We start from the raw sequence: 72,089 nt of genomic DNA, 5'->3' as shown, positions 1-72,089 counted from the left end.
AGTGCTTTACCAACCGAAACAGTTGAGAGAAACACATTGACTTTTGATAGCTTCCACTTTTCTCTTGAATAAAAGAAGTGTTTTAGGGGTAGTTTTCTAGGTGTCATTTAGGTATTTTTGTGCAAAGCAACCCTGAGAGGAGAAATGAGGAAGTTTTTTTGCTAAAATGTTTTATTATTTGAACCTGACATGCATATGTTGTCACTTATCTTGAATTCTGTCTGAAACATGGATGATCTGCATATTAAGATGGGTATAAAGGACCATTCAAGCTCAAGGATATTGATTTTTTATTCTTAGGGTTGATCCATGATTTTATAAAATGGTAAGGATACTGGCTACCATTGACAACGTTCATTATTCAGTTGTTTCTAAATTCTAGGTGTGGGTTTTCCCATCAAATCTTATATTCAATTCATTAGCTTTTGGTTTTGATTGTGGATGATTTTTTGGCATCAATATTTTGGATTATACTTTGTGAAATTCCATCTTTCATCTCGTGCACTTTCTCACATTTATGATATATCAGTCTGTTCTGATGTTGAAAATTCATACACATTCAAAACCAGAAGCCAATGATTTGAATTCAAATGGATAATGGAAATCTGATGACGTAAAGCTTATTCTGTTTAGTGCATCATGGAAGTGAACAAAACGTCCCATAATTTTGGTATTTAGGGTCATTTTATGGTTTTTTTTTGTCTGTTACAAATTCAAAATGAGCGAAATTAATTTGTCATTTTCACAACTTGCAACATTTGATCTCTCAATGTAGCCTCATTTTGGACTATTTGATTGGCCATCTTCTCACTTGTTTGTGCCAACAACCAATGAGGGATAGTAAAATCTATTTTACAATATGTTAAGGTTTGAAGACAAATGCAATCAATAAAACATAGGAATAATATACACACAAAAAAGAAGCAAGAAGAAAAGAATTTAACTTGGTTAACCCAAACTTGGCCTACATCGACCAAACACAGGGTTCAATAATATTATCCAGCAAATTGAACCAATTACAAGAAGCAATCCTTTGCAACTCAATACTGTTATAAAATGCTACAAGGTTCTCATGTGAAAACCCTAACCCTAGGATATTTTATCAAGACTTGTGTTGCCTTGGTTCCCGTATCTACCAAATTGCCAAAATTCTACTTTTTGAGTCAAAACAAGTTGAAAAAAAGCAAGACATTGAGCTTTAAAATGATCTATGATGTATTACTTCTTAAATAATTTTATGGCCTTGATGCCTCCGACTCATCTCTAGCTCCACGCAATGCTTTGAATTATTGAACTTCGACACTAGAGTCCCAAGTTATGATAGGTTAATTTAAGCTCTCAAAACTCGTGTTTTCAATTGGAATATTAACCTTTAAAACATTAGGAGGTTAAGAAATGGGTTTCAAAACATGTATTCTCATTCGGATTCTTAGACTCCCTACCCAAAAAAGGAGTTAAGAAAAGCACTTCAAACATGTGTTTTGAACACACAACCTTAACCTTCAAAAATAAAAAAAGGTTAAGCGTGAGACCCAAAACATGTGTTTGAAAGATGATTCTTAACCTCTTTGCCCAAATGCGAGAGGTTATAAAATAGGAGGTTAATGAACCTCAATAAAAGTTAGTTATTTGTTCAAACCCAAAGTGCAAGAAATTACAGGCACCTCTCAATACAAAAGATCGAAATGAAAGAGATTGTAAGTGCAGATATTATGGCGAGTATGTGAGCAGAAATTTGTTTGTTTAAAATAATGTTTAAGAAGTTGTTGCAGAGATTGCCAACCAAGTGGTGGGCATTGTAGTTATGGAAATACTTTGATGCCTTTCCATACAAGATGAAGGTAATATATGTTTGTCTGAATACGTTGAAAAAGATCTATGTGGCATAAAATGTGATCAATCTTGCAGTGCTAGAAGCTTTACATATCCTCCTTTCAAATGTTGATCTTGTGAGCGCTCTACCTAGGTTGTTGTGTGAAATGCTTGACCAGCCTTGCACATGAACTATTCTCCATAATGTCAACGAAAAAGTCTTTGTTCGAATGAAAGGTGGCGAAATGAATGTTCATGTGGATATATAGTTTGAAATACACCAATATACATCATCTCATGGTATTACTGGCTTCATGGATGAAGTCTCGAGCTGCCATCTTGGACCATTCCAGGAACTTTGCCTATGGATTCCTCATCCACAAGATCCTGTCCATTTGCGCAACAAAGACATTGATAGGATGTGTACGTTGCGGAGACATAATAGAGCACACAAATAGCCACAACAGGCTGGCCCAAGGATTCAACACAGCTCGGTTAGGAAAAGCCTGAGATTTGATGCCAACCAAAGCATTTGGCACACCCCTCTTTTAGTATACTTCAATGAATGATTTTAATCTGTCAAAATTTCCATATTGGCACACACAGAGGATGAAGGTAATATATGTTTGTTTGAATACGTTGAAAAAGATCTATGTGGCATACAATGTGATCAGTCTTGTAGTGCTAGAAGCTTTACATATTTTCCTTTCAAATGTTGATCTTGTGAGCGCTCTACCTAGGCTGTTGTGTGAAATGCTTGACCAAATGCCTTGCACATGAACTATTCTCCATAATGTCAACGAAAAAGTCTTTGTTCGAATGAAATGTGGCGAAATGAATGTTCATGTGGATATATAGTTTGAAATACACCAATATACATCATCTCATGGTATTACTGGCTTCGTGGATGAAGTCTCGGGCTGCCATCTTGGACCATTCCAGGAACTTTGCCAATGGATTCCTCATCCACAAGTTCTTATCCATTTGCGCAATAAAGACATTGATAGGATGTGTACGTTGCAGAGACATAATAGAGCACGCAGATAGCCACAACATGCTGGCCCAAAGATTCAACACAACTCGGCTAGGAAAAGCCTAAGATTTGATGCCAACCAAAGCATTTGGCACACCCCTCTTTTAGTATACTTCAATGAATGATTTTAATCTATGTCAAAATTTCCATATTGGCGCACACAGAGGATGAAGGTAATATATGTTTGTCTGAATATGTTGAAAAAGATCTATGTGGCATACAATGTGATCGGTCTTGCAATGCTAGAAGCTTTACATATCCTCCTTTCAAATGTTGATCTTGTGAGCGCTCTACCTAGGCTGTTGTGTGAAATGCTTGACCAAATGCCTTGCACATTAACTATTCTCCATAATGTCAATGAAAAAGTCTTTGTTCGAATGAAAGGTGGCGAAATGAATGTTCATGTGGATATATAGTTTGAAATACACCAATATACATCATCTCATGGTATTACTTGCTTTGTGGATGAAGTCTCGTGCTGCCATCTTGGACCATTCCAAGAACTTTGCCAATGGATTCCTCATCCACAAGTTCTTATCCATTTGCGCAACAAAGACATTGATAGGATGTGTACATTGCAGAGACATAATAGAGCACGTAGATAGCCATAGCAGGCCGGCCCAAGGATTCAACACAGCTCGGCTAGGAAAAACCTGAGATTTGATGCCAACCAAAGCATTTTGGCACACCCCTCTTTTAGTATACTTCAATGAATGATTTTAATCTATGTCAAAATTTCCATATTGGCACACAGAGGATGAGCAAATTGTCTTTGTCAACCATTTGATCTCATGTTATCAAAGTCGTTTGGAATGTCAACTGGATATGATTTTATTAGATGTTTGATTGTTGTCACCTCATTAGATGTTTGATTGTTGTCACCTCATGAAATGCCCTCACTATAATTCTTCAACTGTGATACCTCTGCCAAGGATAAGGAAAGATGTTACAAACATAAAACAAAATTGTGATGCAGATCCAGGTGTGTCGTGTAACCCTAAGACTTATTTGGAGATACAACGTTGTTATTTTAGAAATCTATTGCTTATTTGGCACACAAGGAATAAAGTGTCATTGTGAATTTATTTACTTCCACAACAAAGACTTTGGAATATTGTAGTGAGGTAACAAAGAATGGATAGGATTGACTAGTTTCTTTTGCAGAAGTATGAAGATGCACCATGCCAAGAGAAGGATCGTGTGTATGCATTCAATGGAGAGGTCAGACATTATACAAAATTGTGTGTAGCTTGATGTATCACAAAAAAGTATTGAATCTACAAGTGCACACAATATTGGGAAATTTCATGTCATTGTAGGAGCATGATTGTTAAAGAATGATCAGGCAGTAGAAGGGTGGATGTAAGTTTGCATTCATTAACATTCTTTAGTACTCCACACATGCAAACTAAGGAGTCATATACTATGCATCTAAAGATGACACAACCTCATATAATGCTCACTATAGATAGTGCACATAAAATATATGAAAGATTGCTTTAAAGTAAAGGGCATTTCCACTATGTTATACTCCTATCAAAAGCAACATCTTTCCTAGATTTGTGGTTATAATTACACCAGTTCAAATTGTTTGACCAATTGCATGAGAGAGATTGAACTTGTGATACTCGAAAGCAAAGATGAAAGGTACGGATCTGAATCCAAATTACAAAAGTGTGGAAGAAAGGTGGAAAAAGGTGTATAGAGTACAAAGGATATTACATTTACTAATAAGTGTGGGTGGAAATTTTAGATCTTTTACAAATGTCGAGCTATGAATATGTTATAATGCTATTCTACTTATGAAAGAACTTCACATTATCAAGTGGACAAAGACATGGAAAAAGGATATAATGAACATATTTTTTATGATTCAGCTAGTGAGGTGTAATTTGAGCATGGTGTCTAATCTTTGTGTGTTCACCAATGCGTGTGTGTTTTATAAGCTCCTATGTTGGTTCATGGCAATATATTTCTTCAATCTCGGTCTAAATGCCTTTTTCTTACTTTTGGTTAAATCTGTTGAGGTTAATTTACCTCTCCTAAAACACGTAAAAAGGGAGTTGGTTATTAATCGAGTAAGAAGGTAGTTATCCCATGAAGCCTATAAATACAAGGCTATTTGTAATGTAAAAGAGGGGGAGAGAACTTTTGTAAAGGGGAAACTCTATAGAAATACAGAGGAACTTTCAATAAATTATCTTTTCATATTATGTATAAAGGTTTTTGAGTTAGTACTTTCTTAAAATAATAATAGTACATATGTTCATATGTTTGAATGTATCTCTTAGTAATGATTACTGATTTATCGTATGTTAAATTGGTAGCTCCTTTATACATTTGTCTAGTTTATGTAATCAATGCAAAGAAAACCATTCATCTTTTGGTATCTTGGTGTGAATGCATTGGGATAGTCAATATTTTCGTATGTTAGGGTCTATTATCCGTTCTTTGTCATCATTGCATTTTGTGCTTAAAAACCCCTTTCATATTCTTATCTTGTAGGAATCCCATTTGATTTTCGTATGTATATCTCTTAGGCTTCTATCATTTGTCTTATTCAATTTCATGTTTTATATTTTGTACTTTCAGGAGAAAAGTACACCAAAAATCCTAATTGCTCACATCATATGAAGGAGTTGTCCTTCTCAAACGTAGAGGAAGATTGTAAATTGATAGTGATCTGTTATAATCTCTCCAACTCTTGGGATAGTTGTCACTTTTCACAGAGCAAATAGGGTCAGTATCAAAGAGAATAACACAATGACAAATTTGTTTACTAACATGTTGTTGGGCGTTTGTTTTGCACGAGGTCAACGGCAGGAATCCATAGTGTAATTCCTCTCTTGAAAAGAAAATCTTTTAAAGGATCCACTCCAAGGTTCAGTGTTTGTCTTGCGACGTACCAAAATCTGCTCAGTAGAAGATAAATGTGAATGTTCACGAGGAGGCCTTTGCTAGTTCAAAAAACTCTTTTACCTTGGAATCAAGTAAAATCTGTTCGCTGTCTCAAAATATCACACCAAAAGAATAATGTTTTTTGTATTTTCTATTTTTTCAATGAATGCAACTCTAACAATGCAGCTACTATGAGGTCCTATTCTAACAGGGGGTTAGCAAAGCAAATAACAAAACTAAAAGAAAATAACATGAAATCAAATAACTTGAAATTGAAATTCCTAAACGGACATAAGCTACAGAACACGACACGCTGCGAGTTAAACCTTCAAAGAAATCGGTAGGAAACCAATGAAAACAAGAGCAGCGCTTCCTAGAATCCACTGATGCAATCGTCGGTGAGAATCTTTAACAAATCGAATGATGTTTCACTCTTCATCAAATCGCAAGGCCACGGAAAGTGCGCTCATGTGAGACAAAAAGCTATGTAGACACAATCGAGTGATCTCTTCTCAAGCTCATTACGTCAACGAAATTCATATATCTATAGCAAACACCAAAACTAAAAGATTGCACAACCAGAAACAATGCAATAAACCTTTGGCTCAATCAAAATCTCATGAATAAATCCACAAGACAATGACACATTTAGGCAAGAATAACTACACTCTGAATGCTAGCACCAAAAGCATAATTTTATTACATAATAACGGCGGCCCTTATTACATTTTACAATGGGGTATTTATAAGAAATCGTCTCCTCAATTTGTGTTGAGAGTGAGAGATATCTTAATGCAATAAAATGCTTTAAAAAAATTTTAAAAACAAACTAAATATATACAAACTAACCATCTAACTGGTGCTTAGAGGGACTCCATCCATATTTTATTCATTAATTGGATGCATGAGCCCTTTACATGTCAAAAACAATGAAAGCATTAGAGAGAAAGTAGGAGGGAGCCATCAGTTGAAGTAGAAGTGCATGGAGACACCAAAAATAGATGTTGGCCCTTCACTTGATGTGGGTTGGAGTTAACTTGCCATCAAAATGTGCTCCCAATGCATGGAAAGTCTTATTTTTGGAACTGGCAGTCAACTGTTGGCGCACCTCTGAATTGCGGACCTGCGGATCTGTAAACCTGCGGAGCTGCGAACCTCAATTCGCCAAAAAATCAAAGTTCTCAATTTTGAAAATGGTTTATGGGTTTTTTCTCAAATGAGATTTTAGATCACTTTTTGTATACGCTCCATGCCCCTTTCTGATGATTTACACCCTCTTTATAGCCAATTAATTTCATAAACTTGCACTCCCTCTGCTTCTTCAATCGAAAATCTCAAGGCACCTTAATTGAATCTTGCCCCCAATAGCTGCATAAAATGAGGAACCTAATTTGCTTTATGTGTCAAACCTCTGTATCTTTGACCTTTGTCTTCTCTCCACCTGTCCAATACTTCTCCGCGAGAAACCATGTGATCCAAATTATCCAAGACGATCAAATGTTTGCAACTTTTTCATATTTTTTTCACAAATTTCCTAGGCATTTTTAAATGACCTTTTTGAAGGTCTTTTGCTCAAAATTTCAAGTCGGAACCTTTGTCGGTCCCTAAAACTGGGCAATTGAAGGCTCATTGTTTTATGGATTTGAAATTAGATGTTCAGTTCTTCTTTCCAACGGTGTAAGCAGTTCTGAATTTTGAGGCCAGAGTTAAATGTTATGATCTCGACAAGTTGAGGATGCCATTTTTACCTACAAAAGAAGCAAACATTAGTCTGTAGAGTTAACAATGCATAGTAAAGACACACTAGCCATTCAAACAAAACTGGAGGTAAATCTTGAAATCTAGCTAAGTCTGAAATTTTGAAGCCTCAAAATTTGGCTAAGTCTGAAATCCTGAAGCTCTAAAATTTGGCAAAGTCTGGATTTCTGAAGTCCTGAAATTTTCTAGAATCTTTACCTTATCTCCGGGAGGCCTGAACCTATCTCAAAAGATTCGTTGCATATATTAAAATATACGTCAACTTATACTTAAACGATATATTTTAAACCCCTCTCATTGGCAATTCAAGAAAAATTGGAGGTGAAAGGGCAGCTTGGCAAGGGCACATGGTGCTTGGGAGCGCGGCGGCGTGAACACGCACGAGCCACCTTGATTGTGCACGCACGCGCACTTACAAACCTGGCACAGCGTGGCATGGTGCGCGCGCACAAGGCGAGGCAAGTCGCGATGCAGTGCACGCGAGGCACACGCGAGGTGAGGCATTGCGCTCAGCGCAAGCACGCGAGTTACACAAGCGCGTGGCACTTTTTTTCAACTCTGTTTTTTTTTTTTTTTTAATTTTAAAATTTTTTGTTTTTTGATTTTTTGTGTTCTTCAATTTTTATTTTTTTATTTTTTGTGATTTTTGGACTCAACTTTGAAACAAAAATTCTTCTCCTGACTCAAATTGTGAGTCTAGGAGTCGAAAAAAATAGGGGGTCCCCATTCCTAGTGAGGAATGGGGCGTGTGTTGTGGACACCACAACAAATAGCCCCAAAAAAAGGAAGAAATGACCAAGGCATTTTTTCATCAACAAACATTCCTTCGATGTGTGTTAAACACCAACCAAGCTTCGAACATCCCAAGCGTCTTTGGGATGACTTTTGAGTCAAAATCTCAAAACTCGAAACCTTCCAACTCAATGTGTGCATTGTGTATTCATTCCTTTTGATGTGTCAAGTTGCAGTTAATTCAAAACAATTTTCCACTCCTCCTAGCTCATTCATTCGGAATCTCCACAAAGACTCTTTATAAATCAATTGCTTGACCAGATGAGAGAATTAGTTCGAGGGCTCTTGGCGGGATGTCACGTTCTTTTAATTTTTGGCCTTTTGCATAATTGCTTCGTATCATTCAACATGTTACTTTTGATGAAACAGTACCTTTGAATACAAGACACTTTGTTTTGCAACGTATCTTTAGCCATTTCAGATCTTTAGAATCCTTCAGACTTAACACTGTCTTTTCTTTCTTTCTTTCTTCTTCTCTCTCTCTCTTTTTTTTTTCTTTTTTTTTTTGTATCCTGACTACGCTTAGACTATGTAGTCAGAACATCAATGCCGTTTCTCATATTCGATCTCTTATGAACATCCCTTGCATTCCTCTTTTAGAACTTTTAAGGAAACTCTCACGCCAAACAATGATCTTAGTAACCTTTCGAGGAGACCCCTCCTACTTGAACTAGTTAGAGTTTGGATCATTTCTCATCATCTTTGACTTGAATTCAACAACACCCAAAACGATCAAATCTTAAAATTTTCAAAGTGTTGAGAGCTTGTCGGCCTAGGCTTCTGATTTCCAGACTGAAAGTCCCCTAATTCCACAAGAAGTGTTTGTTGCTTGGTTGGTATAAAACACACAATTGTCCAAATGTTTTGACAAAGAAATACCTCCTCCTGAAATTGAGACCAAAGAGTGGTTAGTAAAATCTTGAGAAAAATCCCAAGTACACCTTACCCCCTAGGACTGACATAACTTTTTAAAAAAATGAACACACGACTGAAAGCAAACATGCAACACCTAACTAGAAAGACTAAGAAAAACAAAAACTTATCTACAAAAAACCTTGAGTAACAAGAATGTGGGGTGGTTGTCAATAGATTTCTTATTATGTGCAATAGTAATGAACCACCCCATATAGTTCTCAAAAATGCTGACTTGTCTTTGTACTCAGAAAAATAAAGTTTGGACAATCTTGGTTCAAATTCGGGGCACAAATCACACAAAATTAGAAGTTGTGGTAACTCTTTATGGCCATGATTAATCCACAAACAAGTTCTTTTACCTTTAGCATCATATTCAAATTGAAAATCATCAAACTGAGAGGGATAATGGAAAGATATCACTTGATCCAGCAAGTCCCCCACCATAGGGGTATACTTACACATTGTAATTTCTCCTTTTGGTGGTCTCATCTCATGGTACACCACTTCACGCGCACATGGAAACACTTTTGGTTCCTCTTTAGGCTCCCTTGGACTAGGAAACTCAATTCCCAACCTCCCTTTCGAATTACAGGATTCATTACTATCATCGACCGAGATGTTTTCTACCTCATATCCCAAAGAACCTTGTTCAAAATCATGTTTTCCCTCCATTGCAATCTCCCAAGCTAACAGGAAATCCGTACAACTTTCTTCTGAATGGAACTCAAATAGATGGATTCTACATGACTCAGTTATTGCATGGTTTGATATATGTGTAGAATACCCACAAATAAACATTTCCTCAATCAAGCTTGAGACCAAATTAAACACTCTATCCATCTCTTCTAATGACAAATCTTGTTTTGAGGGAGATATCTTATCTTTATCCAATGGGGAATCAATATCACAGTAGGAAGAACTGGTGTCTTCTTCTTGATGACTTTGTGATTCAAAAATCTCACCAACCTCGGTTCTGCATTTCCATCACTTTTTGCAACTTCATGGAGTTTTGGAACTTCAAAATTTCCCGTGTCCTCAAAATTTCTTGGCATATCCACACTTATTGCGACATCAACACTTGGAAGAATTTCTTCATTGAATGGGAATGCAAACTCCTCTTGATCATCTTCATCAAATTTTCCTCTTATGGACTCATCATGTGATTCAAACATCATTGCACTAAACTTCAAAGGTTGTTCCTCCATGATTTGGGGAGGCTAATCCGAAACATTATTGTGCCCATACCCATTTTTACTTGGACTCATTCCTGTAATACAATTATTCTCATTGTTGATGTTGTTGTAAAGGCCAAAATTTCCACTCTGATTTTGAGAATAATTATTCTGGGTAGCAAGTTGTCTTGGATGATTGTCTTGGTCTCTTGAAGAATTCAACTTTATTCTCACAAGTTCATTGGATAAAAGAGACATCATCTCCTTCATGGCCTTAAGCTCTCTAGCCATATTATTTTCTGCTTCAGTGGATCCAATTGCCTTCTGCTCAAAGAAAGCGGTCTTTTGAGACCCATATCCAGAATATGTAATTGTTGGCATTGGAGCAGTAGTAACCTGACTTGTGAATATAACAGCCTCTTTGAAAACCTTTTCAATGGTATCAATGTCTCTAGGTGGGAGCCTTCTTAGAAAAATAGAAGTTAATGAATCCATTGTTCCAAAGTAGATCTGGATGGCAGCCTCCTATGGTACAGTGTATGGAAACTCCATTCTTCGATACATCCTATAGAAGCAATGATTAAACTGTGAAATAGTCTCATGGGGATCCCTCTTAATCGAGATGAACTGATGATATAGAAGAGCTGGATCAACATAGATCTTGAATTGTTCCAAAAAAATTCTCTCAAAAGAGTTCCAATCCCTTATTGATGCCGGTGGAAGATTGAGGTACCAATTGAATGCCATTTCCCCCAAAGTGTAAGGAAAAAGGCAACATACCACGTCCATATGCTGAATCTGGTTTCGATTACAAATCTCCTTAAAGATTTTGATATGATCTTCTGCTATTTGTAATTCTCCATAGATGAACCGTGGGCAAAAAATTTCAGGACTTTTGGGCAAGTCATGTAATGGTCCAGTTAGGTTCAAAGGTGAACTTTGGGCATTGAAGAAAGACATGGTGCATAATGACGAAAATGTGTGAAGTGAAAAGTAAAGCGAATGATGATGATGAAATGTGTAATGTGAATGGGTGGAGTTCTCAGAATCCCTTTATCACTGTGATGCTTGTGAAAGTGACTAAGTTCTGACAACTTGTGTTTATTCTTAGAAAAGTGCACCTCTGGAGAAGCACGCTTTCTCAAAATAGTGCACCACAAAATTTTGCAGATCTGCGGAGCTACGGACCTGCGGACCTACTCACTTGAATTTCTGAAAAACTCAAAAAAAAATTCTGAACTTGTGCGAAGTGCAGATTATTGCAAGAGTACAAAACTTTTGAAACTTTATCAAATCTTTCTTGTTTCCAAGAGTAGCTTCTTTGTTTTGTGGCCCTCCTTCTAGCGCCACTTCTATTGGGCATTCGTTTTGCATGAGGTCAACGGCAGGAATTCATAGTGTAATTCCCCTCTTGAAAAGCAAATCTTTTTAAGGATCAGTCTCCAAGGTTCAGTGTTTTTCTTGCGACGTACCAAAATCCGCTCAGTAGAAGATAAATGTGAATGTTCACGAGGAGGCCTTTGCTGGTTCAAAAAACTCTTTTACCTTGGAATCAAGTAAAATATGTTCGCTGTCTCAAAATATCATACCAAAAGAATAATGTTTTTTGTATTTTCTGTTTTTTCGATGAGTGCAACTCTAACAATGCAGCTACTATGAGGTCCTATTCTAATAGGGGGTTAGCAAAGCAAATAACGAAACTAAAAGAAAATAACATGAAATCAAATAACTTGAAATTGAAATTCCTAAACGGACATAAGCTACAGAACACAACATGCTGCGAGTTAAACGTTTGAAGAAATCGGTAGGAAACCAATGAAAACAGGAGCAGCGCTTCCTAGAATCCACTGATGCAATCATCGGTGAGAATCTTTAACAAATCGAATGATGTTTCACTCTTCATCAAATCGCAAGGCCACGAAAAGTGTGCAAATGCGAGACAAAAAGCTATGTAGACACAATCGGGTGATCTCTTCTCAAGCTTGTTACGTCAACGAAATTCATATATCTATAGCAAACACCAGAACTAAAAGATCGCACAACCAAAAACAATGCAATAAACCTTTGGCTCAATCAAAATCTCATGAATAAATCCACAAAACAATGACACATTCAGGCAAGAATAACTACACTCTGAATGCTAGCACCAAAAGCATAATTTTATTACATAATAACGGCGGCCCTTGTTACATTTTACAATGGGGTATTTATAAGAAATCGTCTCCTCAATTTGTGTTGAGAGTGAGAGATATCTTAATGCAATAAAATGCTTTAAAAAAATTTTAAAAACAAACTAAATATATACAAACTGACCATCTAACTGGTGCTTAGAGGGACTCCATCCATATTTTATTCATTAATTGTATGCATGAGCCCCTTTACATGTCAAAAACAATGAAAGCATGAGAGAGAAAGTAGGAGGGAGCCATCAGTTGAAGTAGAAATGCATGGAGACACCAAAAATAGAAGCTGGCCCTTCACTTGATGTGGGTTGGAGTTAACTTGCCATCAGAATGTGCTCCCAATGCATGGAAAGTCTTATTTTTGGAACTGGCAGTCAATTGTCAGCGCACCTCTGAATTGCGAAGCTGCAGACCTGCGGAGCTGCGGACCTCAATTTGCCAAAAAATCAAAGTTCTCAATTTTGAAAACAGTTTATGGGTTTTGCTCAAATGAGGTTTTAAATCACTTTTTGTATACGCTCCATGCCCCTTTCTGATGATTTACACCCTCTTTATAGCCAATTACTTTCATAAACTTACACTCCCTCTGCTTCTTCAATCGAAAATCTCAAGACACCTGAATTGAATCTTGCCCCCAATAGCTGCATAAAATGAGGAACTTGATTTGCTTTATGTGTCAAACCTCTGTATCTTTGACCTTTGTCTTCTCTCCACCTATCCAATCCTTCTCTGCGAGAAACCATGTGATCCAAATTATCCAAGACGATCAAATGTTTGCAACTTTTTCATATTTTTTTCACAAATTTCCTAGGCGTTTTTAAATGACCTTTTTGGAGGTCTTTTGCTCAAAATTTCAAGTCGGCACCTTTGTCGGTCCCTAAAATTGGGCAATCGAAGGCTCATTGTTTTATGGATTTGAAATTAGATCTTCAATTCTTCTTTCCAACAAAAGTTAAAAGTTAAAAGTTAAAAGTTAAAAGTTCCGAGGCCCGAGTTAAAAGTTATGATCTCGACAAGTTAAGGATGCCATTTTTACCTACAAAAGAAGCAAACATTAGTCCGTAAAGTTAACAATGCATAGTAAAGACACACTAGCCATTCAAACAAAACTGGAGGTAAATCTTGAAATCTAGCTAAGTCTGAAATTTTGCAGCCTCGAAATTTGGCTAAGTCTGAAATCCTGAAGCCCTGAAATTTGGCTAAGTCTGAAATCTTGAAGCCCTAAAATTTGGCTAAGTCTAGATTTCTGAAGTCCTAAAATTTCCTAGAATCTTTACCTTATCTCCGGGAGGCCTGAAACCTATCTCAAAAGATTTGTCGCATATATTAAAATATATCTTAAGTATAAAGAACTTATACTTAAACGATATATTTTAAACCCATCTCATTGGCAATTCAAGCAAAACTGGAGGTGAAAGGGCAGCTTGGCAAGGGCACATGGTGCTTGGGAGCGCGGCGGCGTGAACACGCACGAGCCACCTTGATTGTGCATGCGTGCACAATTACAAATCGAGCACGGCATGGCATGGCACGAGGCGCGGCGCGACGCACGAGAGGTGAGTCGCGATGCGGCGTACGCGAAGCAAGGCGCGGCACGCGCAAGGCAAGGCGCGGTGCGGCGAGGCGCTGTGCTCGGCGCGCGCGAGCATGAGTGCATAGGCGCAGGTGCGTGGGTTACACAAGTGCGTGGCAATTTTTTTAAACTCTGTTTTTTTTTTTTTTTAAGTTTTGTGTTTTACAAATTTTTATTTTTTATTTTTATTTTTATTTTTATTTTTTTTTTTTTTTTTTTTTTTTATTGTGATTTGTGGACTCAACTTTCAAACAAAAATTCTTCTCCTGACTCGAATTGTGACTCTAGAAGTCGAAAAAAATAGGGGGTCCCCATTCTTAGTGAGGAATGGGGCGTGTGTTGTGGACACCACAACACATGTCAGTTATAAAAATAAGGTTAGAATATGTCATCTAATAAATAAATTAACTTCCAACACCTTTGCTAAGATAAGAACAACTATATCCTTTTGTAAAGAAGCATCCTCTCGCCCGCCCGCAATGCCTTCCGCATTCATTTCTCCTGCTCCCGCACCTATCTTCAATGATGATACCCTAGCATGGTTTGAATCCCTGACGTCTCCCGCCCATGCTCAGACTGTCAATGGGGTTGGGTTTCGTCCGGCCATGATGCTTGGTGGCCCTTTTGTTGCGTCTAGGGGTGTTGTGCCCGTGGCTCCTATTGGGGCAATTTTTTCCCCTTTTGTTGTTGCGAGTAGATCTGCCATATCGTATGCAAATGTGGCCACCTATGAGGCCGAGATTGTTGATCAAGCAATGCATTCAGGGCTTCAGGCAGTTGTGCCTATTGTTGTAAGTAACCCGATTATGATTGATCTAGAGACTAATATTGTTGAGGAGATTTCCACTTATGCAGTGGACTTCTCTTCTACATCTGTTATTTTTTGTTTTTAGAGTTTTTGGCCCTCTTTGTCGAATCTGTATGCTTGGATTTCTAGATATTGGGAGCCCATCATCTCGGATCTAGTTTAGATTTACCCTATGGAAAGGGGTTTCTTTATTGTGAAATTTGCATCTACTGATGATAGAAATGCCATCCTGCACTATGGTTTCTCTTGGGAGGAGAAGTTCCCCTTGATGGCTAAACCGTGGTATGAGGATTTTGACCGGTCGACAAAATCCTTTAATAAGATTCCTCTGTGGGTAAGGTTGTTGAATCTTCCCCTTCACTTATGGTTGGATTCTATCCTTGAGGCTATAGGGGAGGCCCTTGGGGATTTTTTGTTGGTTGATTCTGCGTCTTCCAATGTGTTTCGAATGACATATGCTTGCATTCTTGTGGAGATCGATGACTCCAAGGGTCTCCCTGAAAAGATTAAGTTGGCCACTCCTAATGGCTCTTGGATTCAACTTCCTGATTATGAGGGAACCCCCTTCAGATGCGGGAAATTCCATAAGACCGATCAACTCGCTGTGCATTGCTCCTCTCAAAGGGTTAGATCGAAGAAGTCGCCTTCTTGGTGGATGGGGATTTTGGATGATCACTACACAGTTTAGAAAGCTTCCTCTGTTGGGGTTGGAGGGGATTCTTCGGGGGCAGATTCTATCGTTGTCTTTGATTCAAATGTTGCCCCAACGGTGATGACGAATAATTCTATTGTACCTCCCATGGATGTTGTAACTGGTGATTCGGTCATGGCCCCTCTTCTAGTTATGTCTCAAGTTGGTGTTGTTGTCCCTTCTACTGCTAGGGTCTAGAAATCGAGTGGTAATGGAATTCCTTCTCCTACTACGAGGGTCTTGTGGACTGGTTGCAGTGTTGCTGACTATGAGTGGCAGAAGGTTGTTGGGATGGTGGAGGATGGATGGAGGCCAGTAAAAGGAGAAAAGGTCAAGTCCTCCACTCCATCTTTTGATATGTCTTTACGGTCTCAAAATATGGGACCAAAAGTTAAATCTTAAGGCCTCGCTTATTTGAGGTTGTCCTTGCTAGATCTCCTGGTACTTTTGGCCTGTTATTCTTTGTAGTTTGTCATGGTTCAGGAATAATTGTCCTTTTCTTTTGTAACCATGGGGTTTCCAGGTTCCCGTTCTAAACCTGTCTTCGTGGTGGAAATGTACAATGTTATCTGTGAGGCCACCCTGGTCACCTTGTATTGGTTGATGACCTGCTTCACCTTTGGGCTATAGTATTTTTGTTTGGGCTTCATTGAATATATTTTGATATGTAAAGGGTCTCAGGCACCCTTCAAAACCTATTTTCCTTAATCAAAAATAAAAGTTATTTGAGCTTTTAGACGTGCTACCCCCAAAACCCCACAAAGGGCACTACCCCTAGACCCCACAAAGCGCAATTGCCCCAAACACTTGTTGAATAATTTGGGGAAGAATTTCACTAATAAAAGTGCATAAAAATTCACTTCAGAGTATGATTAGGCTCCTTATAACATGATATTTATTCCTTAAGCTTATATGAAACATCTATACTTGCTATTGGATTATCAATTGTCTATGATATTGAGTTTTGTGCTAGTGGGATGATTTAAACACATGCAATAGACAATGGGAAGGCTAGAAACATGAAATCATTGGCATATTATCACTAAATTGTTTCCTAAAGTAGTAGATTTTTTATCTAACAAATTCTACTCACCATAAATTTGTACAAGTTTAATTTAGATTAGCAAATGTGTTGCACTACATTCATGCAGCTAGTATATAGCCAAATCACTATTATTCAAAGGACTAGCCAATTTAGATTAACACGTGTTGCACTACATTCATGCAACTAGTATGTAGGTAGATCACTATTATTCAAAGGACTAGCCTCTTCATGAGGAAGAAAACTTTTGTGGTTGTCAAGAATGGATATGGTACCAAATTCGTCGCTCTCATTTCACATGGAAGGTGTGCTGTGATGGATAGCTATGCTAAGGCATGGAGTTAGAGTTGGATTGTGTAGATATTGCATTATAAACCTTTCAAGAGGTGTGGTCATAAAAATTCTTTTACGGCTGGGTGTGTTGGCTTGAGTTACATCTAGCTCAAGTGTTGGAAAGAAAATGTGTTGAGACAATTGTTTTCATTCTTAAGTAGTTCTTGTAGAAAGGCTATAGCTTACCTTCAAATATGCTCTATGAATGACTGACGTCGATGAGACCAACAATCTAAGGAATCTAACATCAAAATTATGTTGTTTTCATGTTCTTCTCAATGTTTTCTCTACAATTATAAATATTTATAAAGCACCTATTGGTTTTGTGTAGTCCTTCCTCTTCAAAAAGTACGTTTAGACAACCCTCTTTCAAGTTATTCTCATATTTTCAATAGATATATTGGTACGCAACACACTAAGAAAACGAAGCGGCATTCAATTTCAATAGCTTGTTTGTTGTAAAAAATGCATGTTATTTCTTCCCAAGTCTCTTTAGGAACTATTCATCTACCTGTTTTGCACCATAGATGGTGAGACTTGGTTTTGAGTTGTGTCGCTAACAATTTTGTCTTACCCTTAATTTCCACCCATAACTAGTCTTTTATGTCGTGGTCCTAAGTAGGGTTGAACTCTTTCACATATTAGGCTTTTTTCAATCTCATATTCTCTGTCCGAATAGAAGCCCTAAAATTTTATAACACAAGTTTGGTTTGGTTGGGTCATTTTACTCTTGGTTAAGAAAAACTCCATGAAATCCTCTTTAACTCTAGGACATGATCCTAAAAGTGGGATCTATTTAGTATGCCTTGTTTGTTGGTTGCGTATTGATTTTGCAAATGTTTTGTTTGATTTTTTATTACTTAAGTTGTTATCAAGGGTTGTTGATCTTAATGTTTTCTAATATGAAGATGACTTAATCTAAATGTAAAAAATGAGGGCTTATCTTTTTGTATTATTTCCCAATTTAAATATTATTATTTAACTACTAGAATTAAATGACTTTAAGTGATAAGAAATGCAATTTAAGTTAATGTTAATTTTTTGTATTTAAGCTAATATTTTGATCTTTGTTTTTTATGTGTTGAGTGCCTTGGGTTGTTATCAATAGCTTTCGATATTATGCAATGTCTCATGTTGTTATCAAACACTCTTCACGATGATTGTAGCAATAAAACCATTTTGATCTAGTTATGGGTATTTGATTATAAAGAAATGAATAAATTCCAACTATTCTAAGTTGTGATATGGTGACAAAATGTTGCCAATCTAGGCAAGATTGAAGCTAATAGAAACTCTAATCTAAACTTATATTCAAAGATAACTAATCTATGAATTAAAGATAAAAAGAAAAATGGCACCTCAATAGGAAGCTTAATATACAAATATTTGGTGAAATTAGGATGACAGAATAATCCCCAATGATTCAACTTTTACTCCTCTCTAGCTTAGAGTGCTTTGATTGATGGAAGAAGAATAAGATATGGAGTACAAAGCTAGAATAAGTGGTAGATAGATGCCCTAGCAAATTTGTCCTCAAAAAATGAAATATGTTCTTTATTAGGAAAATAAAAGATGTTATCTAGAGCTTTCATTGAAAATTCTAAGATTTGTTTGTTCCAGACAAGTCTTTGACGCTGAATAAGGTTCAAATTTGTTTTTTTCAATATTTTAATTTGTTTCAAGGTTTTATGTGATTGTCTAATTTTTAAAGTTTTTCAGTACTTTTGGAAAATTACAGTAGCAACTAAACTAAAATTTGAACCAAGAATTTAATAAATAATTCTAGAAAAAAAATCATACTCAATAAATTACTCTAAAGATTAGTTGTAGAAAATTGTACCAAGATGTTTGAGCACAAAATAACATAATTCAAAGGTATTGAAACTTTATCAGCTATAATTTATGCACCTAGATTACAACTCAAGAAACCCCAAGGGTTGGCATCAATTGAACTAAAGGTGGTGTGGCTAGCCAAACCTTTTTATCAATTTACAATTGTTTATGGTACATGATCTATATTTTTACAAGCAATTTTACCTCTATCAATGGCATCCTCTTAGATTTTCTCTATACATCCTGCCCCACCTTATATATATTGTTGTACGACTAAGGAAAATGTCATTTGTGCTTCCAATTTTTTCTAGCACTACTCACATTTGGAATTTTCGTTATGAATGTGACCTATCTCAACAATGTTCTAACACCTAACTACTGAAAAAATGCATTATCCAACTCCAAATTGTTAAAACTTCAACCAATGCTAACTTCACTAGCACTAGATGAACATCCAGGTATAGGGCTCATCATTTTTTGTCCCCAAGCCCCTCAATCGCTTAAAATGCCAATATAGAGCTCTCCACAAAATGTGAACGAAAATTTTTGATGTTCGATCTTCAAAATGAAAGCCAAAATCACTTTTATTTTCATTCCTAACCCTTATTTTAAATTAAGGTTGCATTTGCCTCTTTTATTAATAAAGTCACTTTATTTTAATTATGCTTCCTTATGAAAATCCAACAAGGGCTAAATTCTCGTTATTTTAAGTGATTCGCTTTTATTATAACATTACATGTTATATCACCTAAGCAAGAGAGCCAAGGAATTATAATTTATTCTTTTTATGAAATGATTATAATATCACTTTATTATTATGTTATTAAAGTCATATGATTTAAAGATGAACCATGCATATCCTAAACACCTATCATAGGAAACTTTGGAGTAGTTGGACCACTTTGAGAGCAATCAAATGAACCACACATGTCATCAAAAGAGTTTTCAACAACTAGATGATGTGAATATATGCTCAACGTCCTATAATGAGTGGTAGTTGTCCCGTATACATTGAAGTTAGAGCTTGGCTTGTTGGGCCACTAACTTGGTATGTCTTGTACTTCACAACCATCCATCATTAATTAATTTTTACAACTTTGTATCCATTGCTCTAAAGAGTTGAAAATTAGTCCTATAAGGGGATATTACCAAGGATTAAACATATTTAATACTCACATTTTGTGTTTGCTTAATAATATCATCTTATCAATCACCTTCATGTGAGCAAGGGATACAATTTGACTGGAAGTTAAGGGTTTATCACTTTTGTTACAAATCAAAAAACTAGGGCTGAATTCATTAGATTTTCCTTTACATCTCAAAGCCTCAATGTCATAGCCAATAATCCTACTCTCAGTTTCATCACCTTTACAATATGTGTTAGTTCCTTAGCACAATGTGTTTACCCATGTAAGTAAATTCTAGCTCCATCTTGTTTGCGTCTTGGACATATCTCTCAAGAGACTTCAACCACTATACCCAGAGTACTACATTCATATCTCCACCAATGTGAACCACATGATAATCATCTGTGAAGGAATAATTACCCAAAGAAATGGGCAATTTCGGTATCCTTCTAATGCAACATCTTCTAGAACCATAAAAAATAATGGCAATGGAATTGTCAAATGTCTCTACTTCCAACCTCACATTGACCAAAAATCTCTCATTAATGAAACTATGTGTAGTGCCACAATATATCATGCATAATAGTTGATATTCCTTGAAAATCCCCACCATCATAAATGGATGATATCTAGGAACACAAAATATAGTAGCAATGGTACCCCTTGTCATATCATGTGTCGTCACAACCTCATCATCATAGCTCTTCGAATCTAAATCTTGGATATGCTTATTCTCTACATTTGAATGTACCTCAACAAGATATGCATTGCCTTTCCTAAGGCATCCATGTCCCAATTCCCATGGCTCCTTGAATGTGAAACATAACTTCCTCCTCAAGTTATTATAGGGCTCTTGATCTAACCTAGGAGGTGGAGGTGGTGTACTCTTGGCTTATGTAGAGGGCCTTTGTAGTCATCTAGGATTTCTTTTCCTAGTGATAATCATGTAATCTCTCTATAAAGAGCATCACAACATGTCTCTAAGGTATCTTGGGTACCATAACTACAACATGTTGAAACTCATTAATATATATCTCTGCATAACTTGGCTACTTTAGTAGAGATAGATCTTGGTAGTACAATTCCACATCCTTCTTGTCAAACATATCTATGAGCCTCTCTATGAAATCTTCTTAAGAGTGTACAAGGCCATGATTTTGCATCATCAGACCATAGTGCAACTGTTTGTAAGCAACAACCTCTAAATTCAATATTGTAAACTAAATTGTCTCCCTCTCTGGCATAGGCTTAAGAGATAAATGGATGTTCAAATTGTGCATCCAAGCTCATATTAACTCTCATCGTCATCAAAAGGGGCCAAGATGATAATAAAATAGCTTGTTTAAGGTCATGTTTATATTGCTTCCTAGGCCATCAGTCTCCTTCGAACCTCATATTATCCCTACATTGAGCATAATATCAAGCCAATGGAAATACCTATCTAAACTTTGGGAGAAGATCCATCCACTCATTTGTGGTTGCTAATATGGCCTCTTGAGATCCCACTCTCTTTACTTGCTCTACCTGTGTTGGTTTCTTTCCAAGAGGGAAATGTGACTATAACTCTATGTGTATGTGTGTGCGTGTGTGTGTGTGTGCATGTGTGTGTGCGTGTGTGTGTGTGTGTGCGCGTGTGCGTGTGTATGTGTGTGCGTGCGCGCGCGTGTGTGTGTGTGTGTGTGTGTGTGTTTGTTTGTTCTTGTCTAGGAGAACAAGATGCACGATCATCTGATGATAGGGATTTGTTTCTCATTTGGTTACTAGTAACTATATTTGGTTTCTTTCCAAGAGGGAAATGTGACTATAACTCTGTGTGTGTGTGTGTGTGTGCGCGCGCGCGCGCGTGTGTGTGTGTGTGTGTGTGTGTTTGTTCTCATCTAGGAGAACAAGATGCACTGTCATCTGATGATAGGGATTTGTTTCTCATTTGGCTACTAGTAACTATATTTGATCTACTACCCCTACCATGCCTTCCTCTACATTGATCCAACTCCATCTAGTCTACTGTATCATGTAGTTTATCTAAGGCTTTTGTTATATGTGGTTATGTATTTATTAGGGTTTTCATCAACTCATGGCTAGAATCCTCATGTTGAACCTTTCTAGTGCCATTATGTTGATCACCCATTTTAATTGATTCCTCTAGACCTAAATGTAGTTGTGCATGTTGTTTCCTTCGAGCATAGTATCTATATATTTTAGCTATGCATGGGTGCATAGAAGTGAATGTCAAACCCTACTAGGTAGAAAAGTCTCTACTTTGTTAATTTATCTCCTTATTTATTAATAAAATGAGATCTAGGGCTCATATTGGAATCTTGTCTGAAGTGTTAGGGTCACTATTGCTAGTTAAACCCTATTGACTAACTAGTGGTTCCTCCTAAATTTTAGAACCTCTCTCAATCTTTAGAAACTCCTCCTAAGACTCATGGTCTCCCAAGTGACCCTCCTATCAATTGTCAGTTCTCCCTGAAAAGTAGATAGCCTTGAAAATTAGGAAATGTCATGGAAATGCTCAAAATGACTCCCAGAGTTCATGCAACACTTTGTTGAACCTCTAAGTGAGTCCCCTCAGCATTATGTTGGTTGATGCAAGGAGGGTTGAAAAGCTAGGGCTAGAGGGACACCTAACACTCCAATCACCTTATTCAGTAAACACAATGGGAGCACACAACGTAGAGAACAACACCAAGGAGAGAAGGAACAACAAACACTTTATTGATTCATCAAATTATCAACATACATGTGTGGTTGTGAGGCCTCCTAGGTTACTGCCAACAAGACTTGCAAAATTCCAAGCTTAGAATTTTCATATATCCTTAATTCACACTTCCAACTCTCTAAACTTCGCACTCAACCCCACCCCCCCAACCCCAAGCATTACCTAACCTAAACCTAAACACCCCTATCAGAAGATTCTAGATCAGTGCATAATAGAATACTGACCTTAAAATGGTATGCACACATCCCAAGACAAGATCCTTACATTAAATTCACGACCCAAATTAAATACATAATTTAGCTCAAACTAAGAACCAATCACAGACAAACTTGGTCAAAGAAGGAACCAAACATCAAGTTCACTTGGGCACGAAGGAACAATCAACCACCAAAGCACTCGATCAATACTGGGCAACTTAGCCAACATTGAACAACTCAACAGCAACTACAACTCGGCAACCACTGGAACTCAGCACTAACAGGCAGAATGAACAAAGATGAGCAGGATAGCAAGTCAACCCAAGATGCTCTTGCATCATTGGCCTACAGGATCTCAAGTGATAGGCTAACATGTCACTTATCTCCTATCATCTAGGAAGGGAATATTACAAAGAAGTAATGGATTTGATAAGTTGGAGATATTTTTCCACAAGTCAAATTGTGATATTTCTATCAGGATTTGAATTTAATTTTGTATTTTTTTTAGTCAAACTCTTTGAATCATGTTTCATGAGTAATGATTCAAATGGATCCATTTCTCATGACAATAAATGGAAAACTTAGCACTCATTGGATCTAGATTATGCTTACAGAGGTGAAGCATGAGGACTTCCTGGGAGGTCACACATCCAAGTACTACTCTAGCTCAAGCACATTTAACTACAAAGTGTCCTCCATGGTTAAACCCACTCTGCTTGCAACCCCAGTTTGATTGAATCACTACTCATGAAACATGAGTCAATGAGTTTAACTCAAAAAACTACACATTTAAATCTTGATAGCAACATCACAATTTGACTTGTTGTCAAAAAATATCTCCTACTTATCAATTGATGAGCTTAATGGGATTTCCAATGAAAGGTTCATAAGGCACAACACTCTATGAAGGTATTACAAATGGAGTTCACAAGAAGAATGGGTTTAACCATGGCAGAAACTCCATAGTTAAGTGTTCTCGAGCTAAAGTGGTACTGGGATGGATAGTCTCTCGAGAAGTCTCAATGCTTCACTTCTATGAGAATCACCTGTATCCAATGAGTGTTAAGTGTTAAGTGTGCTCGAGATGGAGTAGTACTATGATGGATGATCTCTCGAGAAGTCTCGGTGCTTTACCTCTTGAGAAGTCTCGGTGTTCCATGTATTGTCATGAGAGATGGATTCATCTGAATAACTACTCGTGAAACATGAGTCAATGAGTTTGACTCAAAAAACTACATCGTTAAATCCTTATAGCAATATCATAATTTGACTTATTGTGGAAAATATCCTCTATTTATCAATGGATGAGCTTAAGGGGATTTTTAATGAATTGTTCATAAGGCACAACACTTGGTGAAGGTTTTTCAAATGGGGTTGCAAGAAGAGTGGGTTAACCATGGAGGAAACATTGTAGTTAAGCGCACTCAAACTAGAGTAGTACTTGGAGGGGTGGCCTCCCAAGAAGTCTTGGCACTTCACCTCTATGAGCATTACCTAGATCCAATGAATGCTAAGTGTTCCATTTATTGTCATGAGAGATGGATTCATCTTAATCAATACTCATGAAACGTGAGTCAATGAGCTTGACTCAAAAAAACTACACCGTTAAATTCTTATAGCAATATCACAAATAATGGAATTGTTAAGTGAATACTATATTAGGAATTTTCCAAAATATTATTGATAATTATGAGGTTGATGCCAATGACATAATCATGAAATTTTTTGCCGTCACTAACGAATGAAGCTAGAGAGTGGTTCAAAACCTTACCTGCGATCTCTATTCAATCTTCCATCAAGTTTAAGTCCATCTTCAAAGTATAGTAAGGGCGTCATCCTAAACCAAAATTTGCACTTAATGAAATCACTAGTATCCACAAGGAGTCAAATGAAAATGTTGTAGACTTTAATATTAGATTCATAAGTGTTCCATAAGATCCTTAACCATTTAAATCACAATGATTCTATGTGTCTCATATTTATACAAATGTCTTTGACCCAAAAATGGTGTATGAAAAAAATGTCTTCGACCCAAAAAATGGTGTATCCCTTAGCAAACTAAATGGAAAGATGGTAAACTTGTCAAGAAATCACAATAGGAAACATTAAGAAAGGATACACTAGATCCCCTTAAAAGGTCACATGGAAACACATTCAATGGTATTCCCTTGTCTATATAATATTGCATATATATAGACACACATATACATGTGTACGTATATATATACATACATACACACACACACACGTGTATATATATGTATGTATGTATGTATGTATAGTATATACATATAAATATGTATATACATATGTATAGATATACATATACATATATGTATTTATATACATATGTACACACACACATATATATACATACACATATATAGATATATATATCACACACACGGAGAGATACACACACACACACATACATATATATAGATATGTGTGTGTGTACATATGTATATGTATATATAGAAAGGAGAAAACATCGATATCAGATCAATTATCTCTTTCAGAAGCAACAATTGTAATCATGATTAGCTTAGAAGCTCTCTCTCTCTCTCTCTCTCTCTCTCTCTCTCTCTCTCTCTCTCTCTCTCTCTCTCTCTCTCTCTCTCTCTCTCTCTGTGCGTGCGTGCGTGTGTGTGTGTGTGTGTGTGTGTGTGTGTGTGTGTGTCATTTTTTTACCATAACTAAGTGAGAAATGACCTACTACCATACATACTACTCCTTCAAACACTAAATAGTAGTACAGTGAATTGTTGATTAGATATGCAGATAATAGTCAAGTTGTTATCAAGTCAATTGTATCTTATAAGCTTGTATAGGCATATTTTGTAACATAATTCGATTCTCTTTCATGTGTAATGATCATCTCCTCTTTTGATTGTTAAGATGTAACCATAAAGGGAAAGACTCATTTCGTAATATTACAACTAGAAAATAATTGTGTTTTTCTTTAATAGATTTCAAACATAAGTGTATGCAAATATGTATTTCATAGTTTACAACATGGAATGTGCATTGCATTTCTTCAAGGGGAAAAAGAATTATAATATATTTTACTCATGCATGTGTCTTGCTACAAATGTTTTTATACATACACATAAATTTAGTCTGTAGCTCCATTCTCATCCATGGTTAGTCTAAGTTAAAGATATTCATCATACCATGGCTAAGACTTGTTCTCCACCGTACCATATGGGCATTACAAAGCCTCATCATCTATATTCAAACCCTCAACAAAGAAAGAGCATTAACTAAGCACTAATATCAATGGCAATATCTTTTATAAGCACATTCACATTATTCAACAGCTTTCTCAAACATTATCTCTAAACTATATTTATTGTATCAACACATAGAGCAAGAGTTTCTACAAGCTATCTCCCCTTCTTTCCATCACATCACAAGTTCTCCAAAAAGACAAAGGGATGAATTCCCAAGTCCCCCTTGTTGATGAAATAAGTAGGAATCCAAAACCACTACTCTCCCACAAGTGCTCACACATGTGTGAGACCTTGGGATGTGTGTTGTGTACTTGCTCCAAGAACAAGGATACATGTCCAAAAGGTTTGTGTGTCATAAGTGAGGCCCTAGTGATCTAATTTTTCTCAAAAAATAAATTGATTTGTCATCAAACTTTAAAGACACATATTAGTTTTGAACCTAACTAAGGATTCACACACTCAAACCCACTCAAATCTCATGACATTCAATGAAGTGACATCTTCATATCAACTAAATTTGACCCACAATATTATCTCCCATAAAAATAACCATTCTGACAAAATAATCCTTTATTACCTTCTAAGCCAAACATGATTACACTTGTTGCTTCTCAAGGAGATAGTTGATTCGATATAGGCATTTTCCCCTTTCTCTTGTTGCCACATTTATTATCTTGCATAATGCCACTATAAGTTAGGTTAGATCACCATAGGCAATCATATTAGTTTTAGCCAAATTTCCATAATTTTATTGTGAACTATTACTAGCTAAATTATTAAATTCTAATGTAGCTCAACAATCCATCCTTTAGTTTAAAGTTGCACAATAGTTTACATGTTCTTACATATTCATTAAATGAAATAATGATTGTTGAGGTATAATGCCAAGATCAAATACCAAACTATTGCCCCACATTCACCTCAATTATTGCCACATCCTATTTAATTGTCTATTTAGGAAAAACATTTAATAGAATAGGGTGGTTGTATTAATCATAGTTGAGGTATGTATTAACATGGATGTAAAGCCTGCTAATAAACTCTACTTTGGACAAGATCATACTATGTATCTATATGTATGTGTATTAAGCCATTCTCTCAAAATAGACACAACTAAATTTTAATTTGCATAGAAATGATAATTTCACTATTACAATGGTATAGTGGTTCTATGACATGGTTTTGACGAGATAACTCTTATTGTACAAATAGCATTGCATGCACAAATCAACAAGACCTGCACCTAAATTGTTCTTTATTTCTTACAGTGCGTACTTTATTAAAAGAAGTTTACTCTATTTCATAAAATTAGACACTCGATTAAAAGAGATCCAATAATTGATCCATGTAAATGGCACATACGTAGTTGAGTTTTGTGAAGGCGATTCCTAAGCATAGTGTTAGGCTAATGATTCGAGTGCTACACATCGACTCCAATTTGAATCTCACTTGGTCACCACAAATCCTTTTAAAAGGCATCTGTGCAATCGACGATGCTATGTATCAACTATGGTTCAAATCTCTCATGGTCATCACAAACCCTTTCAAGGCCTGTGAATAGGTAGAGATGGGTTAATCCATTTATTGGTGTGCTTCTTGATGTTTTTTGGGAAAAACCTATTGAAGGGTGGTGGAAAAGAATTTTTGATGGTGCTTCAAAAGGTAACCCTAGACTTTTAAGAGTAGGATTTACCATTTGAGATTCAAATGGTGATCTTATTGCTTGTGGCAAGAGAATTCTTATTGAGTGAAACTAACAATGTTGCTAAAGCATAAGCGACTGTGCATACTAGTAGAAAAACATAAATATGTGACTAAATAAATTACTAAAAATTGCAAATAAACTACTAGTAGTTTATTTGTAATTTTTATTAGTTTATTTAGCCACATATTTCTATTTTTCTATGAAAATGAGTAACAAAGAAGCTAGGTGTTAGGAAACTACATGTGGAAGGTGATTCACAAATCATTATTAATGCAATTATCAAAGGCAACATTGATGCTTGACACTTGTAGAATTACATCATCCAAATTACTCCAAAATTAACCTCTTTGGAGGATTTCAAATTAACACATGTAAAAAGGCAGGGCAATAAAGAAGCTAACTCATTGTCAAATTGGGTCTCAACTCTCAACAAGCATGAAATCGTACTCAAGGATTTCTAAGACTTAATGGATGTGCAATATCCTCCATAAAAACCAAAACTCTCTTTTGGCCACAAACAACTACAACCAATTAATGTGGTATTCGGGCAATAGCAGAGTTGTGATGGGAGTACAACGTGATGTTTGTTGTGATTGAAAAATGAGCACTGGTGATTACATTAATTATTGTTAAGAGTAAAGGGTTAATTTTTCATTTATTAAATTACCTTTACTCCCTTCTTAAGGTTTCCATTTATGCACTTGCATTTCCATTTAATAATTAAACATTAATTATTAAATGTCATTTACCTCTTATGGTTTCCTTTTTAGGTTTTATGAACTCCTTCTATAAGGATTGACCAATTGTAAATTTCATTTATTCCTTCAGTCTAATAATATATTCTTTCATATTTTCATAGCCAAACCCTAGCCTTCTCTTTGTCTTTTCTTCTCTGTGACAGGTTCTTGCATTCAGGTGTTCTTCGGGTTTTGTAGATTTGTATTTCTCAAATCCTTCATGGTATCAGAGTTAGATATGTTGTAGCTTGTTCAGTTTTTGAAGAAAGCGAGAACTAGGGTTTGTTGGAATAGTTCTGGCTGTTTTCAAGTATTTTTGTGAAAATAATGGTCTCTAAATTTCAGAGCACTTTGAGGCCAAACAGACCTCACAATTGGCTTCAAAAGACATCAAAACTCTTATTTTCATATATAATTTGTCTATTTTGGAGACTGGGCAAATCTAAGGAAATTTTTTTTTGCCTACCAAGGTCATATGACCCTTGGCACGCATTCCAAGGCAAAAAGAAAATAAAACAAATCAAATTGTGTTTTTTTTTAAGCACCCACCTTCATCAGCCTACCGCCGCCACTAGCCACGCGCCACTGGCACCCCACCTAGCCTCCATTGCCCAACCCACAGTCACATGGGGGGTCGGGAGCTAATTCTTTAGCCCTTTTTCAATTTTTTGATTGGGTCGTGTTTGAAATTTTTTCTTTGTTTTCTGGAGGCACTATCAGTTTTTTGGCTCTAACTTGAGCATACAGAGGCATTTTTTGGAAAAAAAATACCGTTGGAAAGATGATTCCAAGATACACATGATGGTGAAGGTATTTTTTGGATTTTCTCCAGTTTGATACCTGTTTTTTCACTCGAAGTCAAATGATTTTTTCTATCTTCTAGGGGGCATAACTTGTTCATTTTAGCTCCGTTTTACGATCCAAAAAAAGGCGTCAGAAAGCTCTTCTCGAGCACTATCCATATTCTCTATTATTTTCATTAGTATTTTTCAAACGTAAATGTGATTCTCAAACTAGATTTTTTTTCTCTTTTCTTGTATACACATTCCTTCTAGCAATTGGAGTTCAATTTTTTGCATTGTGGGGTGGTGTTTTGTATTGTTTTTTCTATTATTTACATTAGTAAACTATAATTTTTTCAAAAAACAATCCAACACCTAAAACAATGGCTGAGACCTTTTCTTGTCTAGAACTTTTAACCCCTCATAACTATCACACATGGAAGTCCTTGATGACATAATTTCTTCGGTCAAAAGGGTTGTGGTCTTTTTAAGACACAGTGCAGCTAGTTTTATAGAGGCCTTTTGAGGTCATGCAACACAGGAACAAGATGGATGAGGCAATGGAGTTGATTGCTTTCTAGGTATCTGACAGTCTACAGTTTCATCTTAATGGGTGCAATACCCCTCTAGCTATGTGGACCAAACTTGACGGCTTATTTGGTATAGTGAATGAGTTCAAGACACTTCAGATTGAGGCAAAGATTAGCTCTCTTGTACCGGATTATTTTCCTTCCATTAAGGACTTCTTGATGAAGTTCAAACAACAGAGATCTTTATTGTAGGCTTGTGGGAAAACCAAGACTAACACTGAGGGCATTTACCTTATTCTTTCTAAGCTTCATGGAAACTTTTAGATTTTTGCTTCTATCTTCCATTCCACCATGGATGCTTTGGGTATTAGATTTACCATGCCATCCTTTGAGGTTTTTTATGATCATTTGACTCGAGAGCAAGCTAAACTCTCTTAGTTGGATTCTCTCACAGGCTCACAAACTTATGCATTGGTAGCTCAGACATCTTTTGGGAAAAAAGAGAAGAAACAAAAGTCACATCCTACAGAGTCTTAGATTGATTATAGTGCTCACGTCTCATCAGGCCCACCTCCTCCTAAAGGGGATAAAACAAAGCTAGATAGATTGAAGTGTGCTTTTGTAATAAGCCCAATCATGATGAGCCACACTACTATGAGAAGTTGGATGGTTATGCCAAATAGGTTTCGGATGTAACAGCTCCCCTTCAGAAGAGCAACATTGATATTCCTTCTACTTCTCATAGATCTTCTTCATCATCTTCATTTCAGTCAGATGGTAAAGACATAGGAAAGGGTCATGCATTATGTGCAACTACTACTCCACATTCTTCTAGATGGTTATTGGATTCAAGTGCTTCACACCATGTGGCATCTTCTCAAGATTTGTTCTCTTCTTTTGATGATTCTCCTACTCCACACATTTTGATGGGGAACAACATTGTTATGACTATATGTGGGAAAGGTTCTATTGACATTGATGATGGTATATTTCATGATGTACTATGTGTTCCATCCTTGTCCTCTAACCTTCTCTCTATTTATCATATTACACATAGTGGGACAAGGAAGACAGTTGAGTTTGCACAAGATTCAGTGCACATCAGAGATAGTGAGACAAGCAATATTGTTTTGATTAAGTAAAAACAAATTTTGAAAGGACACGAAACCTTTGACAAAGAGAAAACAAAGATATAGAAATGAAGGATCTTAACTGCGGAACACCACCCAACAAACTAAAGTGACACACCATAGTTCCCAACAAGAGGGCTACAAACTAGTCTAGAAATAAACAAAGAACCATCAAGATTTACATTTTGGTCCAATCTTTTGAGAATGTAAAGACATATCAAATGAAAGTTTGGAGGATTTGACTTTTTCTCCTTTAATTGATGTCCATCCATCCTCCATCTTCTCAACAGCCATCTGCCAATCCAAAAATAAACCTAAAGAACCAAGGTAAGCCGCAAGAGAATCCAACCCCCAAAACCCTCGCAGAAGCATGGGCATCAATACCCATAGCAATAGGAGTAAAGCCAGTTGAACCAGGACTAGCATCAGCAAAAGAAGGGATAGCCTTAGCAATATGATCCAAAGCCGCCATAGAGACAACATCATTATCATTTGCCAAAGAAAGAGCATTCTGAGGTGAACAATCCACCCCATCCCCTCCCTTGGAAGCTTTTTGAACCATATAATGATGGTCTAAATCTCCCAACCACCAAGAAGCTGATTTCTTTGATCTAACCTTATCAGATGAACACCACGTCGCGAGATGGCCAATCTTGTGACATTTCTTGGATCTGAAAGGAATACCCTCATAATCAAGATTATGGGTCCAAGAACCATTTAGAGAAGCCAAATTAATATGTTTAGGGAGACCCTTAGGAACATCAACCTACATAAGAATGCGAGCATATATATCATCTTAAACACATCAAAAGACTCTGAATCAACCATCTGGAAATCCGCAATGGCCTCCCCCACAGACTCCAAGACTGAATCTAGCCAAAGGTGAAGGGGAAGATTCGACAATCTTACCCATAAAGGTATCATATTAAAGTATTCAATAGCCAAATCAAATCCCTAATACCAAGGTTTTTCCATCAGGGGAAACCTCTCCTCCCAAGAGACACAATTGTTAAACAAGATGGTATTCGTATCTGCAGCATTCGCAAATTTCACAATTAAAAAAGCCCTTGCCATAGGGTAAATCTAAGTTGCATCAGTTAAGATTGGTTCCCAGTGTTTGGAAATCCACTCATGTAAATTTGGAAGACAGGACCAAAAACCCCTAAAACGAAAAATTGCAGCAATAGAGGAGTAATCATCCACATTTTTGAAGATCTCATCAGTAGTTTCATAATCTAGATTCACCACAATGGGTCTACTATAGAGACAGGCACAACCAAAGGACGGCTTCCCCCTCTCCCAACAAAGTCAGGACTGCCGAGACCTACCTCAAAAGCGGCCACATCCGCATAAGAAATCACAGACCTCCCGGTAGCAACCCAAGACCCAGAGAGTCGTCTGAGACAAGCAATGTTGTTGCTACAAGGATTATTGATCATTCTTCCTACATATACTCTTTCTTGCATTTTGGTCCACCATCTCCACTATCAGAGACTCACTCTGTTACTTCACGATAGACTACTGAGGTGAAGTCGAGTCACTTGAACTTATGTGTTGTTCCTAATACCAGTGTTGTGACTTCTACACCTCCACTTCCTATTCAGATTCCATCTATTGCACATGATTGCTCTTCAACATTGCCTACCATTATAGCTCTAGTTATCGAGCCACCTACTACAGTTGTTGAGGATATATCAGAGGACACACATCTCCTCTCAGATGATAGATTCAGCACACTTGTTATCCCACCTCCATTGGAGATTCTCATGCATTTTCTTTTAAGCATCAGCTAGGACTTCCAGCTTCACCTTACATTCAAGGGTTTCATCCTCCTTGTCCACTACCTTTGTTACTTTCATATTGGAGCCACATTGGTCTATTCATCGACACAAGAGTTATGCCATTTTAGGGGGGCTATGGAGTCTCAAGCTTTTATCATGGGGGGTTTCATTGTACTTATGGTTTTAAGAGTCTCTTGAGACATATCATTTGTACTTTTTCTTTCTATCTCTTTTTGGAGTAGGGTTTTTCCCACGTGGTTTTTCCTATTTCTTCATGTCATAGATATTTGGTTGTAATTGAGTACCTCATCAAGCCTTGTTGTCGGGACCCAAGTTTTCTTTTAACATTGTAGTTTCCTTGTTTTTTTCCTGCATTGTTTGTAGTTGCATTGTTGTTCATCTTAAGGGGGGTGTTAGAGTAAAGGGTTAATTTAATTTCATTTATTAAATTATCTGTACTCCCTTCTTAAGATTTCTCTTTATGCACTTGCATTTCCATTTAATAATTAAATATTAATTATTAAATATCATTTACCTCTCAGGGTTTCCCTTTTAGGTTTTACGATCTCCTATAAGGATTGATCAATTATAAATTTCATTCATTCATTCAATCTGATAATATATTCTTTCATATTTTCAAAGCCAAACCCTTGCCTTCTCTTTGTCTTTTCCTCTCTATAACAGGTTCTTGCATGTAGGGTGTTCTTCAGATTTTGTGGATTTGTATTCCTCAAATCCTTCAATTATGAAGAGGGGTTTGTGTGCATCCAAGAATAAAATTTGGTGAGAATTCTTTTTTGGATCATTTCATTCTCTCTGAAGTACTCTGCAAGTGAAAGAGATAGAAACCTCCTTTGTTCTCACTTGCGACAAGCAACAAAACCCATTTCATGGGCGTAGCCAAAATTAAGGTTGGACAAAATGTTTAATTTCATGGATAACAGGCTTACAAAGAGTGTCTCAATTCTACAAGGAATGTTCCACCAACAATGACATTTTCTCTATGATTATAGCTTGGACATTGCAACTTGGTGAAGATAAAGCCATCATCAAGCTGATTATGGCAAAACTAGTTTCTTAGGAGGCACTAGGAAGATTAGAGGAGATTTTAGCAAAATCTATTCCAACGCTAGGAATTAATTTGGGAGACAAATATAGCAGCCTATAAAAATTTGGGATACAAAGTACACACCTTTTGTGTGGCGTTTTGATGAAAGGTACAAAAACAAACGGTTTAGAGAGGCCAAGAAATGCATCTGTGGTGAAATTGGTGGTCATGATCGATTTCATCGATGAGAACATTGAAACAATGAAACACAATGCCAGGTGGATTTAAGGAGGATGAAGGTAAACTCAAACAAAGGAAGGAGGCAGTTATTAGTGACAAGGATTTCCCAAAAGCAAAAATCAATGTCTTGTTGCGTGAATGAATTGTCGGAATTGTAGCACATTGTTGACACTAATGGATGATCGACAATCTCCAATAGTACCTTGCTTCTCTCTATTTTTCCTCTTCTAATCCAAGGTTTTTTGCATGACCATGGTGTTTCTATGTACTTTTTCTTGTTTTGGCTCCTATTTAGACTATCATGATCTTTTTGTATTTATGGGTTGACATGGAGAATGCCAAATTTCTTGTGGGGTGAATTCTGTAATTACACTATGGCTTCTATTGATGCACTGGATCGTGAATGGATCTTGTTTTGGCTCCTATTTAGACTATCATGATCTTTTTGTATTTATGGGTTGACATGGAGAATGCCAAATTTCTCGTGGGGTGAATTCTGTAATTACACTATGGCTTCTATTTTGATGCACTGGATCGTGAATGGTCCCCAAATGGTATTTCTTTTGTTTTGTTTCAATTGTTGTTAGCCGCTGACCTACACTTTGGTTTGGTCAAGAAATTGTTCTAGGGATGGTGAAGCTAGTGGTTCGTCATTTTCAGATGTTATTGTAAGGACTCGATGCATATGCATAGCTTGCATGCCAATTTGTGTTATCAAATTTGTTACATTTTCTTTCTATTATTATGTAATGAAATCCACTATGGTCAATCTATGAGTTTTGGGCATACACCCTGCAATTTTGTTGTGAAAAACAGGTTGCAATCTGTTTTGTTTTTGACAAATGTTTGTTGGGCTAAAGTTGTTTTGAAAATTTCATAAACAAAAAATTTGAGGTTTGGTGATTATTATTGAAGTTTTTTTGAATTATCAGCACTAGAACTCTTATTGTAAAAGCTCTTTGTTTTTTTAATAAAACTAATTATCTTTACCGAGAAAAAATATTTGCTCCATGTCACACATGTTCTTGGTGATATATCACGAATAATCTAAATTACATTGCATACATAAAAAGATAATACAAAATTTCTCTTAAACTCTAAATTGTATATATTTTTTAAAATAATTTAAGGTAGACTTAATATAATTTGCACTGCATACTTAAAAATATTGGGATTTTATAACTCCTCAAATTCTTCAACGCTCAATTACAATGCCTATAGACCTCTCCAAGGAAGATGCACCATTGTGTCTTACTTGTCCATGTTAACCTATAGTCGACTCAATATAGCACTGTTATTTAAACAATAAAAACGGTTCTCAATTGTTCAACCCTTTTCCAAACAACAGTTATCAAGAATTAGATTGCATAGATATTGAATAAAATGTTATATGCTTAAGGATTAAGATGCTTAACAATTATAATTTATAGTATATACCCTTCATCTTAAATCTCTATATTAATATATTTTACAGAATGTAAATATTCCTGTATGCACTGCGAGGTGAGGCATTGTATTTCCATATTAATAGTCATTTCTTATTTCTATTGCTTAAAAGTAAAATCGAGAACGTCGCCTGCATTTTGAAGAATTACCAAAGAGGCTGTGGACACGCACACATAAGAAATTAAGAATGTGTACAAAAGGAGATTTAGAATATGAACTTCAGGAGATTTCAAGTATACGTACTTGGATACTTCAAAATTGGGGAATTTTCATCTTCCTTGTGTCAAAAATAAGCAAATGTGTCGATAAATGAAAAAGCTCTATTTAAAAGCTATTTACGAAATGGATGATTGTCGAGACACCTATAAATCTCACTTTTACTGCACCGATACTATAACAATAGTACCCACCCTAGCAGATTCTCAAGCTTTCATTACATTTTTTTGTTACTACGCCATACAGATTTCCTCAAGATATAAGCTAGATTTGCAAACTCTAATGACAAGGTTCATGCATGTTAGTAGGTCTTTCAAACTGATACAACTCGCTATTTTACAAGTGATTTATCATTGAAGATAAATTTAACTTACAGAAGAACTTGATCACTATTTTACAACAAGCTTATTATTGCAGAGAGAATAATAAGTAAATTTTATTAAATAAAGTGGAGGATAAAATCTCTTCTACTAATCAACAAGGCCTTCACTACTCTCATCCATTGTATGCCATGCCCTAACCTCCAATAGAGCAAATCGGTACCCAAAAAAAGGGGGCCAAAACAGCATCCATTTATCGTATGACATGCTATAACCTCCAGCAGAAAAGAAGGATACAAGGAAGGAACTCAACCAAAAAAGCGTTGTAATGGTTAGGCCATCAGAAGGCCTGACCTCTAGACTGGCAATAATTTCAACTGAGAAACTTGATCGATGATATCTGCTGAATTTACTCTTACATCATGAAGAACCAAAAGCTTCAATGTACCAGATTCCCTCAACCAAGCCCCCGCAATAGGGCCAGAACATATAAATCTACCTAAATTTAATTTGGCAACATGAAAAGGGGCACCTATTCCCGAAAGAAGTGCTTCCACTGCACGCCGTAGGGTGCTGTCCCCTGCAATTTTACTATGTTTTCCCCATCCAGTTAAGATGCTGCAAAAATTGTGACTAAATTTGATTATATCACACAGAAAGCAATGATGCTCACAGTTTTGCATCCTACTTAATATGCATATATTTCTTGCAATTTTATTAATAATTCATTTCATAAGAATGTGTAAACATGAAATAGAATATCATTATACCTTAATAATCTTGGCAGTTCATGCCCCTCGAACAGAATAGAACGGATACTAAGCAGCCATGCATGTAACATCGCCTGTGCTGCCCCAGCTGACATTAAATGCAAGTCCAAGCAAGAGTCGCACCATGCATTCTCCCAAACTTGTCGACGCTTGCCTTCAAGAACTACAAGTTGTGCCCCTCGCCTCTACACTCCACAAACATTAAGTCGGTTAAATCTTTGAATATATTGTTCATACTTCTGCAAGACTCAAAAGAGCATCAGAGGTGCCAAGAACGTACGCAACATTTTAGAAGCTTCTGAAAGACAAAAAATCACTAAGTTCAACAGCCAACTTCACTTTATACAAATCAAAATGCTGAAAGAACAAAAAACTGTATTGTGAAGAATCACAGGCAGAAGGAGTGCCATCTATTTACAAAACAATCACCAAGTTAAATGTTCTAAACATGTAGAAGTTCAAATGAAACACTTGACGAACAGTGTAAAATTGACAGCATTTAAAAAAACACAAATTAATTGAAGTTGTCGACTTGTATTCAGGGTTGAGGATTTGTTAACTTTTTTGTACCCACGTTCACTACTGCTGGGTAAACACACAGGCACTTATATATTTTTGTGTATAAACAGCTAACAAGTAGCGCTCACTCACAATCTGCACACACATGCCTATGTGCAATATACAATGAAAACATTTTTTTATTAGCCATAATTTGCAAACAAAGTATAACTTACATAAAGTAACAGCTGATAATTGATTAGTCAATTTCAATTTCAAATGTAAAAGATAAATCCAAAATATTTAACATTTGGTGCAATTCTACATGGAAAATCAATATAGATTATCAAATTTTTCTTTGGTTGTCTATATTAATATTATATTAGAAATAAATATTTTTACTGATATCCAGTTTTACTTGCAATCTAACACCAACAAAACAAGAAACCCATTGGAACAATGAAAGGACAAAGCAGGTAACCCTAAACTGGATGTGCCAGATGCCTTGCTGCCACTGCCAACAAGCTGGATGCAGTGACTGAGGAAGGAAAGGTGGAATCAACTAGAAGGTAGATAAGATAATACAAATGCAAGGAGAAGTGAAATAAAATGTGGCAATGGAAAATAAACCATTAGGCCATGGCTCCATCTTGCCAAGGTGAAAGGAAAAGTCAATGGTTCAGCTAAAGGCTGCTCCATGCAGAAGTAGTTAGGCCAGCAAAGAAACAACGTGCCAGGGCAACCTAAAAGGATCAAAGTTGTCCATATGCACATTCAAGAAATGAGGAAAGGGAAAGTGAGAACATGGAAAATTACCAGGACATGACCCTGATAAGTAGATTCAGTACCAGGAGCTAAATGACTTGGATAAAGTAGGCATACCAACCATTTCTGGAAGATGTCATGGCCCTTTACCCCCATGCAAACACATTCTCTGTTATGCATGATTTGGATGCTGATTGCAAAAAGGGTTTAGAGAAGAGTCCTTTGAGCTGCAAGACACTGTCATTCTAACTGAAACCATAGTTCCAAGTTTAACACTTCAGTGAAACTTCGGGATCTCCTCTATATGGGTAGTTATGCCGAACCTCCCTTCGCATTTTTGGCTTAAATCAAATCCAGAGAAAATTGGAATGCGTTAGGGAAACTTATACTCCTTTTGCCTATAATGCTAAGCATGTGGTGACCTCTACAACTAGGATCCTGGAAGAGATGGATACATCTAAGGGTCCAACTTTTAAGACAAGTGAAATGGCTGACATGCAGAAACAGGCATTTGAATATGAGAATTTGGGTTTTTGCCTAAGTTGCAAGGTTCATTCAAGTTCAAGTTTGACAATAGAAAAAATGAAAATTCACATGCAGTTGGACAAGCAGAATAAAATTGAGAATCAATTTGCCTTATAAATTTAATTTAAATAATAATAATAGATCTGCAATTAAGAATATATTACAATTAAACTTTAATTATTAAATGTCAATATTAATGAATAAATAAATAACATTAAATTTAAATCTATTAAGTATTAATATGATAATTAGAAATAAAAGATTAAATATTAATCTATTGAATGTTAATTGTTAATATAATTTTAATAAAAATCAACAATATTTATATTTTTCTATAGTCAATAATACATATTTAAGATGTTATAAACCATAGGAAGACCTAACAAAAACTTATTATAGATAAAACATAATCAACTCTCAAAAGGCTTATTACTCCCTACCAGAAATCAAAGTAAATATGCAAACAATTCCTAAAAGAAATGTGCTAAACTAGTATAGATATCTTAAATAAATCAATCTAAAGAAATGCCGATAGATATCAATTGAAATACTTAATTTAATTTATTACACCTGAACACATTTATATTTCATTGTATCTATATTTGGTTTTTTGGACTGACTTAAGTTTTTATTTAATTTAAAAATAAAAATTGATTATTTATTTCTTCAAAACTTATAATTTTAATAAATCATATTTTTATGTTATGTGGTGTTTATTAAACTTTTTGTAAAAATATATTATGTTTATAATGAATATTAAAATTCTAACGTGCAAATGGTTGTCAAATTTAAGCTAAAAAGGTAAGTATTAACATTAACACACCCACACCATCACACTCCACCCTTTCTTCCATTGTAGAATTCCCATCAGCATTAATAATTGGTCAAAGAAACTGTACTAGAAAATTTGTGGTTCATAACTTGTGACTCAGAAATGCAAAATGCTGCAGAAGAAACACTTGCCAAGGAAATGTGACTCCTGTTACACACCGAAAAGAAAATGCCCCAATGGCTAGCAAGCAAATAGGCAGCAGAAGAAATGTGTGCCCTAGCTTAAAGAACTGACTCATTGACTGCGTGGGTTTCGAAAACCTGTAAGAACCCCTACTAAGAATGTGTTTGCCGAAAAATACTCTATAAAGACTCTGCAACTCAATTTACAAAATTATATCCAAGGCTTTTCCAAACGGGCTTAAAAATAATTTCAAAAAGGTTGAGTGTGATATCAAAGTAAATATACAAACAATTCCCAAAAGAAATGTGCTAAACTAGTATATATATCTTAAATAAATCTATCTAAAGAAATGCCAATAGATATCAATTATAAAAATACTTATTTTAATTTATTACACCCAAAAACATTTATATTTCATTCTAACTATATTTTTTTTTAATACTGACTTATGTTTTTATTTAATTCTTAAAAAAATTCATTATTTATTTCTTCAAAACTTAATCATATATTTATTTTATATGTGGTGTTTATTAAATTATTTGTAGAAGTATATTATGTTTATAATAAATATTAAAATTTTGACGTGCAAATGGTTGTCAAATTTAAGCTAAAAAGGTAAGTACTAACATTAACACGCTCACACCATCACAATCCACCCTTGCTGCCATTGTAGAATTCCTATCGGCACTAATAATTGGTCAAAGAAATTGTACTAGAGAATTTGTGGTTCACAGCTTGTGACTCAGAAATGCAAAAGAAACACTTGCCAAGGAAATGTGTGGCTCCAGTTACATGCCGAAAAGAAAATGCCCCAATGGCTAGCAAGCAAATTGGCAGCAGAAGAAATGTGTGCCCTAGCTTAAAGAACTGACTCATTGACTGCGTGGGTTTCAAAAACCAGTCAAAACCCCTACTGAAAATGTGTTTGCCGAAAAATATTCTATAAAGACTGCAACTCAATTTGCAAAATTATATCCAAGGCTTTTGCAAACGGGCTTAAAAATAATTTCAAAAAGGTTGAGTGTGATATCAAAGTAAATATGCAAACGATTCCCAAAAGAAATGTGCTAAACTAGTATAGATATCTTAAATAAATCTATCTAAAGAAATGCCGATAGATATCAATTATAAAATACTTAATTTTAATTTATTACACCCAAATACATTCATATTTCATTGTATCTAATTTTTATTTTTTTTGGACTGACTTAAGTTTTTATTTAATTTTTTTAAAGATTGATTATTTATTTCTTCAAAACTTAATCATATTTTTATTTTATATGTGATGTTTAATAAATTATTTGTAAAAGTATATTATGTTTATAATAAATATTCAAATTTTGACGTGCAAATGGTTGTCCAATTTAAGCTAAAAAGGTAAGTATTAACATTAACATGCTCACACCATCACAATCCACCCTTTCTGGCATTGTAGAATTCCTATCGGCATTAATAATTGGTCAAAGAAATTGTACTAGAAAATTTGTGGTTCATGGCTTGTAACTCAGAAATGCAAAATGCTGCAGAAGAAACACTTGCCAAGGAAATGTGTGGCTCCTGTTACACGCCGAAAAGAAAATACCCCAATGGCTAGCAAGCAAATTGGCAGCCGAAGAAATGTGTGCCCTAGCTTAAAGAACTGACTCATTGACTGCGTGGGTTTCGAAAACCTGTAAAAACCCCTACTGAAAATGTGTTTGCTGAAAAATATTATATAAAGACTCTGCAACTCAATTTACAAAATTATATCCAAGGCTTTTGCAAACGGGCTTAAAAAGAATTTCAAAAAAGTTGAGTGCGATATTGCTAACAGTAGTATTTCAGACTCGGAGACTATCCATTCAACCAAAGCTGACTGCCAGAGAGGCAAGGAAATAAAAGTAGAAAGCATGGCTTATGATAAAGTGTGCTGGGGTTTCTTATTGTCTGTTCAAAAAAGATTAGGTTTTAACAAGTGGATTGATGTGATTCGACTTTGTATATCATCTCCAAGATTTTCAGTGGTTATAAATGGAAACCTTGGTGTAAGATCATAAAGAAAAAATACATCAATTCAGATGATGAAGACAGGATCTTTTAATGGCAAATTCCTCAGGTGGTTCAGCATTATGGAGATTTATATGGGACAACTGCTGTATAATTATTAATCACCTCTTCCAGAAAATTGGCAATGGTAAGAAGGGGGATGTTGCAGAGATTTGTAGAATGGAGAAGAAGCCATAGTAAATCTGATCGATAACCATGATTGGGTTATAGTTGAATGGAAGTTTAGATTTTTGTGGATTATGTGAAAGCCAGTGACAGCTCTAATTTTGAATGGCATCCAATTGCAAATATGTCTCCTCCCAAAGAGATGGTGTGGAGATTGCAGATATCCTTTGCAAAAGACAAATAATCCTGTTGAGCAAAGAGGACAAGATTATCTGGTGTGTCTCCAAATCAAGTACAATTATCAGGTTATGCTATGAGGTCCACCTTAAATGCTCAGGTAGATGATATTGGCCAGCTTCATTGTGTTAGCATAAAAGTGTTGCTCCTCAAGTGGGGGTTTTCCTATGGATGGCTTTACATGGGAGGATTTTAAAAGGAGCTATAAAATTGGAAGTGAGGGTCCCAATGTTTGTCCTATGTGCTTGGCCAGCAAGGAGTCTGTGAATCATCTCCTTCTTTGATGTTCCTTCACGTCAGCCTGAAGGGATTGTTTGATGGAATCTATTAGTTAGTGGGAAGAAGTATGTTTGGTGGAGCTGTCAATGGTTGCCTAGCATATTTGGAAAGAGCGCAACCATAGAATTTCCTGTGGTAAATCAGTGCTCAAAAAGAACATTACTGAATGTGTCTTTCCACCAAAAAAAGGCATGGGTGTTCTATTGGATCAGGTCGTAGTGGGGAAAGGTAATGTTGAAAATCCTGTTATATCCAGCATTACCTGCAAATAGGAAGGAAGGTGAGAACAAAGAAGACCAAGTTCTCTTGCAAAGAATAACATGAAAGAAAATTGTGACAGCGATTAACTGTTGAGAAGCATTACTTGCAGAAGATAAAATTGTTGCTGCAGAGTTCTCCTTGGAGGTAGTGACTCATTTAAGAGCTGAAATGGTGGCCTCAAAAGTGAAAGATCCCCAACCAAATCTGTCCATTTTTTTCTGATTTGTTTGTTGCTGTTGGGAGGTGTTTTTGATTTGTTTGCAAAGATTTCTTAGTTCAAGTTCCAATGCCAATGTTTGTTGGAATTTTTCCAGGTGAAGCATGTGAATAGGTATGCTATTTAGTATTTGAACTCAAAATGCAATAGAATAAATGTGATGAAACACCAGAATTCTGATTTATTAAAACCAGCATTGCATTTTTTCAAATGAAAGACTAAACACTACAACAAAAATTGGCATACTAGGAAGTCCAGCACTCACTCCAAGAATGGGGTCTTCATTGAATAAAATCACAATAAGATTGGCATCCAGCTAACTAGGTGGCACCAATAAGTTTTATTCAGAATGCTGATAATGTCTGAAAACCTAATTTGAAGGAATCTCCAACACCTATGCCTGGCCTGCACGGGCAAGACCATACTAACTGATAAACCCTCAATCTGCATCAAACTGATCCAATCATAACTCTCTACAGTTTGAATGAATCCCACAAATGATCTGCTGATGAATTTGATCTAGAAGTTGTTGCACAAATTCCAAAGCCTGATTTTCAACATACAGCTACAGGATAGTGAATGGCCCAAGGAATGGTATTGATGATGTAGAGGGATGTATGGCTGATACAGATGAATCTAGCTTTCTCAGATCTGTCCCAAATTGCCCTTTAACTGCTGTAAACTCAGCCTAAATTGCTGTCAATCTGCCCAATGGTGAGTCCCGAATGAATTCAACTCCAAAGGAAGGCTGGAGTTTTGTCCAACCTTCTGAACTTCAGGGAGTTTTCGTTCCCAGAAGCTTCAATCTGCTGCTCAAACTCTTCCTCAAAGCTCAAACTCAATTATCAGCTGTAAAAATGAATGAATTTAATTATAAATGCCCAAATGGCTGCCTCCAATGTTCTTTTATTGTGTCAAAGCCTTATTTGATTTTAGGGTTGCACTCTCTTATTACTTTATAATTTATTATTTATTTTATTTAATATTAAAGTTGATACTTTATTGCTTAATTTTTATTCAAAACCCATCACACAGCCACCACAAAATGAAAACTGATGACGCACGTGCCATCCTAGTGATGTCTAAATATAGCAAGCGAACTGACAGTCCCATCCTAAAACTTAGAAATTCTCCCCAAAAAATAGGAACTGCAACAAAAGCCTCTAAAATGATCCTTGAGGTCTCTTGACATGTTCTGGTCAATTCCCAGTCAATCCCTAAAAAATAGAAGTCTATGTCAAACCATCCAAAATATCTCAAAATGTTTCCCGTACAATTTTCCAATCTCCTCCTAAAAATAAGAGACTGCTCGAAATATCTAGAATGGCTTGTAAAGCTCCTTGCTAAGCTGCACAACCCCTAGTTGGGTCACTCTACTGAACTATGAGAACACTTGAATATAGGCCAACGTCTGTTGTAATCTGAACTGCCTGAAGGACATTACAGAAAGCGCTGACTTTGGTCATAGATATTAGAGTTGATAAATGAATCTCTTGCTTGGAGAGGAGATGAAGAAGATTGAGGAATTATTTGTTTTGAATGATTCTTCACATGAAGATTTTATTGCAGAAATGGATAATGAAGGAGATAAAACTATGTTAGTGAAAAAAGAAGTGAAAGTTTCAAAACCGAAAAAAAAACAAAGTGTTGAGTAAATGAATCCTTAGGATATATCATAGTTTTGAAAGCGGAAGTGGTGTGTTGTGAAGGCCCCATATTTAATGAAGAAAAGTATATGAAGGTGAAGAGAATCTCCTATGTGTAGAGGAGGCTAAGAAGATTAAAGAAATGTTTAGTTCTTATAATACTTTGCACAGAGATTTTCTTGCAGAATAAGAACTAAGGCAGAAAATAGATAAATCGAAGTCCATTACATGGTAACAAATAGTTATCACAGTGCAGTAGAAATTCATCCTTTAAAGGACATGACAATATTGGTTACAGTGGGAAAAGAAAGAAGATCCTTGATGAGGCTCTTGATGATCAAATGGTTATGGCGCTTTTCTATTTTCATTATATCACTTATGCTGATCTGATTGCAGGTAGAGTAGTAACAAGTAAGAAGCGTGAGATTGCAGCTGGAGGATGCAATTTGAAAAGCACAAAATTGTTTGTAAATTGGGATGTATAAGAGAAGGAAATAGTTATAACAGTGGTTGGTCCTATGAAGAAGCTGTGACACACAAACCACAGATAACATTTGTTGATATGCAAGAAGCAGATAGAGAAAAGTGATGGAAAATTATAGTTTCCATAATGTTGTTAACTCTAATTTAAAGGCATGAGTAGTGACTACAGAAAAGGAAGCAGAAAAAAGATGGTGGTAAAAATATCTGATTTCCGTAATAATGTTGGTGTTGTGATAAAGAAATATCAGGTAAAGAAAAAGAAAGGCAACAGTACCAATTTCACATGCAAAATCAAAGAAATAGAGTGCAGCTCAAAGTTGATTTGGACTTGACTTGGACTGCCATGGGTGTACAAAAGGTTGGGGTGATGGGACTCTCATGGTGAAGAGCTCACTTGACTCTTCTACATCAAAATACAAACAGGAGGTTAGCAAGGCAACAATACCAATTGCACATGCAAAAACATAAATAGAATACAGCTCAAAGTTGTTACAGGTTGACTTGTACTGCCATGGGCAAAAGGTGGGTGAAAGCTCCCTCATGGACAAAAGCTAACTCTTATTTATCAAAATACAAACCGGAGGTTAGACAGTGGATTCTATATTTGACATGTATTCACAAGCAAAGCACCTCTCCTCCAAGTTGGCTGGTGAACTCAGCTTGGATATATTGGATCATCCTCAGCCATAACTATTAGGCTTGCTGCAACAACGAATGGAGATAATTGTGACCATGAAAAGTACTTTAAATTGGACTTTCTCCCAAGTTCAACGATGAAGCATCAATTTATGTTGTCCTATTCAATGTTAACGATGTCATTACTGTAAGTCCAAAACTCTATAAGAGGGGCATTTCTACTTTAAAAGGGCACAATACAAGATTCAGTTGAATGGGAAACATTCTGTGTACATTTTCATGTTGCCAAATTTAAGGTCTACATGGTGGGTACCTCAAGGTACAAGAGGTTGCTAAATGCCAATGGTAGATTTGCTACTCAGAAAGGAGATGAGATAGGGATGTGCATAGGTGTCAATCTCAGAGAGGGCAAAAATCAAAAAGTACTTCAGGGTAATGGTAGAAAAGAAAGTGCCAACTTTTGGATGATATGCATCATCTGCAGCAAGGCAAGAGGGCATCTTGGTGTGATAAACAGTTCTGCAACCCTCACTAACCCTATGGTTTTTGGGAACATAAAGCCTTCTGAATGGGGGAGCCATGGTCCAAAATTTGATCAAGAAAATTGGACCAAGGTGTCGCATTCCACTCAGTCGAAGACAGCCCTAAAATGCATTAGTCAGAATAGAATCTGGCATGGTATGTTACACCTCCACAAGTTTCGAAATGAAGTTGCAGACCTCAGAATGATCAGAAAACAATTTTGCTGGATCGGCAGTTTTCACAGGCAGAAAGCATGCAACTACCCTGGCAAAAATACAACTGCTGTGGTATTTTCAGAATCACCAATTAAGTAGATTCAGCAATCTCGGTACAATGCACACAGAACGTGTAATGTAAAAGATTCTATCATTTGATCAGTCTTTTTGGATGTTCAGTATCTCATTTTTTAGACTGTGAGAGTTTATAAGAAAGGAAAATAAGTCATTTGACAAGATTAGATGATAACTTAAGGGAAACCTCCATCTTTATGTAGTTTTTGGTGAAAAACGGTCAGTTCGGAATTTTCGATGGTGCACAGAATGTTGAAGGTGTTTGGAGCCAACATTTTGTCATTGTAATGTTTTAAATACACCATAGCAGCATCATGACACCACCAAAAGTGATTGAGATACTCGAACGAGGAGCATAGCTCAGTCCTGCTTGAGATCTCTACCTGATTTGACGTTTGTCCAGGATAATTCTTCTGTTCAGACTTGTGTCATACAATCTATTGTATACTTTCAATCTATTTTCAACTCCCTGACATGCTTTACACATTAAATGAGCATTAACAATGACAATGGAGTCAGATAGACATTTGTCAGCTAGTTCACAACGTATCAAGGAAATATTAGTGAGATGGCATTGTAAGTATCCATTGTTGATGAACAAAGTTAAGGGACACGCTCCCTGTTTACAGATGACAGGACTTGTCCAGCAGATGGCTATCAATAGGAAGATTGAAGCATAAGGCTTTGTCATCGAAATCATCGATGACAAGCATGTTGCAAAAAGTTGACCATGGTTCCTAATACAAGAACATTACGAAAAAATGGTTTTCAGCTGAATAATATTATTACTCTATGCATGTATGCAATAAGAAACTCAAGTTCAACAGGACAAATTAAATTGCATTTAATCCTTTTTAAAATTTATGATTTTTGTACAATTATCTGAATCTAAGATGAATGTAAATTGCATATAATCCTTTTTCAAATTTATGATTTTTGTACAATTATCTGAATCTAAGATGAATGTAAATTACACGTTGATTCATACATGTACAAATATAGATTAAGGTGAAATGTTATACAAACCTGGCCAAAATGCCAAAGCATATCAGTGAGAGCATTATAAAAAGCTGAAGCAGTAGAAGAATCCATCCGAGTAACTTCGTCGAAAAGCACTTGAGCTTGCCCCCATATTTGATCCCTAAAGCCCATAAGTAACCCATGGGCAACACCGTACACACGACTATCAAATAAGCGCAGCTCTTCTAACAACATGGAAGCTTCTTTGAAGGATCGACAACGACTGTAACCATAAGATACGAAAGCCTTCTAATGAGAACACTAAGGTAATCATAAAATAAGCATTAACATGCACCAGAAAATTATCTGTTACTTTGGAAACAATTAACATTGCTAAGCTCAACTTAAAACTAATTGATATACAATATTTAGCTCCCAAGGAGCTACAAAAGAGATGTGCAATGAAAATGCATACTGTCTGCATCCTTTGATTAAGTATACTGGCTTCTGATGACTGCATATTATGTTGGACTTTAAAGGGAAACAATCCTGAAACAAATAAATCACCGCACAAAGAATGGCCACGAAAACATTGTATTTTGCTTAACATCAAATTTGCATGAGGCCAAGGAGGCCAAAGCTCAAAGAATCATTCTTGACAGAGTAAGAGATCATTTTATTCCTCATCTATCGGGGAAAGATACTGCCAAGGAGATGTGGGATATGCTCACAAGCTCTATCAGAGTGACTACCAGTGTCGTAAGATGATGTTCAAGGACTCTTTGATCTGACTCGGACATTCAAAACTCTCATATGACACACCAATTGTTCAATACACAGTTATAGATCTAACTCAGCACACCCATGTCACAAGGCAAAGTGTAAATATTATTGCTACTACCAACCCTAGCTTTCAACATAGAAATGGAGACAGCAATGGAAATAAACCCCATTACACAGCATGATGAATAACACAAGCATTATTCATGAAACAGAAGCTGAAAGTGGGGAACATTACATTATCAAATGATCTATGATACTTCAGGTACAGGATACAGTGGACTGATAAACAATGTACAGGATAATTTAGAGAATATTGAGTGCAAAAGTGTTTGCGGGTAGGTTTGTCTATTGACATACTCTTTGTATCAAAAGTTATTTCTTATTAAAGGGCATTAGATACATAAATAAATTCATCTTACAGAAGAAATACCACTATCAAGAAAACATTGACAGGATATTTTAGCATTCACCAAATGCAAAAGTATTTCAAAGCAAGCTTAACATAATCTATGTATCAAGCCCATACATTATCCATAGGTACTTAATGAAAATAAATATATACAGCTCACACAATAAATAACACTGTTATAGGCATTGCTGTCACCTGTCACAACTGATCCATTGACCATACATTCACAGCCTCTCTTTTAAGGTTTATAACTTTATTGTCTTTTTTCAAATGAGTTTTTGCAACATTGACTATTTGTTTTGCTGGCTTTTAGTCAGCCTGCAGGAGACATGCTGACCTAAACAACCAAATGCATTTTGTTGCGCCATAAAAAAAAGACATCCAAAACTGTTAAGAATAAGGAGAGATAAGGGAAGATAAAGGGAGAGATACATGCCATCCATAAAGGTTAAAACATCACATATAATAAGCTGGACTCCAGATACATGTCCTCATGGACCACTGACATTGACATATCTGTTATGAGTCTGACTTCAAGTAAAAAGAACACTTACAGTAATCACTCCAGCATCTGCACCTGTCAGAATCATCTCAGTCCACCATGTGAGCAAAGATCTTAATACAAGGAAAGGGAAGAACCACAAGAAGCCATAACCCTAAAGAGATAACTAGCATAATCATCTCCCTTGGATATCCAAGAGATACATGCAAAAGGAAAGTTCATTGGATTTGTTATCCTATGCATGACTCCACATTGGAAGGAGACTATCACCTTTTTGAAATTATTAAAGAAAGTCCTACGACAGGAAAATTTACATGAGTACACAATTTGGCTTCACAATGATAATATTCTTTAATTATGGTCTCGTCATTCTTTGATTTTGGGCTGTGGGAGAGTCATATAGTATATACCAATGTAACTCTTGTGAAGAGATGAATTAGATGGTACATATGATCTACAAGCAAAAAATTCCACAGTATACATTTTTACATGAGGCAGCCTTCTCAGGAAATAATTAAAATCTACCTGAACTGGAAATTATTTTTATTGCTGGTCTAAGGCATGCAAATTCCAAATAGAATAATTTACCACTCAATTCAGGAAAAAAATAGCAGAAATTTCTCAAGATTTTATCTGATTTGCCATTTGATACATCAATCTCATAATGTTGCACATCTCCTTGTGGTGCAAATTTGCTGCCCAAATCACCACTTTAGTACATAGATTGAAACAGTCACAGATAACACAAAACAAACAAAATCTCCCAATATCAACAGCCGTAAAAGGTTATTCACTCTGAATTGACTATAATCTCATAACAAGTCGTTCTGCAGTTGCAAATTGCCAGATCAGTCAACCATTCCCTCAAAATCAGCTAAATCTCATAACAAGCCAATTTGAGGTTGAAGATTGTCGAATTGGTACACTATTTGCTCAGAATTAGCTACAGTCTCATAAGAGATTCAACGTATTGTAACAGAAATGATAGAATGGTTCATCATATAGCAGTATACTAGATGAATATGCAAATCTCATATTAAAAATAGGTAATAGCAATGTGTTAGATTATGTGAAACCCATCTTACAGTATCATGTTGATTTTGAAAATTCTTGTTATACACCTTTGGGGCATATTCATCTATTTGCATTCTATGTACATTGTATATGGAGCTTACCTGTATTTGTGAGCACCTTGTATTGATTGGCCTACATGTGTACAGTAGATTATATTATGTTTATATTAGGGTTGATACCATCCATGGGCTGGACTATCTTCTCGTCATATGTATGAATCATGTATAAATTGAGGCAATGCCTCTCACCATTTTATCCACTTCACTCAAAATATATTTGATATTACAACATTGTTTATTCTCTTTGATAATTTTCAACACCTCCACATGTTGGCATTCTCCCTCTGTTGCTTGTTGAATTTATATTTCCTAAGTTGTTAGTCCTAGTACAGTACAGGTACAAGTACGAGCACCGGGTATGGTAAAAGAAATTCCTTTAGTACAGGTACAGTTTTAGCTATAAATATGATACATGTATTAAAAATATTATAAGAATAAAATCAATGGCACTTATAATTGTCAATTAACTAAATATTTAAATACCTCTTAATTTAAAAAAATCTAAGTTACTAATGCGGCCTCCTGGAGCCTGGAGGCGGATGCAGGATGCGTTTGGAAGCTTTGTGGATGCTGGCAGGATACGTTTATTAAGTGCTATATATATATATATATATATATATATATATATATATATATATATAAACAATTAATGCTGTTTAGAACTTAGCTACAGACCAAATCACTGCACAGAACTCTGTGACAGACTTAGTCGCTGCCCAGAACTCAGCTACAGGCCCGGTATGGGCCTCAATCAGCTTGTACGACACCCTTAATGGAGTATTTCAGACTTATATGGAACTTCTGTAGCAGTCTCTAACATAGAGAGCTCCTTCTGTGGCGGTACGATCCTCCAGCAGGTATGCATATAGTACTAAGCAAAGGAAGCCTTTGAATGTGCAAAGCCCTACTCCAACCTTGGATGGTTCTCACAAGACTTCCAACATTGCCCAGATTGGTATGGCCAGCAGATAAGACAATTTGTAACAGCAGTTGGCACTCAATAAACTCCCGACAGATAAGACAATTTTATATATCGATAGATAGCTACAGACACATCCATATGCATCCGCAAACCTCCCCAAAAAAAAAATCATGATTCCCACATCCATTTCCGAATCCGCATCCGAATCCGTAACATAGGAAAAAATTATAATACAAGTAATTCATATTTCAATAATTTGCCAAATTATAAATACCAATAACGAATCAAAATTTAATAAAGTTAAAAATCTTTCTTCATCAAAAGCATTGAAGTCAGCAGTTGGTTTAATTTCATTTGAACCACAATTAGCTATGGTGCAATTCCCACTGACCACATCATGGGTTAAAGCTAGAGACTTTGGCCAGTTGTGCATCTGTAGCATCTTAGTTAGCACACTTAAGAGTTTGATCCTTGTTCTTTGTCACATTCCCCACCCCAATACGATCAGTTGTCTTATGTCACAAGAGACACAAGTTGAAATGCACAAAGACCAAATCTTTTAGCTTTTTATTACCCTTCAAGTTGTGATTAGCCAACTAGATGGAGTATTTACCCCAATTCCGCTCAACTGAGAAAAAACTCACAACCTATGGAATTCGGATGAAACATTTGCTATCTACCATTACAAAACATTAATTATAATTGTAGTAGCAAATAAAAAATAAGCAAGTCAAATAAAAAGATGCATACTTGAGAGAATTTTAGTTGGAGGCTATAAGTAGAGAAAGCCTCAGTCATGTATGTAACACCATTCATGAACATTATTTTTGTGCTTAGCTCGAAGAGAACAGTCATTATGATTCCTCGAAGTTATGAAGTGGCCCACAACAAAACTTTATACATCTACATCTAATAATATTGTTCTTGACACAATATTTTAACTAAAAACCTCTTCTTCCCTCTATGTACAACCCTACTTGAAAAGGAAAATATCTCTATGCTATAATACATTAGAGATGAAGCAAATGCTAAGAGATGCAAGGCCATGGCCTTGTTCCAACAGTCAATAATGATCCTTTGCACGCTTTTGAAAAATGCTTCTGCTGAGTCATGCTCCTTAGTTTCTATTATGGTCCTTATTCTTTCCACCATTAAGCCCATACCATAACATATTTTACTTATACATGGGCGACCTATACCTAACCATGCAAAAAATGGGGTGAAACTGAAAACATATTCCACATGAACTTACCCCTCATCATCTAAGCCCAATGCTTTGACATTCTGGACTCTCTCTATACTTGATGGCCTCCAAACTCTACAAGGATTGTTGCCGACCATAGCAATCATCACACCTTGTACCTTTACAAGTGTCACAACAATTGTGCGTGATGCAAAGCAAGTTTTGGCACCCTATATGGTGTGAAAGAAAATAAAAAATAAAAATATTGAAATATAGACAGCATGTCACATATTAATAATTATAAAATTAAATAGGAAATAGAAAAATAAAATTTAAATTGCCTTCGACAACTCCAAGTTGAAAAAGGTCTTGAAAATAACTTGTGACACATAATGATTAGTCACAAATGTTTGAATCTCCTATACCTCTATGTAGATTCCTTTGATCCACTTGATTAATTTGCCAATCATTGGCAATATCGAATTGAGTGGGTGGACAGCACATGGTGTCCCAAAAACATGCCCATACATACTGTCCACTATAAAACCATCCTACAATATTCAAAGTTATCTAATATGATTAAATAACAATTTTAAGAGCTGCCGAATAATGGATTGTATAAGGATTTTGGCAATGAAAATCACTTCATTTGCTTGCCCCCCTGATCCACTTCCTTCAATAGCATTGTTCATGTTCAAGGCACTCCAATGACATTAATCAATGGTCTATTTTTGCAATCTTTCCATCCATCAAAAATGATAGGCATAACTATTTCAAAGTATGTATGCTTGATTTCTCTCAATGATGCCTCTACTAAAGCATTCTCCTCCACCCACATGGTGGTTCACGCCTTTTCATACCCAAGACTAACATAATCAATAGATACATAGGCTATGGTCATCACTGTATCTCATCAATATGATGATCTAACAAGGTTGAAAGAAATCTTGTTGGCATAAAAGCAATGTATATTGCTCTCATCTACGTGTTCCTCACTTCATTTATAATATCTCTAGTAGACAAAAACCCAATATGTTGTCAAACGTATGTCCAAAATAGATGATGGAACTATTACAATAATAGATAAGACGTCTATTATTAGTTAATGGTTATCTTGTAAATATCTTTAGCTTTAGTTTGCTTTCGTTTTTTGCTTTCTCTGGAATAGAATGTTTCTATTCTTTATGATCGTTTCCTAAGGAAACATCGTCTCTTCCTTTTGTATAAATTGACCTTTCGGTCTCTGTTATTAATAAGCAAGTATTTACCAATTACCTTGTAATATGGTATCAGAGCTAAATACTTAAATTTTTTCGGAAAAATTTATAATTTCTTCTTGAAATTATTTGTTTAAATTTTTCCAAAATTATTTCAGCTAATTTCTCCAAAACCCACCTAGGGTTTTTCTGCTTGGAGAAATTCTTGAATTACGGGTCTGCAAATCGCATGGAAATCGTGGCCATTTTTTGGAGACTCGCGTTTTTGGGGTGAAAATCTGCATGTTTCTATATCAAATCTTCATGCTCTTAGCCGTCTCAGTCTGTCATCGTGCTCTGGGAAGCAGATTCGACCATTTTTCATCAAGAAATCTGAACTGGATCTACAGAATGCTGAAACCAAGAAGCTTTGCCAGAAGAGTGCTATGACTCAAAATAAGTTGCAATTACAAAACTTCGTTTTTGTGGAAAAAACGGTAAAACCCAGAATCTCACACAACCTTGCGTATTACAGACAACTTGAAATGATTTTTGAGGAGAAAATCAACAAACCCAAAATTTCACGCAACCTTGCGTATTACAGACAACTTGAAATGATTTTTGAGGAGAAAATCAACAAACCCAGAATCTCACGCAACCTTGCGTATTACAGACAACTTGAAATGATTTTTGAGGAGAAAATCAACAAACCCATAAAAACAGAAACAGATTCAGAAGGCGAAAAATGCAGCTTCGCCTTGATCAGGACTCAGATTGGTAAAAGCTCTCTATGGTTTGAAGCAGGCCCCTCGAGCATGGTACATCAAGATTGATACGTACCTCAGTGATCAAGGCTTCAAGAGGAGTTCTTCAGACTCAAATCTGTACATCAAGACTACTGACAGTGACATCATCCTTCTGGTTATCTATGTGGATGATCTGATCATCACTGGCAGTTCGGAATCTTTGATTCAGGGAATCAAACAACACTTATGCCAGTCTTTTGATATGACTGACCTTGGGCTCATGCATTATTGCTTAGGTGTTGAAGTTTGGCAACAGTCTTCTGGTATATTCATCTCTCAGTCCAAATATGTCAGAGCCTTGTTAGACAAATTCCGAATGCAGGATTGCAAACCTGCATCTACACCTATGGAGAAAGGTCTCAAGTTATCAGCCAAGTCTGATTCTCCTTCCGTTGATGATACTACGTATAGGCAACTAGTAGGCAGCCTCATCTACCTATCTGCTACTAGGCTTGATATCAGCTTCACAATCAGCTATATTTCACGCTTTATGACAGCTCCTAAGGCTGATCATTGGATGGCAGCAAAGCGTGTGCTTCGTTATGTGAAGGGCACTTCTGATTATGGACTTCTGTATTCTCGGAGTTCTAATCCTAAACTCAGTGGGTTCACAGATTCAGATTGGGCAGGCTCTGTTGATGATAAAAAGTCAACATCTGGATATGTGTTCAGTTTGGGATCCGGTGCAGTCACATGGACCAGCAAAAAGCAGCAGGCAGTTTCTCTCTCTTCTACAGAGGCTGAATACAGAGGGACTGTTAAGGCAGGATGTGAAGTTGTCTGGCTTCGTCGGATGCTTGGGGATATGCAGATGTCACCAGCAGGACCGACTACTCTGTTTGTTGATAATGAAGGCGTTATCAAGTTAGCACGGAATCCAGTCTTCCATGAACGAACCAAGCATGTGGATATTCATTGTCATTACATACGACAGCTGGTTGAAGACGGGACTATAGATCTGCAGTATGTTCCTACCTCAAATCAGACTGCAGACATTCTCGCCAAGCCTCTTGGTCTTGATAAGTTTGTCAAATTCAGAGGACAGCTTGGTGTGTTAGATAGATTAACCATTAAGGGAGGGTATTACAATAATAGATAAGACGTCTATTATTAGTTAATGGTTATCTTGTAAATATCTTTAGCTTTAGTTTGCTTTCATTTTTTGCTTTCTCTGGAATAGAATGTTTCTATTCTTTACGATCGTTTCCTAAGGAAACATCGTCTCTTCCTTTTGTATAAATTGACCTTTCGGTCTCTGTTATTAATAAGCAAGTATTTACCAATTACCTTGTAATAGGAACCACCAACCACATGTCCACGAAGGCTTTTGACCAAATTGGAACTTCGGTGAGACAAAAATCTCACTCTTAACGCCAATGAAAGTCAATGTCTTTTGGTTGAGCCTTGTTAAGTGTAATGTGCATGTAACATCCCTAATAGACGAAAACCAAGTACGTTGACAAAACCCCAATAATGTTCCTCCATTATGCTAATGAGCATGACTCAAACCATATGGTGCAGCCAACAACCATGTGTCCATGAGGGAACTACACTTTGTTGATAATTTGATGGACAGAAATCCCAGTACACCAATGAGTGTTGGTTCACCTACTATACAAGATTTTGGCATAGTGGTTCTCTATGTTAAGCACGGCATGCTTGTAATGCCCTTGGTAAAAGAAAACCCAGCAGTGTTAAAGCCCAACAAACAATCCTCTTTCACATTGGTGTGTACCCAAATCAGATGGTGGGGTGGACACACGTCTACCAAATGGTTCACCTCTTGACATTCTAGTGAGATGAAAACCTAGCTATTGGCCCACCGTGTAGTTCTAGTACAAGCCCACTAGCATGATGGAGAAACATTTGTCAAGGTTCAACACTATTGCAATTTCATCTAGCAAGGGCATCACATCATTCTAAAAGAAATTTTCCAATGGTCCTCATTTACACAATATTCTCATCTCAAGAATGATGTGGAGACATTTAATTAGGAGCCCATATAAGTCAAATGGATAGTGGTAATTAAAAGGAGATCCAAGCGTGAGCCTTGAGAAAGCCAACAAAAGATTTGGTGAAAGCACCCAACAATGCAAGCTAGAAGATATTTGAAAGTGGTAGGTGGACCTAAAACCTAAGGATATTTGGAGCCCTTCAAAGGAAACCATAAATAATGACAGCATAGAGAACAAGGCATGGGAATATTCTCCATAATTTAACATTTAGATTAAATCTAGCAAAGAGGGAATGATAGACATCCTCCGCAGCAGAGATTTGAATTGAATTGAAGGATTTTAATGACGTTTGCGAGACTAAACCGTCTAAGGGACCACAGGATCACAACCATAAGCTAACTCCAGCTTCTTTTAGTAAGACCTTCTACTATGAATCTTGACGATCAATCTAGCATTTTGTTTGATCTTATTCCTATCGAATAAGCTGTGCATGTTCTCCACTCTCTAACTGATTTCGAATTGAGCTCAGATGTCAATATACATTGTGCACTCTATGACAAAGTGTCATTTAGTCTCAATTGCACCCATCTCACATAACCTACAAATCCTTTCTTCCCACTCCTCTTTGGCCCATTTTCATCTACTCATCTCACATCCAAGGAGATGAGAATCCATCCTCAATTGAGCTGCCAACAGGCTAGCTTTCTCTTAATAGTTACCCCTAGGTAAGCCTTATCATCATGCTCCCAGATTAGGTTGAACACTTTGATGAGCATATGCTATTAGTCCACATGGCAATTTTTCTATGACTAACATTTTTATTTCCACATTGGTATTAGGACATTCTTATAACTTAATGTTCCACTTACTCAACCACTTTATGTTTTGTTTCATACATGTTTAGTTCCTGCAAACCAAGTCCTCTTTCATCACAATTTTGGGTCATCTTTTGTTATGCATGTTTCCAAGTTGCTTTAAATAACTAATTAGTCAAGTTATCACTTCCATTTCCAATGGCAAACTACCTACTTCTACTTAGAGAAATTCATATGCCACCGAAGTCTTAAGACTACTAGTGATTAAGTGTTCATGAACCTCTCTACCTATCTTCAACCACATTTTGTCATGTTGCCTCCCCAAAATTCAAAGCCATAAAGGACAACCATACCAGAAAACCAAATAAAGTTTCTTGGTTTTCTAGTCCCAGAGCTCAGCATTTTTGCATCTCTGAATAAGGTATGACACTTTCCACCCTCCTTTAATCTTTTCCCTCTACACGACTCCCAATTGTGTCTATTATGAAAGTCAATTCCCAAATACTTGTATTTTTTCACAGTTTCTAATGGGTTGCCTTCAAAAAGAAAGGAAATATCCTTTTCTTCCTCTTCAAACAAAAATTTATAATTTTCATTTTGGTGATGTTCATATGTATCCCCACTTCCTGACAAAAGTGCTCCAAAGCCCCTAAATGATCTCTAACCCCTGACCAGTTTTAAAAATCAAAATAAGATCGTCTACATTCAAAAGAAGCTTCATCACATACCCTACCAAATAAACCCTTTCATCATCTATATTATCTAACCAAGATTCTAGCTTATCGATGTAGAAGCCAAACAAAGAGGGAGATAATGAACACCCTTGTTTAACACCAATGTCACTATCAAAGCATTCAAACATTCCCTCTTTAATTCTAATTCTGGCTCTAAATGTCTCATATAACCTATGCATTGTTGCTTTATACACATCTAGACTGCCTAATTCTTCCATTCTACTCCACAGCTTGTCTCTAGGGACTATATCAAAGGCTTTCCTGAAGTCCACAAAATTGCAATAAGCTTCTCCCCCTTGGTTGTCTCGTATTTTCTCTACCAAGTGTCAAACATTGATGCAATGATCAATGGTACAATGTTTAGGGCCTAAAACCCGCTTTCCCCTTGCTCTTTTTCCTTCACCTTCTACCCAACTACTAATTGTATGTCCCACTATGCTCCTGATAAGTTGGTCTGAGAGAAGATTAACCATAATTGTCCAATAATTGGATGGGTTGTTGGTGTCTCCACTTTTCAAGAGAGGGATAACCACACTACTGATCCAATCAAGCAGAACCCCCTCCCAAATGACATTGTTGAAGACCCCATTGATATGGGGGGAAAGAAGATCAACTCCCTACTTTAAAAATCCATCTTGAAGTTTGCCAATGTCGCATGCCTTACCACACACCAATTTCTTTATTCCCTATTTGATGTCATCCACCCTAAACAATTTTGCTAAGGTGTTAACAATGGGGGGAGGGTCTATCTCATGTGTCCACTCATAAAGTAACTTGGCTTAGTCTAACCATTGCTCATCTATACTATTATTCTTTGTTTGCTTTTTCCTTTGTTGTAGTGCCTTCCAAAAAGTCTTTGGAATTGTGTTTGCAAAGATGTCTTAACTCCCTCCTTGCTTTAACATACTCCTCTTTTTTCTTGAATCAGCTTTGTCCACAACTTCTTGTTTTCTTTGTTCAGATCTTTCCCTCTTATAAGTCTCTTGGCTGCCTTACATTCTTCATCGTACCATGGATTTGTCAAAAATGCATTTCCAACCCTTTTCCTATTGCAAGATCTTTTACATGTCTTTAACGCCTTGTGTATAATTGGAATCAGCAAACTCCTATGCAAATGTTCAAACTTCTTATTGTTCATTCATCAATTGAATTGTCTATTTCAAGAAGTGGCTGGTTAAGAGCAGCACAAATTGACCTTGCTCTCTTGATTTATAAGTATTCTACCTTTTTTACAATTGCCTTTTGCCTATAAAAATCATGTTTATCATTCAGACTATATAGAACAAAGTCAAATTTAATATAGAGGGGCAAGTGATCAGATATCTTCTCTATCACTCTATAAGTAAAATTTTGTGAACAAATAATGTAATTGATCACACTTAGTCCATTGTGCATCTTGCAAGTGATACCCCCCAACCAAAGTTGGCCATACTCTTAGGTTGTTACAAATAACCATGTCAAACAAACTACTCTAAGGTTGTAATCCACCACACTTCGAACATTGTAAGCCTTGCAAGTGATACCCCCCAAAGTTGGTCATACTCTTAGGTTGTTACAAATAACCATATCAAACAAACTACACAACCCCAATAGTTCTGCCCCGAAATGAGAAAACACCCCAAATCCCATCCTATTAAGCTCTTTTGCAAGGTCGATCACCACAAACCATAAGGGATTGCTCTTTCCTTTTTCACCATTGTTCAAATGTAAAGATTGATGGTTTGTTGTCCTTGAATTGAAGTCCCCAACAAGCATTATTGCACTTGTAGTGTTGAATAAAGAGATATCTTTTCTTAATGGTGCAAACAAATCCTCCTTAGCTAAGTTCCTTTATCCTGTAGGATTTAGAGTTTTCGGGGGCAAAGTAGCAAGCAGCCAATCTGAATATTGTCTCATTCACTATTGCTCGCAGCCATATATATTGCTTATTTGGATCTTCTTTTCCAAATTTTACCGCGTCATACCATTTCTCTTTTATAAACACTGTGATTCTACCATGTCATTAACCTGTTTGGTTCTCATTGTTCCAAACTCATTCCTTCGCTTCTTGTTGATTTTACTTTTATCCATTCCTTCCTTTGCTCCTCTTGTTGAACAAAAGTCAGATCTTCATCTAGATAGAACTATGTTCCTCTGAGTAGCACTCTGTTTCAAAGGGTCAGATTAAATCTAGCAAAAGAGGGAATGATAGGCATCCTATACAGCAGCTCCTCTGAGTAGACCTCTTATGTTTCTATCCCTTCTTCTATCCAAACTCTTACCTATTATGTTTGCTTGTTGATATCACTTGTCCACTTCAGCTTGTCTCTAAGAAAGTCCCTTGTAAGAATACTAGTTCTCTCTTTTTGCTCTGAAGTCTTAAAGCCCTTCTATAATGATATCTGCAGCCTTGCCCCTTTTGTCATGTTCTTCCCTTATTTGAATTTGATTTGTTGCTCAATAGCTCCCTTTTGTTTGTCTGTTGAGCCATTTACCACCTGTAACGAAGATTTGGCTTCCTCTGTCCATTCCTTTAGTTGAGATTCTTTAAATTTTGTGTCTGCCAAAGCTGATTGAATTTCTTTCAAATGTGTCCACGTCTTTCACCATTTCTTTTCTTTGACTCCTTCCAATTCTTGTTTTATGGTTTCATTCTTGCTGTCCTATATCCATTTTGATCTCCATGTTTGAAATTTGTTCTTTTAAATTTTTGCTCTCCCTTCTATTTTGCTTGTGTACTTTATGGCTTCATATACTTTGTTCTCTTCCTCCTAGTTCCTTGCCTCAATAGTTTCCATCCTCTTTTTTAGTCCATAAGCTCCACCACATACAACTTCGAAGACCACAAAAGTGGTGTTCTAGTAGAACTAATATATTTTATCGTCTTGTTTCTCTTCCCCATTATCACCTTTGTTCGCTGCACCTACTTCTAGTTGATTCAAATGATTGAGATTTGACTTGGTGTTCTCATTTGTTTCCACCTGTACTTGTAATCCTTCACTTTCACTCTCTTTTTGTGTTGTTTGCCTCACACTTGACTAGTAAGTCTTGTCTAGATACCATTAATTCTTGGTAAAATTATTGCAAAACACGTTTTATTCGTTTGCCTAAACTTCTGGTTCTGTAGTCGTCTGAGAATGCCTTCATATTGTTTTGTGCTTACTAGTATCAGTCTCTCTCTTGTGCTACCTGCCTGTTTGAGAAAATATGTAATAACCGATTCCCAAGCCCAGAGGATACCAAATATTGAGGTGTTGAAGGCCCAACTGCAGTTTGATTCCAACCTGCTCATGAAGAAGGTTTATCATTGGACCTGTCAGCTGAGCTAGGAGATTCGAGTTAAGTCCAACCCCTTCCCCAACATTTGGATGAAAAATATTGTTTCCGGTGGTAAAAAAGGACCTCCTCAAGCTAGGTCCATGGCAAACCATCAAAAAGTTTTTATCTGCGTCAACAAGGTTGGGCCCCATAGTGTTTAAAAAATATTGTGTCCCTGTTAGTTTTGTTTTGCGTCCAGTTTTCAGTTTTGCCAAACATACAGAGGTAAAAAGTTGCAATATTATGTGTGACATGCTTTGAATAATGCAGATGGCAAATGTTAAGAAAATATTACAATATTAGATAGTTTCTATTTTCTCTCTCTTCTGTCTTTTTCTAATGGTCACTCTTTTTGTAATGTTTCCATAAACTTCTTTTGTTCGTTATGGAAACTTTATTTTCCACTCTATAAGAATGTTTCTATTTCCTCTCTCTTGTTCGTTATAGAAACATTCTCGTCTCTTGTATATATAGATAATAACGAACATTCTCTTGTATCTTATATATATAGATCATTCATGATCTTTGTTTCATAACACATTCATTATTTTACCATAATATGGTATCAAGCAAATTCCTAACCTCTTCAAAAAAGAAAAGAAAAAAGAAAATTATTAGTTCAAAAATTTTGAACCATTTGCCCGAGTGTGTTCAAAATTTGCATCTTTCTTTTTCCTACAAACCCCACTAGGGATTTGGCATCGAATTCTTTTCTGCAATTTCGTGGCTGCCTTTTTGGGTATTTTTGAGCTGATTTTTTCTGCACATCTTCTGCATAGGGCGGTGTCTAGAATGTTTTAAACCCTCTGCTCTGATCTTCGTCCAGCAGTTTCATTTTCCACCTTTTTTTTAATAGTCAAATCTGCCTTATTTTGGTTTTTATTAAAAATAGCTAGGGCTTCTTTCGAAACTCTCTTTTTCCATACCGGTTTTAAAAACATTTTGCAGATTCTTGATGGGTTTTTGCAGGTCTCAACTGGGTCGGTATTTGTTTTCCTGGGTGCATCATTTTTCACGCCTCAATTTTCGATCCAGTGGAATCAAAATCTGATTTCAGATTCTTTGTGGGTTTATCAAGCTCTTATCTGGGTGTTTCTTCAAATTTTCTGGGTATTCCGTCAATCTGTCTCAAAGTTCGTGTCATCTCAGACTTTCACATTTTTTCATTGGAAAACATGCTATGGCATCTCTCACCAGTCTTATGCTGGAAGGCAATCAGTGGTTCAACGGAAAAAACTACAACACCTAGAAGCAAAGAATGATGACGATCTTCAAGTACCGTCACCTTGAAGCACTTGTTCTGGGTACCAAGACTCGTCCTACCATAGCCAATGCTACCACAAACCAACATTGCAAAACATGCAAACCTCTCTCATCTACCCGAGGCTGCCTTTTACACTTTTTGAGGACATGCAAATTTCTGTTTTTTGAAGAGATTGACCATTAAGGGAGGGTATTATGATATAAGATAGTTTCTATTTTCTCTCTCTTTTGTCTTTTTCTAATGGTCACTCTTTTTGTAATGTTTCCATAAACTCCTCATATTCGTTATGGAAACTTTCTTTTTCATTTTACAAGAATGTATCTATTTCCTCTCTCTTGTTCATTATAAAAACGCTCTCCTGTATCTTGTATATAAAGATCATTCATGATCTTTGTTTAATAACACATTCATTATTTTACCATAATATAAAAGACATAGGTAAAATATATTAAAGGCCCACCTCACCTCTGCCAAGATTCCATAGAAACCAGAAAAAAAACCTTAATTCCCACTGTTGAAAATTGTTACTCTGTTGATGGTAAAGTTGTTCATTATCTGTATGGTAAGCCTCTTAAACTGACTGAATTTACTCCAATTATATCATTAAGAAAACTTAGAAAAAAAGAGAATTAAGGAACAAAAGAAGAAATCTATTTAGTTTGGTCTTCCAATGGAACTAACACAGCCTAAGGCTCAGTTTTATTCATTCGGCTTCTCACCCTTTACTGACTCTAGGAATGTTTGCTAGTGACTATCATCCAGTTGTTATGGCACCCTTTATCAGCATCTAAATTATTAGCTCCAAGGATATGCAAGACCAGTATGTCGTGAAGTTTTTACAGGGGTTTCAAATTATACCTGATCTAGTACAAATGCCTGAGGAGTAGGAAGTCTGATTTTGCCAGAATCTCTTTTGACCAGTACATGAAGCATTTTGCTTGGCCAAAAGTACTTGCAAGTGTTAGTTCCCTTGGGCCTTCCTGAGTTTTGAATACATTCGCTTGGTTTTCGAAAGTCTCATCCTCAGCAAAGTTTCGAGTTTAAAAACCTTTTTTTTAATTCCCAAGAACAGAATGTTCCTTGTGTAAATCAAAATATCCCTTGAGAAAACCACACGAATTCCTCTGAGTTTACTCGTGTGTAGATACAGTAAGATGCAGAATGTTGATTGCAGTTGTAGAATTGAGAGTTTGTAAGGTTCAAAAAATGCCTAGCTTAAGAAGCTTATTTGTGCCTTGGACAACATGGCAACTATCATCATCTTGACACCCTCACACTAATGGAACTCAACTCAAAAAATATGTTATTGAACCCTGATGAAACATCAAATAATTTTACACACTGCAGAAAGGCACAACACTTGATAAAGGTTTTGCATATGTGGTAGAAAGCTAAGTGAGTTTGATCTTGGGGAACTCCATGGTTAAGCAAACTTGAGTCAGAGCACAACTAGGATGAGCAACCTCCTAGGAAGTCTAGATGCATCTCCCCTATGAGCAAAACTAAGATACAATGAATGCTAATTGGACCATTCCTGCTTCTTGTAAACCACACCTTATGAAATACTAGTCAATAGGATTGGCTCACAACTATGCAATTGAATCCTCATAAAGCATCGCCTCCTTGATAAGAAAATGGACTTTATCAATTAAATAGAGCCTGATGAGCTACAAAATTAAGTTCACCTTCACTTTGCACGAAATCACATTTGGAGTAAAACCTAAGTTCTTATACTACTTTCTAAAGGACCGTCTGAGTGTCATAACAGACTAAAATGAATGTAATTTTATCTCCACATTCATTTTCTTCGTCATGTTTAAGTCCAAAATTTATGACTAAAAGGGTGGGAGAATCGCAACCTCTGCAATTTACCCAGGCTAAAATTGATAATAGTTCATGATTATGCTTAGGAGCAAAGACTTATGAAAAGCAATTTGAAAACTTGCCTAATTGGTGGATATTAAACCAGCTTCTAGAGTTATCATGTTCGGATACCTTACCACAGGGTATCTCTGGCCTAAGACAGTCTACAGAACCAACAAGCAGATTAAGATTGGTTGAATTTCTGTCAAGACTAAATCCCATATCATACTCGTTTCCTCTTAGAGAAGACTTTTGATGCCAATAGACATGTTAATCACAAATTACAATAGAGTCAAATAGAATAAAGCTATCACATCTACTAAATGTAGCAGTGCCTGTAACAAGAGCAAGTTGTCTAAGTGAACCCAGCTTAATAGGTTTAATTGCATCTAGCCTTGCTATCACATTAAAATTTAGCAATGACCCTTTGAGCTTGGGGGTGAGGATCACAATCACTGCAATTAACCGGAATCAAGAGTTGACCATAACAGAGCTATGCAGTTAACCCTCATAGAGATTTGTGGTTAAGCAAAAGACAAGGTCTATGCAGCACTCTTGAAATCTAGCTCAGTGTTGAGCCCTTAGAAATAAGGCAATAAACTAAACCTGATATGATAAATTCTCACATCCATCCCCCATACTGTATGCAAGCTAGTCCTCGAAAGGATTATAGCCACCAATAACATAAACAAGACTAAGCCCAAGTGTTGAACCTTACTTTGAAGGTCATTTAACTGCATTTAACTGCCGATGAGCCCATCAATGAGGGCTTCATCTGTCCTAAATTTTAATAGAATAGCCAATCTTCTGAACCATAAACCTTAGAAGATCTATGGGGACCTTAATAGCAGCTCCTTGCGTGAATCAAAAGACTGATGCTCAAATAAAATACATCAAAAAAAAAGCCTCGGCCCATTAAAATTGAAATTTGTTGGGCAGCAGGAATGTATGACCTGGGTGAAGGTATAAACAAAGCTATAAACCTTATGTTAATATTTCACCTGTAATCTGAGCCTGAGTTCAGTTGATGCCGGATATGACTAGAAATCAGAATGAGAAGGAAGCGATCTAAGCTGGGAAAAAAACATAAGGATTAAACTTCACAGTCATTGATTAACTAGGCTTGGGAATATAAGACCTAAAGTTTTAAGACTAATCCAAGAAATCCGACTAAAACAAGTGATTTTGAATTCGAAAGGAAGTGCTGAGAACTTAATGCTCAAGAAAATCATAAAAGGACTTCATAACTTCAGATATAAGTACTACGCCAAAACAAAGCCAGGTTTTACTTGTAACCTGTTAGTGTTGCACGGTAAGCTGTCCCATACTCTTTGATTCCTATTTTAGGGGCAATACCAATTGCCATTTAGCAAAAGAAAAATAACATAATGTAACAAATGCTAGAGCGAAAGCATATAATTGCAGTTTATGCTTGTGTGCCTCCAAGCGGAAAATTCCATCAGTCGCTTTCGTTCTTGCAATTGTTTGCAGCTTCAAGAGAATATTCGAAACAAATAAATCTAGCAACAGAAAGAGAAAAAGGAAATGGACTGTACCTGCAAGCATTGAGAATGGCAGAAAATGTGACTACATTTGGTTTGATTCCCAATTCGTGCATTTTATGAAACATTTTGACTGTGTTCAAAATCTCCTTAGACCTCTGTTTCATGTCCTCGGCAACAGATAGAGGAAGCCTTCTCTCGATTCCAAGGTGCTCAAACATTGCAGTGGCACCATATGCCTCGCTTTTGTCTTCAGTAGAATTTTTTGTACTCCAGCTTACTACAACCTCTGATGAACTACTGGCCACATTATTCTCTATAGACAGCGTACTGGAACTGTCGCTACAACTTCTAGGATGGACCTGAAGAAGATGTAGAACAAAGCATTGAACTTCATGAAAACATAAAAGAACATAACTCAGGTCCTGTTGGAAAGACATACGGCTGCGTGTGCAATGAAACATACCTGACTATTCCTCCCGAAGGCATCAATTATAGAATTATAAGTGACGACATTTGGCATCACGCCTTCTTTTGTCATCTGATCGAGCAGGGCAAGAGCTTCTTCTACAGAGCCATTCTTACATAAAGAGTCAACAAGCGCACTATAAAGCACCACGTCAGGCTTCAGACCAGAGCATTTGAACTCATTTAAAATTTGCAAAGCCTCAGCCTGCAGTCCTCCTTTAGAATATGCATCGATTAGAGTGGAATAAGTGAGCACATTAGGGGAGACGAAGTGCATCTTCATCTCTTGAAATAGCTCCTTAACTTTATCATACCTTCCCTGCTTTCCGTACCCACCCAAGAGAGCGTTGTATGTTACAGCATCCTTGTTAATACCAGCTCTTTCCATGTCCTGGCAAACAGCAAGAGCCTCCTCAAACCTACCCAACTTAGCATAGATAGACAAGAGTGTATTGTACGAAACTCTATCGAGACTAATGCCACAATATTTCATTTCATGATACATGTCCAATGCCTCGTCAAGACGTCCAGCTTTCGCATAGCCATCAATGACAGTACTGTAAGTAACTACATTAGGCAGAATGTTCCTTTGAGACATGCCGGACATTATAGAAGCAGCGAGGTCCATCTGGCCTCCTTTACAAAGCGCATCCAAAAGGGTGTTATAAGTGAAGATGTCCTGGTCAATTCCCCGATAAAGCATCTCACCGAACATGTCCTGTGCCTTTTCCCACAGTCCCCCACGGCTGCACACGGCAATGAGAGAATTAAAGGTGATTCGGTCTGGCTCCACCCCTTCCCTTATCATTTCATCGAACACAAGCAGAGCCTGTTTGAAGTCAAAGCCGCCCTTCCCACACGCATCGATAACAGCATTGTAGGTAACGAGATTGGGGTTACAGCCACAGGACTTCATGAGGCGAAAGATTCGAATTGCCTCGTTGCAGAGACCGCTGCGGCCATAGGCACTGATAAGCGCAGAGAAGGCATAAACAGTGGTCCCATAGCCCTGCGCTCTCGCCCGCTCGAACACCTGGCGCGCCACATCCACTCTGCCGAGGCGGCCCATCACGCTGATCATGGTGCTCGCCAGCTTGCCTTGCTCACTCTTCTTCCTCTCTCTCGCCACAGCCCACTCATAACACTGCATGGCCTTGCTGCATTCCCCACTGTTCCCCAGCTCTCTTATCAAATACCCCCAATCCCAGTCCCACTCCTCCTCTCTTCCCATCCGTCCCAGCACTCTCAATATCTGCTCCTCATCTTCCTCCAGCAGCTCCTCCAAAGCCCCCTCCATCCTTTCCCTCCCCTTTCCCTTTCCCTTTCCCTTTCCATTCCCCTTGTCTTTCTCTCCGGTGCAGTTTGCTCGCCCTCTGCCTATATGTAATTTTGACACAAACCTCGTTGATCTCCGTCCGCAAAAATCTGGGCCAAGCTCTCCCTGTCTGGAGGAGATTGAAGGGAAGATTGAGGCGCTGCTGCTGATGTTTCTGCTTCCTCCACCCACAACCATCCTATGTGGGTGTGCCCGTTGATGCCCATCTGAATAATCCGGTCGCCCGAATCGGGCAGGCTTAATTCCATTGGGGAGCCCTGCGGTGATTGAGCACTGCGGAGGCGTCGCTCCATTGATCGGCGTCGTCATTCCTTCTCCCCAAAGTTCATTCCGTCATTTCATCCATGATTGCAATTCTTCCTAGCTACCCTGCTCCGCCCTTCCCACCTTATCCTTATTTTGCCTCTCTTTCTCTCTCTTTCGGTTGACTTGACGTGTTGCTCTCCTTCAAGTTTCTACTCCCACAAATTGGACCAACGCGCTCCCCACTTTTCCTTCCCCAACTCCTCTTTGGAAACATTCTATTTTCAAAAATATTACCATTTGATTTTTGCAGGTAGTATTGGCGCCTTGGTAAAGAAATTAAGGAAACAAAGGTGAGGGAGAAGGATCGATAGGTGCTGATATTATTGGGATAATAAATATTATAGTTATGTTTCCCAATTTTGTCTATAATTCACTTATATTTATATCAAAATATATATATGTATAAAAATGTATTCTAATAAGATCAAGCATATTCGATAAGTTTGTAATAGAATCTATATATAATCAACTAAGTTCATATATAACTTGTACTTTTAAAGTAGCCACACCAAAATTGTCTCATATACATATATTTTGCCAATATTTTCAGACACAAGCACAAAAAACTAACCACCGCATCGACACCATACAACCTCATATTCTCATCACTCAATCATAAAGAATTTGTCTTATATTAATTGAATGTTTATGGATATCAAGAGGGGGGGATAAATCAACATGTATTTAAACTTAACTACATATCAACCATTCATTCTAATTAACACATATAAGATTAAAATAGAAAGAGCAACTCATTAGGTCACCAAGTTTTTTACATGGAAAAACTGATGCAAGAAAACCACAATAAGAATCACATTCACTATATGAAAATTGATTACAATGTTTTAGGCTACATGGCAAGGAAGCACACTACTCTTGATTTAAACTTGTAGGCTACGGTGCACAATCTTAACATGAGATACAAGGACTCGAAAAACTTCGGAGATCACTTCTTGAGGGAAAGATGCAATAAGAATGCTTACAATGAATTAATATTGTTGAATTAAAGAGAAACGTGTTCTCTAAAATATTGGTTACAATTCACTATTTTATACAAATGAAACTAACTCTATCACTACTAATTTGCATGTTATATCATCCACAATCATATTCGCTTCATGGATCAATCTTTGAAATACCTCATCTTTATTTATCGTCTGCAACACAAAATAATCATTAGGTTATCCTAATGAGATATAATGTGCAAAATACAAATAGTTAGACCCAGATTCATTCTCCAATGTGTGCAAAAGAAAAACAAGATATGTGAAGCATTACATTATATCAACACACATTCCATTTAATCCTAAATTATTGCCTTCAACTTTGCACATTGTACTATATAGACCAAAATAACTCAAGTTGGCTTAAAAAGATATAATTGATAATGCAAGTCAACCCATCATACACAAAATATAGTGTAAATCTCCCTAACAATTGTGGATGCGCATCATTGCATCACTTGCCACCAACAAACCAAAATTAGATAACTACAACACCATCATTACAACAAATAGCCAGTTGCTAAGGTTTAAGAACCAACTACTTACATCACATCAATTGTGAGAACCACTTTTGGAACTGGACCAAATGATTAGCACCCAAAAATAACACCATTTTTTAGTACTTTTTTGTACTAAAAATGAGCCCTTTTGCTAGCACAAAAATTAGTGTCCAACTACATGTCACTTTCACTATTGGCTTTTGTGTACTATTTGACATCATATTTAATTTTGAGATCAATGTCATAACTATTATATCATCTCTTTTGGTGCCAAAAAAGGGAATAGGTAATAGTATCCCTTGGCATTGGATATGATGTGTTAGCATGGTATTGAATATTGCATTGGGTAATATGTCAGGTATAGTTTCCAATGTTTTTTTTGGTTTTGCTTCTAATTGTGCTTCATTTTTTGCTTCTAGTTGTGCTTCCCATTTTGTTGTCAATTTTGCTTATTGTGTTGCTTCCATTTTTTCTCACATTAAAATGTCCTTTGTTGCTTTTAGTGTAATAGTGGATTCCCATTATGCTTCTTGTGTTTCTTTGATTTGGGTTCTAGTTTTGCTTCTGATTTTGCAACCTTGTTTGCATCTAGCTTTGCTTATGTTGTTGCTTCTAATGCTACTTTGAATTTTGCTTCTTGTGTTGCTTCCAATTTTGTTTGGATTTTCCTTCCCATTTTGCTTCCATTTTTTCTTCTTGTGTTGCTTCTTATTTTGCTTCTTGTGTTGCTCCTAATTTTGCTTTTGAGTTTGCTTTAGGTTTTGCTCCCAATTTTGCTTCTGGAATCTTTTTTGCTTATAACTTTGCTTCCATATCATGTGTTGCATCTATCTTTGCCTCAGTTTTTGCACCTTTTGTTTTTCCTAACATGACTTCTATTATTGATTCTGAAATTGCTTCTGTTGTTACTCCTTTGTTTTCTATCTGAATTGCTTCTATTTTTGCTTCCGAGATAATAACAAGTTTTGATTCCAAGATTGCTTTTGGTTTGCTTCTAGTCTGTCTACCATTATTTCCTTCTTTTTAACTTCTACAAATGCTTTTTATTTTGTTTCCACTTCTTATAATTTTAATTCAATTTAATTAGTTAAATAATATATCATGCCTCTTTAATAACTTATTGATTATAGAGTAAGTCATGTTGCATTTAAAATATTGTGTAAGGTAACATTTACAAAAAAAAATTAGAGAAATGGATATCCATGCAAATTGGCAATGTCATTTTTTTTCTTAGTAAAATATATTGATATTATAATAGTTTAATAACTAGATATAGTCAGTTTTTCTAGAATATTCAACAAATAAGTATCAAAAATCTAGAAGTTGCTCCAAGAGCTAAGCATAATAAAGTTATACAACATATTATGTATCAAGAACTAGTCCCATGGAAAAATAATGGCAAGTATATATAACACGAGAAGCTAAGAGTAGTAGTATAAACATTAGAGCACATCAGAACTTGATAGTCTCGAACTTGATAAAGAAGTAATTATCATCCTTCATCAAGGCCCCACCCATCATTAGTTTCTAGAGACTCCAAAATGTCTTTAGCAAATAGTTCATCATTCCAACCTGCAAGGACATTTTCTTTTGGTGCATTATCATCAAGGCCTATGGAATCTTCATGTTCATTCTTATCTAGAGCAAAATTATGGGTGTCATTGGAAATATCCAAATCTTTCATCATCTTATCTAACTGATTTAATTCAGGAGGATCTAGCATGTCTTTATATTGATTCAGATATTGGATGGCTTTGACATATTCCTTATCAACGATAAGTAGTCCATACCAAACTAGCATCATAAATTGAGCAATAAAATTCTCCAAAGAAAGAGATACCTATGACGTAATGAAAAGATGTGTGAGTTTTCTTGAAAACCTAATAAGTCTTTATCTTTCTTTTGAAAGACCTCTTCATTTCTCACTTTCCATAGTAACCATAAGATCTCACAGGTAAGAGCATACCAAAAGTGGTTAAATTTAGAATCAAAGATTTCAACATATCAAGCTAGAATTCCACTCCAATGATTTCAACAGTATCCAGCTAGAATTTCACTCCAAGAAAGAGAAGGTTTTGAATTCCACAAAACTAGAGTCCCTAAAAAGATTGACCAAACGGTTATAGAAAAATCACATTGAAAGAAAATATGTTCAAAATTGACGTAAGGAAGGTAGGGGAAAGGAATTACATCCAATCTCCTAACACCTTACCAAGAGTACGCACAAAAGAAAACACATATTGAGCAACAAGAACCAAGAGAATTACTAATTGATTAGATAACTGGCATGATAAAATATACTTTCAATACATTTAACATGCCCAGTTGTGAGACCTTTTGAGTTGCGGCTAGTACAAAGAAGTTACAATCATAGAGCTAGTAGTTTTTCTTCTTCATTCTTCATTTATTCTCTACTATCTTCCTATCTGAAAAGCTTACTTCATTTTTCTGTGATGATTCTCTAAAGTTGATCTAAGTTCTTATATAGCTAGCAAAAGCACAAGTCATCTTGTAAGACATTTAACCTACCTTAGAGGAGTAAACCATAACCCAAGCAATGGGGATCAATTGTTCATGTGCTATAAAGGATAGGTCTTCACACGAGCAAGGAGTTTTCTTATAGCCGCACAAGATGCTATGTCATTACAACAAATTGCATCAAAAGAAATAACATGTCATATTGGATGAAACCATAGGAAATAGTGGCTGGAGAAGTTGGTGAAGCACAAGGCACGTTAACTTGTGCACTCTTAGGATAAGGATCTAAAATATGTCCTTAGTAAGTTATCAACTCACTACTACATTTCGACCCAAATTACAATGGCAGAATGTCGCAATTGCGACAACTAACCTTTGCCC

General features: G+C 36.4%; 3 protein-coding genes across 3 annotated transcripts in view; 2 read left to right on the top strand and 1 right to left on the bottom strand.

Moving 5' to 3' along the window:
* CYP77A5P (cytochrome P450, family 77, subfamily A, polypeptide 5) overlaps nt 1-277 on the top strand; it is a 7,458-nt gene extending 7,181 nt beyond the window's left edge. The window contains exon 6 of the mRNA XM_089829206.1: nt 1-277. This exon is cut by the window's left edge and continues 119 nt beyond it. The gene's annotated coding sequence lies outside the window, so the exon portion shown is untranslated.
* Nucleotides 278-15,116: 14,839 nt separating this feature from the next.
* LOC149578450 (uncharacterized) lies at nt 15,117-15,632 on the top strand. Its single transcript, XM_089800447.1, has one exon. It carries the CDS (start codon nt 15,117-15,119, stop codon nt 15,630-15,632), a length of 516 nt encoding a protein of 171 aa, XP_089656573.1.
* A 20,439-nt stretch (nt 15,633-36,071) lies between these two features.
* On the bottom strand, nt 36,072-67,782 carry GUN1 (s uncoupled 1). The gene is made up of 5 exons (XM_089829194.1): nt 66,083-67,782; nt 65,671-65,978; nt 47,319-47,535; nt 36,828-37,012; nt 36,072-36,675 (listed from the first exon to the last, which is right to left on the bottom strand). The coding sequence occupies exons 1-5, from the start codon at nt 67,727-67,729 to the stop codon at nt 36,414-36,416; spliced, it is 2,619 nt and encodes an 872-aa protein (XP_089685320.1). The 5' UTR covers nt 67,730-67,782; the 3' UTR covers nt 36,072-36,413.
* Nucleotides 67,783-72,089: the final 4,307 nt, after the last annotated feature.

This window comes from Cupressus sempervirens, chromosome 1 (genome assembly GCF_028749045.1).
Source record: "Cupressus sempervirens isolate cs-2001-9-10 chromosome 1, ASM2874904v1, whole genome shotgun sequence".
NCBI classification, from domain to species: domain Eukaryota; kingdom Viridiplantae; phylum Streptophyta; class Pinopsida; order Cupressales; family Cupressaceae; genus Cupressus; species Cupressus sempervirens.
Note: the sequence above shows the minus strand (reverse complement) of the source record. Positions and strands in the feature narration are given on the sequence as shown.

Bases quoted from the DNA above. Each gene is read 5' to 3' on its own strand.
- LOC149578450 (XM_089800447.1), top strand. From the start codon at position 15,117: ATGGAAAGGGGTTTCTTTATTGTGAAATTTGCATCTACTGATGATAGA.
- GUN1 (XM_089829194.1), bottom strand. From the start codon at position 67,729: ATGACGACGCCGATCAATGGAGCGACGCCTCCGCAGTGCTCAATCACC. The intron at 65,979-66,082 runs GTATGTTTCATT...CATCTTCTTCAG, and splicing joins CCTTCGGGAGGAATAGTCAG to GTCCATCCTAGAAGTTGTAG. The intron at 36,676-36,827 runs GTATAATGATAT...CAATTTTTGCAG, and splicing joins GAACTGCCAAGATTATTAAG to CATCTTAACTGGATGGGGAA.